Here is a 70,325-nt window from a genome sequence, read left to right as displayed (position 1 = left end):
GGTGAATATGGCTGGTGGGTTAATACTTCCCAGGCAAGATCTTTTAATGTGTCTTGAACTGGTTTTGAAGTGTGTGATCGTGCATCATCATGAAGCAAAATTACTTTGCCATGTCTTCTGGCACATTCTGGTCATTTCACAGTCAAAGCATGCTTCAAATTGATTATTTGTTGTCAGTAGCAATCAGTATTAACAGTTTCATCTGGCTTTATAAGCTCATAATACACCACACCTTCCTGATCCCACCAAACACAGAGCATTGTCTTCTTTCCGAAGTGATTTGGCCTTGCAGTCAATGTTGATGGTTGACCTGGATCAACCCATGATTTTGTGCGTTTGGGATTCTCAAATCCACTTTTCATTGCCAGTCACAATTCGATGCAAAAAATACTTTCTTTCGTGCTGTTGAAGCAGCATTTTACTGATGACTTTTCGGTTTTCCATTTGTCTTTCATTCAGTGGATGTGGCACCCATTTTCCTTCCTTTGAAACCTTTCCCATTGCGTGTAAATGATCAGAAATTGTTTGCTGAGCAACGTTTACTCTTTCTGCAAGTTGTTTTTGAGTTTGACACGCATCTTCATCCAGTAATGCTTGTAATTGTTGGTCTTCAAACTTTTTCGGTTGACCTGGACGTTCTTTGTCTTTCCCATCGAAATCATCACTTTCAAAGCGTTTAAACCAGCCGTGGGCAAACTACGGCCCGCGGGCCAGATCCGGCCTGCTTGAAATGAATAAAACTAAAAAAAAAAAAAAGACCGTACCCTTTTATGTAATGATGTTTACTTTGAATTTTTATTAATTCACACAAACACTCCATCCATGCTTTTGTTCCGGCCCTCCAGTCCAGTTTAAGAACCCATTGTGGCCCTCGAGTCAAGAAGTTTTCCCACCCCTGGTTTAAACCAGTGTTCACAAGTATCTTGAGATGGAGCATGTTCACCATAAGCTTCCCGAAATATTCAGCAGCACTTTTCTTCAAAATAAAGTAATGAATTAAAACTTCCTGCAAATGCTCTTTTTTTTGGCACGAAATTTGACATTTTTAAGTGTAAAAATATCTATGATGTTAACACCTTCAGAAAATTTGACATATGAAGTTTTGAAGCTTATTGTCAATACAACAAAATAGCATACATATCAAATGTGTAAGTCCATCTATTGAAAAAAATCCGCATTATTAACCAGTACAGCTAGTAACAGGCACTGGGGGAGAAGAGGGGCCGTGGTAGAGGGACCCGGCCAAGCAGGCGAGACAGAGGCTGGGCCAATGGGACATCACACCCCAGCTTCACTTCCTGCCTCCGTGCCCTGGCGGTGCCTCTCAGGATGGAACCAGCAGAGGAGCCTCTAGGATGCAGTGCAGGTTGGAGGAGGACGGAGGGCGAAACTGTAGGGTCAGCAGAAACCATCCAGACCCAAAGCCAAGGTTGGTCTGTGGGGTGAGTGGGTGAGTCAGGTGAGGAGGATAGGAGGAGCCAGCGCAGAGAGTGGGCGGAGGCCCAGCCCCCAAAAACCCGTGTGCAGCCAATGAGCTGCCGTTCAGGTCAGAGCAGGTTCTGCAGGGCGGTGCGCTGCTGCGTCAGCAGGATAGGTTTCCTTCTTCCTGGGGAAGAAGCAGCAAGTGAGGTCTTCTAGGATAGAGTTGAGAAAACACTAGAATCTTATAGCCACACCAGTTGGGCTGAGAGTCAGAACAGTCCTAGAGCACAGAGGGTCCAAGACCCTCAAAGGACAACCTATGTGACTATATCATGCAGTTTACCTCCCGCTGGACACAGTATTTCAAATGCATATTAATTTAAACTGTCTGGATAATTAACTCCAAGTTTCTCCTTAAAGGAGTCTTCTTTTTTGTATGGTACATCTCATTTATGAGAAAGAATTAAATTGATGGATTTTTCAGTTAAATGGCACATTTCCCCCTTTTCTCCTTTTGACAAACTCAAAAGTGACATCCATAGATGTAGTTTTTTTGCTCATAGGCATTTAAAATACATTTTTCTTGTGGGAGCCCAATGGAACATTATGTAATAATTTATACAAAGAGATGTATTGAGGTTTCTGGGGCTCTTAGGAGTTTTCAAATGTGAACTTAAACACTTCTGGGTCATTTCTGTGATTTATTGTGAGGTAATAATAAATACATATTTAGGTGCCCATTAACATTAGGTTTCCCATAATCTGAAGATTATGGAGTTCTTCAACTTTATGATGCACCCCATTAGTTGGCAGCATAGAGCCATTATGACATTAACATAGATTTGAGCAGTAATAGAAATACACGTACAGGAGGTTAAAGGAGTAAGGTCCACTTCTAATGGCTCCCTGAGCCACTCGGAGCAAGAGAGTGCTTGCTTGGCACATTTATTTGAATAATGGGGTCATAAGATTTTTAAAATACTGATTTCTGAGTGCTATCATCTTACAGTACCATTTCCTGTAAAATATCTGAAAATGTAAGCATTCAAAGTAGCCCCATGGAGCTATTCTTTTCCTCTTCCCTTTTGAAGATGCCAGGAGGTTAAGGAAGCCCCTGATAGAGTGTGTCAGGGACAGTCTTCTGCCCTCTGGGGGTGGGGGTCTTTAAGGAAAGGGCCAGCGCGTCTGCAGGAGCCATGTGGGAACGTGCTGGAGAGGAGTGAGGACTGCACGGCAACTCGCCCTGCCAGTAGCGACAGCTCTCCACGTCTGCAGTTGGGTCTTTATGATGTTGGTCCTGTTGGCGCCCTCCCCCCAGCTGTTGAGAGGAATCTGATTTCCCAAGTTCTTCGTTGTGGGTGGAGCCGTGGGTGAAGCCACGCAGACCTGGAGGCAGGGTCCCCAGTCCCTGGGCCAAGTCTAAACCCTGTAAAGATGGGAGTTACGGGACCCAAACGTGGCTGAGTCTTGAGCCCACATTCAGTGGTTTAACACAATGGCTAGTGGGTTCAACAACAGTCCTTGGTGTTGATGACACTGTGTCGTTCTTCCAGAGGCTGGAGGCGATAACCACCCTGACTTCCTCTGCAGTGGGAGCTCCTGGGCACAGGGCTTGGCTTTGTGCCGATCAGCGTCATCAGCGGCGTCCCGTGCACAAGTGCTGTGCTCACCCACTGGGCCAGTCGGAAAGGGCACGTGTCTCAGACACAAACAGGACGCTGAGCATCCAAGTGCATTTTGTCTGGTTGTTTCTAAAAGAGAAACAGTGCTTCCTTGTCAGTGAGCCGACGACCTTCCATTGCAGCTTCCGTGGGAACGTGAGCAACGCGGTCGGAGAACTGTTGTCTTCAGTTATCAGCCCTTCACTGGCCTCTCTCCATTCTCGTGATAGGATTTGCCTCTGAAACAGGCAGGACAGCTCTCTTTTTTACAGAAATCACACAAAATGTGTTTAATAGTTCAAACAGACTCAATCTTTTCACTTTATCCTTTGCTCTTTTAGAATTTAGAATCTTCAGAGTGGTATAGTTTCCTTCATATGAATTTTCCTAAATTGTTTTTAAAAAGTTGAGGACCTAATATAATTTCTGAACCTCACAAAATAAAAATATTATTGGTATTGCTCTAGCAAGATGGAAGGTTTCAATTACTTGAAGAAAATGTCATTTTAATGAAATGCATCGTCTCATACAAAGTTTGATTCCATACTTGCTAGAAAGACACAGAACTCAGGCTTTTCTGTCACATTTCTGATGGATTTTATGATGCTCATTTCAACTCTGACAGTATTCGAAGGATACATTCAATACTTTCACTAATGATATTAAATTACTGTTGTTTTTTTCCAAGGGAATAACTGGGATAGAACCAGCTCTCCTGGTTCCAGGCTGCTGGGTTCTCAATTGGATGCTATTATTCAGGACCTAATAGGCACCTGTCGGGAGGGGAGCCGCCTGCCCACCTCTCTAGTATCTCCCAGGTAGCAGTCTACCCAGCAGCTTGATTGGTGGCCCTTGGGTGTCTGGCTTATTAAACTAAGGGTGGATTCTGGATCCAGGCTGGACCAATTAGATTTGTTCTCTTGAGAAATACATGGAGAACCAGAAGCCAGGCGTGGAGATAGGTTGTGTAGCAGAGACAATGGCTGGCGTTCGTCCCTGGTTCTGGGAGGGAGCTTTAACCCCCGGAGCATCCCAAGTGGCAGGAGTGTGTTTGCTGTTCATGGTGGTCCACGGGACTACACCTGAGTTGGTGCTCCAATGGCGCCAGGGGGAGGGGAGGGGCGGGGGCTGGTCACACCAGAAACACTGACCACGTGTTAGAGGGTTGGGCTTTGAGTCGGGTGGCACATCCCATGGAGACCAAGTCCAGTCACGTGGCCAGTGATTCACTCATCTTGTCTACAAAAGGAAACTCCGGCGAGAACTCTGGGCACCCAGGCTTGGCTGAGCTTCCTGGTTGGTGAGCACAGATGTCGGGAGGGGGGTGTGTGCCCTGACCTCATGGGGGAGGACGCAGAAGCTCTGCCTTGGAGACCCTCCCGACCTCATCCTCTGCGAGCATGTCTTTTCCTTTGCCTCGTCCTTTACAATAAAACGCAGCTGTAAGTACACGCTTTCCTGAGTTCTGTGTCTTTCTAGCCAATTATGGAATCTCGGGTTCATGTGAACCTTCTGAATTTGTAGCCAATTGGTCAGAAGAGCAGGTGGCCCGGGGACCCAACCTGGTGACTTGTGTCTGAAGTGCGAGTCTTGTTGGGGACTGAGCCCTTAGCCTGAGGAGTCTGTGCTAACTCCAGGCGGTTATGTCAGAGCTTCATGGCAGCGTTGCAGAGCCACGTCATCTTAACGGTAGAGATTTCAAGCAAAAGCCTCAGGCTCCTCAGCCATTATGACTGCTTCTGAGAGCATCCTTCCAAGAGTTTCCTTTCGCCCTCCCCCCTCCCATCCAGCTAGAGCAGGGCTGTTCCTGGCAAAACAAAGAGACTTCGGTCATTTGGGTGGAGGAGGAGGCCGTCAGGAGCCCATGGTGCCCCTTCCCAGCTGGGGTCTTGCTCCTGGTTTTCCCGAATCTGCCCCCCCTGGAGGTGGCCAGAGGGAGACCACGGTCCCTGCGGCCCCATCCCATCTCGCATCCCCACATCTGGTTTAGGCTGCAGCCAGCTCTGTTTCTTCCTCCAGGACAGCCCCCACCACAGCAGATGCTCCCAGGGGACTGGATGGGGAGTCGGGGGCGAGGGTGGGGGACGGAGGGAACCTCCAACTGCAGCCTCCAGAGGCCACCTGGCTGCATTCCTGCAAGGTCTTCCACTTCACCTGTTTGTTCACATCTTGATGTTTGTTTCAGGAAATGACAATAGAAGAACCTTATTGTCTTCCTTTTTCTTTAATTTCAAAATATTAAATTTAGAATTAAGGGTTCCTAAGGGGGAACCAATGATCTATATTTTCAATATACGCAAGAATGGACGATACAATGAATATTTAATTGAATATTTTCTGGAATACTTTCTAAAATATTCTGAGTTAACTTTAGGCGTAAAAAGGTACAGATGTTTTTTCTCTGTGGCCTCCACTTTCTGTTTTCCTAGGATTCCTTATGTTATTATCGGGATGTGACTAGTTGGACTGTCAGTATTGTTTTGCTTTCTTACTTACTTGGGTGATTAAAAAAAAGTCTCCCAGTGTTTTCACTAATTTACGTGTGGAAAAATTTTAATGTACATGACAGTTTTATTTGGACATATATCAGCCCTAGGAATCTTTGGGTGTTTCTACAGTTTTTCTGATGAATATTAAAGTTAGAACCACCACTTCATAGTTTTGTAATTTCTCTAAGTGCACAATTTTGTAATCCTTTCTGTCCCTTATAACTGGTAACACCTCTCTTCAAATAAACAAGAAGGGGAACTGGAGTGTCATGTTAAAGAGTCAGACAGTAGGAAAGTGGTATTTTATTCCAGAGCCAAGCGTGGAACGGGAGAGGAGCCCAGGAGATGGAGGTGGAGGGGGTGGTTGAAGAGGAAGGAACAGAGCATGCCCACCTGGGGGCTGGGAGGAGGCCCTTAAGGGGTGAGGAGGAGACAGGAAACAGAAAAGGGGAAAGAATGGGTGTAGGTAGCCTTCAGGCCACCATTACTGCCTCTGAGGCCCTGGCCCTTCTGGGCGTTAAGCACTTAACGCTCATTATGTCAGCCCCTACCCAGCAGATACCAGGTGTCCACTGTGGAGGACACACATTTCTGCTGGCCTTTTGAGCCTCGTCTCACAACTCCCATGGCAGGTGACCGCCATGCTTTTCCGTTGTGTCAGGTGGATCATTTGACTTCTGATGCTTCACGCAGAGCAGTTACACAGGGCTCAGCCTTGTGTTTTGTCAGCTGCCATCTACAGTCTACAGCCACTCCCCCGAAGTGCCCGATCTCATCTCTAAACCGCCATCTCCATCCCTGCCCAGCCGTCACTCCTGTCCTGTGGCCACAGCCAAACCTGGCTGACATTCGCACCTGGAGTTCCCGAGAGACAGAGCAATGCCAGTGAAGGGCTCAGGTCACAGAATTGGAAACAAAATCTCGTACAGCTGAGTCTGTTTATACATCAAAAGGCAACATAATATTTTATTACAAAATTAATACATGTGGTTTGCTAAAAATTAAAACCCAACAGATGAATATAAATTAGCTAGTGAAAGACTTATTCCCTCAACCCTCTCTTGTCCAACTTCCTAGCTAACAGCTCAGTGTACCCTTAGCCAGACCTGTAAACACACACACACATACACACACACACACACACCCTGTAAACACACACACACACACACACATACACATGCATGCACACCCACCCTGTAAACACACACACACATACATACATACACACACACCCTGTAAACACACATACATACATACACGCATACACACGCATGCACACACACCCTGTAAACACACACACCTACATAAATACACACATGCATACACACACATACACACACGCATACACACACACCCTGTAAACACACACATACATACATACACACACGCACACACACATACACACACGCATACACACACCCTGTACACACACACACACACACACACATACACGTACATACACATACATACATGCACACACACGCACACGCACATACATACACACATACATACACACACATACACACACACACATGCACGGCTGTTGTTCTTTTCATTTGGGCAGAAAGCGTGATGATGCAAGGTATTCCCTTTGCCCTCAGCAGTAAGCCAGGGACACCTTATATGTCCACATGTGTTTTACAATTGATCTCTGTTCCTTATTCCCTATCAATTGGTATTTTGGTTGTTTCCACTTATTTGATCATTCAAGAGACAGTTATTAAGCATTTATGAAATGTCAGCCTCTAGACCAGTGGTTCTCAACCTGTGGGTCACAAACCCTTTGGCGGTCAAACGACCCTTTCACAGGGGTCGCCTAAGACTATCCTGCACATCAGATATTTACATGACGATTCATAACAGTAGCAACATGACAGTTATGAAGTGGCAACGAAAATAATTTTATGGTTGGGTCACAACATGAGGAACTGTATTTAAAGGGCCAGAAGGTTGAGAACCACTGCTCTAGACCAAGATTCCTGCCCTTGTGGAATTCCTGGCTGTGGACACTCACATACCCCCTTCCTGACCACAGACAGAGGTGGGGTCTGGTCCTGCCCCCAAACCACACATCTGACTCTAAATAGTCTCACAATCTGTGATTTCATCTCTGTGGGAAGGGGCATCTCTTTCCCAGAATCCTGGCTCCTGTGAACCCATGTGAGAGTGATTACATTTTAATCAGAAATGCGGAAAGAATAATTGAAGTCATAGTGGAAGAGACCTTTTGTCTGGGAAACACTGATGGGATTTCTCCCTTGAATTTGGCTCCTTCCCTTTCTCTGCAGATGTAATTTAAACTGTTCAGAATCTCATCACTCTGAGGCTTCTTTGGCTCGGAAGTGTCTGGGGGCTGACAGGTCTCACAGAAGAGGTGACATCGTTCTAAACCTTCCAGGGGAGGGAGGGTGTGAGACATCAGAGATCAGTTCCAGCCCCCTGGCAGGAAGATTTTGGTCGGCTCTCCCGCCTGGGCTGTGGGATAAGCTGCTCCAGGAGCAAGAGAAGCATCTTTGGGGGAAAATCCCAGGTCTGGTTGAAATTCATGCTCTAGGCAGATCAGAAACCCTGACCAGATGTGTGTGATCACTTTCTACTTTCCCTCCTGTGTACAGTTGCTTTGTCATGTCCTAGCCTTTAACGTTTGGCCCCAAAAGGGGGACAAGAGAAGAACTAAGAGGGAGAAAAAAAAAACAAACCCTGGAAGTTATTTCAGCAAGAGGGGGCGGGGCTTGTCCCGAACAGGGGGCGGGGCCATGATGAAGGTGCCTGCCTCTCTGTCTGCACCTCTGGGGTCAGAAGCACAAACCCCAGCATTTGGAGGAGGGGCTCCCTTTGCCACTCTGGCTCCTGCCAGCTGTCTGCAGGCTTCTTCAGGAGCTTGTGCATCGTGCCTGCCGTAGGACTGGGGAGTGGCAGGTGGGAGCTGCTGCCTCTGAAATGCATGGGAATGGCCTCAACTGGCCGCCTCAACCTGCTCCTGCTGACATGGTGCATCTTCAGCAGACTCCAGCGCTCTAAAGGCTTCCATCAGCCGGATTCCACCAGTACAGTTGCTGTCCAGGGAGAGACAGATTCTTGGTGCTTCGTACTCTGCATTTTTATGATCATCAGACATGGGAATGTGCCAGCTTTACTCTGTTGCAACCAGAGAGTCACATGCTCATCCATGTGTCTCGTCCAAAAACTTCCATAGCACCTTCTGTGTTCCAGGCACTCATTCGTGTAGGTCACAGTCTGGCTGGAAGAAATGTTCTTGCAGGGAAGACAGACATGTTAAGACCTGGCAGAATGACATTGTCCCAGGAGCAGTTTCTGTTTACAAAGGAGAAGGGGATGGGGCAGGCTTCCTGGAGGAGGCGGCACTTGCTTTGAGGCTTGAAGGATGAATGAGAGCTCAGGAGGTGAGTGGATGAGGGAAGGATATTTGGGCACAGAAATAAAAGTCAAAGTGCAGGGTATGTTGGGGAGGGCGGATAGCTGGGGGCTGCTGGAATACAGGGCACGGGGACAGGAAAAATGTTAAAGAAGAGGCAGAAATTAGCAAAGGCCCACGTGTGTTGCGGAGTTTGGGTTTAGTTTTGCAGATGGCCAGGGGTGTGATGGGTTCCTGAGAAAAGGGTGGGAGGACAGTCCCTAGAATGTAGAAAGTGGACCCAGGTGGCGAGGTGGAGAATGGGTTGGAATGGTGAGATTTCTGAGGAAGGTTTCCAGGTTTAGGCAGCTGTTACAGGCTGAATTGTGTTCTCCACAAAATGTGTCGAAGCCCTAACACCTGGTCCTTCTTAATGTGACCTTACTTGGGACTTGGCCTTTGCAGATGTGATCAAGTTATGATGAGGCCTTAGGGTGGCCCTAATCCAACTTGGCTGGTGTCCTCCTAAGAAGAGGGAAATGTGGAAGCCACACGAGGAGGCCAGGTGACGAGGATGGAATGGAGTTTGGAGTTACGCAGCCACAGGCCGAGGAACGACAAAGGTTGTTTTCGCTGCTCCCTTAGTTTCTCAAGCTGTCAGCGTTCTCCCCTAAAGCTTTTGAGAGAGATATTCCTGCCCACACCTGGATTTCAGACCCTGGCCTCCGACTGAGAGAGAATATTTTATTTCAACCGGTTTGTTTCAAACTGCCCAGGTTGTCAAACTTTGTTACAGCTGTCCCAGGGGAGTGACACAGCCACCCAGGAACTGACACACACAGCCACCCAGGAACTGACACACACAGCCACCCAGGAACTGACACAGCCACCCAGGAACTGACACACACAGCCGCCCAGGAACTGACACACACAGCCACCCAGGAACTGACACACACAGCCACCCAGGAACTGACACAGCCACCCAGGAACTGACACACACAGCCGCCCAGGAACTGACACACACAGCCACCCAGGAACTGACACACACAGCCACCCAGGAACTGACACAGCCACCCAGGAACTGACACACACAGCCACCCAGGAACTGACACACACAGCCACCCAGGAACTGACACAGCCACCCAGGAACTGACACACACAGCCGCCCAGGAACTGACACACACAGCCACCCAGGAACTGACACACACAGCCACCCAGGAACTGACACAGCCACCCAGGAACTGACACACACAGCCACCCAGGAACTGACACACACAGCCACCCAGGAACTGACACACACAGCCACCCAGGAACTGACACACACAGCCACCCAGGAACTGACACACACAGCCACCCAGTAAATGAAACACATAGCCACCCGGGAACTGACACACACAGCCACCCAGGAACTGACACACACAGCCACCCAGGAACTGACACAGCCACCCAGGAACTGACACACACAGCCACCCAGGAACTGACACACACAGCCGCCCAGGAACTGACACACACAGCCGCCCAGGAACTGACACACACAGCCGCCCAGGAACTGACACACACAGCCGCCCAGGAACTGACACACACAGCCACCCAGGAACTGACACACACAGACGCCCAGGGGAGTGACACACACAGCCACCCAGGAACTGACACAGCCACCCAGGAACTGACACAGCCACCCAGGAACTGACACACACAGCCACCCAGGAACTGACACACACAGACGCCCAGGGGAGTGACACACAGCCACCCAGGAACTGACACAGCCGCCTCAACACTTCCTGAAACCCAGGAGGCTGGGCTCACACACAGTCCTCACAGAGATGTGTCCAACCACCAGGAGGGTTCGACTCTCAGACTGTGGATCAGAGGAGGCTGCGAGGAGCTTCTGCATGTGGGCAAGTCCTCATGGCCACTCTGCCGCTGGCGGTGGAGCCACAGGAGAGGCCAGGAGTGGGAACAGCCAGGTGTGAGACAGCCCCCACTCCTGGTGCGCTGAGGAGAATGACATGGAAACGGCACCTAGGACTCCAGGTGCTGCTGAGACTTCACAGCCCAGCTCTCTGAAAGCTTTTTTGTTATCTCACCTGGTGAGGTTAGTGGTGGGATTAAGAGGAAGCTGCTCACATTACCTTCTGCTTTAAGCTGTCTCCTTCTGTCACCAACTGCAGTGACAGGTTAAAAATGAAAGTGAGATCCTCACTCCATAATTAAAGAATGCAAAGCAAGCCACAAAGAGATGCCATTGTTCACCTATCAGGTTGTCCAAAGTCATGAAATGTGGTTGGGGAGGGGGGAGGGGGCGTGTGGCCGTCAATGTCAGAAGGTTGGTGGGAGTAGAGATACTTTCAGCTGCTGAAGGACAGTCCGAATGTCTATCAGGAGGCGTGATGCAGGAGGCTCCCGCACAGGCAGCTCAGCCTGCGTGGTAGGGACCTCCCTTACTCTCAGCAGTCCTTGCGTCTGTGCAGTTTTCTTCTCTTAGCTACTGAGCTGGATCTTATTTCTTCACCTCTCCCTGGGCAATGTAGCTACCGTTGGTAAAATTATAAACCCCAAGCGATTGTTTCTTATTAAGTTTTAGGAAGTGACACCGATGCTGGATGCCTGAATGTTAGAAGAAGGCTCGTTATGATTAGAGGAGCTAATTAGTCATGCACCAACCAGCAGGGCAAGTAGTGTGGGGAGAAGAGGCCTCTCTGGGGAGAAAATGGCTCACTGTGGTCTTGATGGATTACAAATGAGATGAGGGATTTGCATAAAATCTATCCTTATAAAGAGAAATGGGGGAAATGAAAAAATTTGAAAGGCTTCTGTTGTCTAAATGAAACAGTAAGCTTCATGTCTTACACTTACCAGGTGCTTAAGGGTTTAAGTGGATGGATAGGTGGACAGGCAAGTGGACAGGTGGACAGGGTGCACAACTGGATGCTTAGGTGGGTGGTGGGTGGATTTGTGGGTGAGTAGATGGATGGGTGGGCAGGTCCTAGTGCTGCAACATTTACGATGACAAATGCACTGTGTGTTCCTAGAATTTATTAGACACCCTGTTTGTGGCCCACAACCTGTGACAGTGTTACAAACAGTGACGTTTAGCGGGCAGAAGGTGCATGTTTTCTTTGTCCCAACTATCCATAAGAAAAAAGAACTATCAGTCAGCCTTGTTAGGGGAAAGACTGAACTATCTTTCCATTCTCTGTGTAGAAAATAACCCAAAGTTATTGTCAAGTGAATTGGCAAAACAAGTAGGAAAGAAAGGAACACGAAGTTGCGCTAAGCAGCTAATTCATAAAAAAAGTTGTTTTTCTGGATTTTGGAATATCTGTTGAGTTTTAAATTTTTTATGATATATTTTCTCATTCTAAAAATATACTCACTTTTATGTTTAATTCTGTATTTGATTTTGATGCTTTTCCTTGAAAGGGGCCCCAAACTACTTACATTTCAGGCCCACAAAACTGGATTTCTCCTTATGCATCGCATAAACCACACTCCCTGGTCCCCCTCCCCCAGTTCTTCACACACACCTGACGATGTCCCAGCCCTGGGAAAGCCAGCCCCTGTTGGCTGACCGCCTTGCGCCTGAATGTGGCGGATAAACATGGGGCTGAGGGGATGTTTCTGAGCTCAGAGTGGGCGCCCACTCTGCTCCAGCCCAGGCCGTTTTCCGGTCAGTTCTCCTCCCCACGCTTCCCGATGACCATTTCACACCATGTCTTCCTCAAATGTCTCACACCTTCCCTGTCTTCTGTCCCGCAGTCTCTCCTCCTGGGCAGCAGGCCCATTGCTTCAGAAGATGCAAAGGTCTGAGAGGAGCAGTGCAGTGGGAGTCCCCCCCCCCCCCATTTCCCTTGGCCCAGCCTGGAGGTCACGGAAGAGGGGATGCTTCCTGGGATCCACCTCCCTGTAAACTACTTGCACCCAAATCTTTGCTCCTGGTCTCCTCAGTCTGCACACTGCACCCCGACCCACTGGGCTCTCGCCAGCGCTTCCCCACCAGGTTCTCCTCACACTGTGCTGTCGTGATAGCTTCTCTCTTTCTCTGTTCCCACCTTTGCACCACGTCGCAGTCTGTTCTACACTGAGCAGCCAGCGTGATCTTCGTCTTTGAAATGAGCCGACCAAATCCTGTAACTTCCCTGCTTAAAATCCTCGATAGTTTCCTATCAAACATAGCACAGCCCCTCCCATGCCTACACCTGGCTCACGCCCCTCCCCTCACTCAAGGTCACTCATGAGTCTGTGCTCTCAAATGTTCCAAACTCCTCTTGCCTCAGACCCTCTGCTCCGAACCCGTCACCTCCGCCTTCCTGGGCCGACTCCTTTGCTTCAGTTAAATCTCTGCCCAAGTGTCACCTCCTCACTGGGCCTCCCAAGGGACAGGATGCCAGGTGGGTTCTGCCACGTTGAGGTGACATCACTAACTCCCCCCCCCCCAGGTGGCCATTCATTGCTCCCTTTCCTGGAGTCCAGCCCTCAGGATAACAATGCTTTGTGCATGTTTTTGCCACTGCCATGAATTTCATTCTATAATTTCTCCTTCCTCATAGCCTCTGTGCACGAGGAATTTCCATCAACGCATGATTTTTATCCCTGTGGTTCCTGCACTGCCTTTCAGGGAGGAGCAAATGCTGGTTATACACACTGGTTCCTCGTCGCTGCCAACAGTGAAGGAAATGCAGGTTTGCAATGTAAACTGCTTTTGATCAAATGAACCCCTAAATTAGCGAGGCTGTGACCCTAGCACCAGCAGTTTCCCTTGGGAGGCAGAAATGTACCCGGCGTTTCCTCATTAAAGGAGAAAGCACCTGAACAGCCACCTCAGGCCAGAGTGAGATTAGCATTTTATAGCAATTGAGTGCGTTCTTTCATCTTTTCTGCTGTTACAGACTTTAATGGCGTAAACAGGAGGGAAAAACATTAGTAAAATATGAAAGGGTGAATTCCGCAGACTGCTAATTCTTTAGCAGAATTAGACTCAGATGCCTCTAAGGTATTTCTGGCTGCTTTACAGAAAATAGCTAAATAATTAATTCACTTTATGTATCCTCCTGTGGCCACAAATGCCAGATCTCTTTAAAATGTGGTAACATTTCTTTCTGAGTTCCTCGGAAAGTGACACAGGAAGGGTTTTTAGGCGGCAGTGCTCAGATTCTCAGTGTCTTACCTGCCGTTGGGAGGACGAGAGATTGTCAGGTGCCTGCAGTGTCCCCTGGCCTGCCTCGTGCGGGGGTATGGGGGTGGGGGTGGGGATGGGGGTGCAGCTCCCATCACTCAGGAAAAACAGCTGATGACATGGGGGAAGGTGTGTGGGTCCATAAAGCAGGGAGCTTCCTGGCCGCCCTGAGACTGGCCCAGACACCCTGCTTCGCCTCCTGGCCGTTGTAAATCCTGTCAACATGCCGGGAGCTGGCCCCGAACAGCAAAAGTCCATATGCTTATTATCTAGAACTTTCTAAAAGTGGACCTTTTATTTTATGAAGAAAGTCAGCATGGGTTGAAATAAATTTCCATCAATTCAAATGGGAGGTAAGTCATGTTTGTTTAATAAAAGGATGGAAAGTAACAGCAGTGCTTGGAGGGTGAGCACTGAAGTGCCAGGTGGCGTGTTCGCAGGCAGGGGAAGTGGTGGGAGTGGCCATTCCAGGCTCCCCATCGGCCAGGCCCACATGCCTCTCCTGGGTCACCACCTCCCCGGCCACTCGGTCATCACTGGTGGTTGAGCCATGCCAGTCTGATCGTTTCAAATCTCCATGCATTTTCCATTGCTTCCTCATCTTTCTCTGCCTTGATGCTCTTACTCATTCATCTCCTCCACGGAGCCTTCGCAGATCTCCTCTCCAAGCTAAGGACCTCAGACTTGTTTTTAAATGTTTTTATTGATTTTTAAAGACCAAGGAATGGGGAGGGATAGAAAGATAGAAATATTGATCGGCTGCCTCCTGTAGGCCCCTTATTGGGGGTCAGGCCTGCAACCCGGGCATGTGCCTTGACCGGGAATCAAACTGGTAACCTCTTGGTTCATGGGTTGATGCTCAACCACTGAGCCACCAGCCGGGCAGGACCTCAGATTTTCCTCAGGTCCCTGTGCCTGACTTCCGCACTCAGCAGAGGGATGGAGATGCTGTGTCCTGGGCCTCCACCCCGAATGGGAGGCCCCAGGGTGTCAAGGTCTCTCTCGGTGGCCATCACCCCCAGGCCTTCCTCCGGGGCTGCTTCTCTCCTTGCCCAGCACATGGGCTGTGCACAGTGTGCCAGGGGCAGGTCACAGGTGCTGCTGGGACAGGTGTGGAGGCAGGAATTGGACATTCAGGGAGGGGCCAATCCGAGAAATAGTCATGGCTTAGCCGAACGCCCAAGTTAATTAAGACATTGGTTTCATTAATGCACCTAAAAAACTCAACTAACCAAAAATGCTTTCACCTTCCCATACATTGAGCCAGCCTGTGTCAGACTCCTGGGAAGAGAGCACAGCCGCAGGGAGGATCCTGCGTGCACAGAGAGGGAGGGGAGGGTCCCACAGAGCATTCATCCTGCCTGTCCCGGCCTGGCTGCGAACGGCCTCATCTCCTCTGTGGGTGTGCCAGGTTCCTTTCTCTTCAGCTGTGAGGCTGAGGGGCTGGCGAGGACATCACCTGACTTCCTGGTGAGGTAGGAAAATTAAAAACTGCATCGATTGGTCCACAGCAGGCCCAGAGTTGACGGTGGGTGCACAGGTAGGGGTCCCGAACCTTGGATGAAGCTCAAATGCTGAGTCAGAAATAAGCCAGGAGTCGGAATCCGAGAGGCACTGACGCGAGTGAATGAGGTGGCAAAGCAGGTAAAGGGGAAACACTAGGAAGATGACCCAGATTGAGCCGTGTGACCCCGTGCCGGGCTCGAGGGATGTTCCCAGGGGGCGCTGTGTAAAGCGGCAGCACAGTGCTTTAACTTGTTATTTCAGTGTGAGGTTTTTGATATATATTTTTAAAATCACAACACTATTTGACTACATTTTCATTATAGAAATGCAGACATTTCAGATTTAGTCAAAACTCCTTTCTCCTCCTCTTTCTCCCCGGAGAAAGAATTTGAATTTGCTGAATAAGAATTTCATGAATAAGAATTTGCTGAATGTGCTTTCAAAACACCCCCAACATTTCATAGCATGCATTTATACGTGTGTGTGCACACGTGTGTGTACGTATATAGGACTTCGTGTTTTCCCTTTTTAAATACATCAACGGGATTATTTCGTGCATGGTGAAGAGTTAGCTTAACTTTTTAACTTGACACCATGCCGTGTAGATCTTCACATGCCACTGCATCTTGATTAAAGTCGTTTAAAAAATTGTTCCAGAATATTCCACACACTATGGTGGTACCAAAATGCATTTAATCCATGTCCCTATTGATAAATACTTGTTTTCTATTCACTTTTGGGCCATTTCATTAGATACCTTTCATATTCCTCTCTATAGATGTGCAAGTATATTGGTAGGAAAGATAGTTAAAAGTGAAATTGCTGGGTTGAAAAGAGGATGTATTTCAAATTCTGTATGCTGCTTAGAGATAGAATGATTCTGCAAATCTTCCCCCAAAATACCAATTTTTGCTTCTACCTTGGTATCCGCCCTGCCTAGTCCTCCCCATCATCACAAAGAGGCTGATCTTGTGTCCAGCCGCCTTCTGTGCTGCCGATGTCGCCCCCGAGGATCTGATGCAGGACTCGCTTCTGCACTCCTCTCTGTCAGTCACTGCGTGTCTCGGCCTTGGGCAGGTATCCCCTGACATCCGATGCTCGCAGGAAGCCCTATAGTTATTTGTACTTCTGCAGGTGTTAACTAATTATCTTGTCTTCCACCCTAGACTCATTCATTCGTTCTTATATTCATTTACTCATTCACTCATTCATTCGTAACACTGGCTGACAACTCTGGTGTAGAGTCAGGAGTCCAAATACCAGAATCAAACGTCCTGAGTTCAAAAACCAGCCTGTTTCTTACTAACTGTATGACCAAGTTGCATAGCTTCTCTGCCTCTCTTGGTACTCACTTCATAGGCTTGTGGGGATGACTAATTAAAACACTCCATAAAAAGTAAAGCACTCTAAATCAATGCAATCTATTGTCCCTCATTGCATGCCAGGCAGTGTGCCAGCTGCTGAGGATCCAATAGGGAAGAAAACAAAGAACTATCCCCAAAATCAAAAATTTCACAGCAACTAAAAAGGAAATGAATGCAGGGTGGGGAGGGGAGATTCCTCTCAGATGGTGCCATCAGGAGATGCCTCTTTATAGAGCTGGCTGTGAACTTGGGGCAGAGGGATAGATAGGGAGGCATAAGCTCTGAGAGAGTTGGGGGAAGAGCATTTTAGGCAGAAGAGACAGCAAGTGCAAATGTCCTGGGGCAGGAACAGGGTGTGTAGGAACAGCCCATGTGATGGGAGAATGGAAAACAGAGTTGAGGGGTCAGGTCTGGGTCCTGTTCACCAGGTATTGTGATAGCCAGTATAGGACATAGCACTGTGTGGTACCCACCAGATTCATAGAGTGAGTGAGTGATGAGTGGATGAACGAGTGAGGAAAGAGATGATATGAATGGGTGAGAGGCTTTCTTCTGCTCTCAGATACCATCTGCCCTGTTCATTCCTCCCATTCATTCTGGAGAAGAAGCATGTGAGACCGCCTAACCAGTTGGAGAATGAGGCAGGCAAGTAGACCTTTAGAATGGAGGGATTTGACGGCCCCTCAAGTGACATGTGGCTCCTAGGTACTGTCATTCCTTCCAAGAAACTGATCTGTCTGGAAGATGAAAATTTTGTGGCTCAGGGGCACATAAAAGGTGCAAGGATGTTTCAACCAGACCTGTCAGCCCCATGCCCAGTAGTGAAGTCATTTGTCCTGAAGCAAACCCAATGCTGAGAGGCCAGTCACCAGGAATTTGCTTACAGGCCCGGGTGGCCTGGGTTTCCGCTCAGTGACTGGTGTCCTGAGGCTGTGTCCACCCTGCACAGACTTCTGCTCTGCGAACCTCACACTCGTCTGACCCTCTGTGTGATGTGCTTGCTGAAGGCAGCAGAATAGTGATATTTAATACCAGGGGAAAGAGAAATAGAGTCCGAATGAGCAGAAACATAAGCCCCTGAATCCAGTGAGATGGGATTAAACAAAAACCGTTAGCAGTGGTTTAGCACTTTAGCTTTTGCAGTATTTTTAAGCATGTGCTGTCTTAATCATCATGACCACCCTCACTGAGACAATCACTCTAGTGGCACCTGATCCTCAGGGAGATGCAAGCTTTCCCACCGACAGTGGGATGTTCTGTAAACCACCAGTCGCTGTATTCTCCCAGGCAGCTTTCTGGGGCAGACAGATCTGTATCTGCATTAAGGCTGTGTCAACTAATAGGAGAAGTCCACCTTACAAAACACACTCCTTCATTCAGGTATGCAAAATAGAATTTTGAACAACTGCATCCCAGGGCAACTGTTTTCGATGTCCACAAATCCTGAAATAGTGGGGCCCTGGAGGGTTCTAAGTGACAGAGACTGGCTGGCTCTGAGGTTTGGAAGCCCCTCTGGCTGCCGCCTGGATAGTGGCCTGGGCTGGAAGGACAGCTGGCTGGCTGCTGCCCTAATTTAAATGAGTCACAAGGACAATCTGTGCAAGGAAGTGCATCCGGAAGGGAAGCAGCAGGTGCACACGGGTGGGTGCATGGGAGGTAATTAGCAGCACCTGGGTTTCCGATTGATCCCTGGTGGGCATACAGGAGGCAGCCAATTGATGAATCACTTATGTTTCTCTCTTTCTCTAAAATCAATAAAACCATATTTATAAATAAACAAACCTAGGAGGGTGGTATTTAACATCAGGCGGGAAGAGTGAGACCTTGGGCCAGTCGCACAGCCCCTTGGGGCTTCAGCTGCAGCACCTGCACTCGGGAATGATGGCGCTTTCTCCGCAGTCCAACGACCCGTCCATCAAAGCAGCCGAAGCTGTTGCCCAGCAACAAGGGAGGCGCGGGAAAGCCGGGCTCCGGCCTGATGGCCTCGATGGCGCCGGGAGGAGAGAAGAGCATCTGCTCACTGCCCGGCAGCTTCCTCAGAATCAGAGGCCCAGCAGGTGAGGGAGTCGGGCCTCGCAATTAGACTCTGGCCCCCAATTCCACCTGCTCCAGGACTGCAGTCGCGGACGGGGTGGAGGTCTTGGCTGCACTGCGCTTTATGGCCACAAGAGGGCTCGCAGCTCACAAACGTTTCTTCCCGTAGATCTTCATGTTCTTTTTTGACTGTGTCTCATTGGAGCGTTTGAAAAATTGCTATTTAATTATGCACGATTTCTGGACAATTGTAAGCACTTCTGTGATAGCTACACATTAATTTTGGCACCTTAATCTTATGAATGCTTAAAGGCGTTTTCTCATGCAGAGCAATTCAGATGCTAATGATTAAATCAAAGGATTGTTTTTAGAATTTCCTGGAGCTTTGTCCTTTGAAATGAAACTTCCCCAGTAAAAGTTTCCTTTCCTCGTGCTCTCGATCACCCATTGGGGTCACGTTCACAGTGGCAATTGTGCTCTCCCTGTCACGCCAAGCTCCTGTCAGGCACCTGCGTGAGCATCGAGTCCTGCTTATTGATTCGCTGTATAGCCCTCCAGGTCAAGCTGGAGAAAAGGAAAAAGAGGAATCTACAACAGCAGATTTGGGAGCGTCACTGTGCAACAGGGTTCACGCTGAGATGTCAGGTCCGCACAAGCACAGGCCGGGAAATGACGCCGGCTCAGCCTTTGCTCAGATGGAGCAAACGCCCCGTGGTCATGGTGACTCCTGTACATGCGAGGTCAGCAGGCAGCCTTGAGTCCCCTCCCCCATCAGGCTTGCTTTCCTGCCCTGGCTCCTCTGAGCAGCGGCCGTGCTAAGCAGGTGCTCAGGCGGTCACAGGCAGAGGTTCCCAGCCACGTACTCACCCAGCAGCATGCGGCCGTGGCGCTGGCCACCGACCTCCATCACGGATAATAAGGGTCTGCCGTCAGGATGGGATTGGGACTCGTCTCCTGAGTAGAGGGGCCTTTGCAGAAGGCGGTGATGCTGACCCCCAGAAGCAAGACCTTGAGAGCAGATGTCTTCAGTGCTCAGCCATCTCACGAGAGGCATGTTGGTTTCCCTCTGTCGTGAACGCCTTGCTGGCTGTCTCGTCCTTCGGCACCTGGCCCACTGGTCCCCAGGACCTCTGCGACCTGATGCAGGAGCCCCTTTGTTTGGCCCCAGCAGGTGGTTCTCTCCCTGCGGCCACAGTGTACTTTCTGCTGCTTAGATCTTACGTGTTCTTGCTTGTTTCTTGGTGGTGATTTGTTGTTGTTGTTTCGAGTCTGGCTCTTTGTCTTTTCTGTCCATGTTATAAAATCCATCTAAAGAATTGCTTGTTAAGTTAGTTAACTTTGGTTTCTGTTCTATATGAACAAGTCCCTCAATGTAGCTACTTTCCTCACTTCTCAATTCTTTTTTTCTCATCTGAGACTGAGTTTTTTTAAAATATATTTTTATTGATTTCAAAGAGGAAGGTGAGAGAGAGAAACATCAATGATGAGAGAGAATCATTGATCGGCTGCCTCCTGCACGCCCCACACTGGGGATTGAGCCTGCAACTCGGGCCTGTGCCCTTGCCCAGAATTGACCTGGGACCCTTCAGTCTGCAGGCTGACACTCCATCCACTGAGCCAAACCAGCCAGGGCAGACTGAGTTACCTTTTTTGCTCTTCTTGCCCAGGGCTGACTCCACCCTCCTTTTGTCTCCTGCAGATCATTTCCTGAAGCTAAAACTTCAGCACTTTCCCTGAATTTAAGAAACCTTCCAGCCAGCACCTCCTCCCTGGCTCTTCCCCTGGCTGTTCATCTTCAGGTCCACATGACCCCTCTTCCTGGAAGAACAGAGCTTGGGACAGAGGGATTCAAGTCCCCAGGTTCAACTCCTGCCTCCACTGTTTACTCCTGTGTGACTTTGTGCCAGTTCTTAATGTCTTTGTATCTCAAATTCCTCATCTGAACGATGGGCATAATAATATACAGGTTATACTGTTGAGTAAGAATTAAGTTAATGAAGAATGTAAAGTTCCTAAGACAATGCTTGGCTATAGCGAATGCTGAGAAACAATAGCTATTATTGCCTTGGCTGGTGTTGCTCAGTGGGTTGGGCATCATCCTGTGCACCGAAGGGGTTGCTGCTTTGATTCCCGGTCAGGGCACATGCCTGGGTTTCAGGCTCCATCCCTGGTGGGGGCCATGTAGGAGGCAGTCGATGGATGCTTTGCTCTCACATCGATGTTTCTCTCCCGCTCCCTTCCTCTCTCTCTCTCAAAATCAATAAAAATCTTTAAAAAAAAACAACCCACAAAACTCTCAAATACACTCTTTCATCGCCATTTTCAACAAGGAGAGAGTAAGCCCAAGACAGGCAACATGACGAGAATGTAGCAGTGCTTGTTTGGATCGTGTGGAAAAGAAAAAAGTCTGTCCTCATACAGCTACACAGCTACCAATACGAACACGGGCTTTTTAAGTCCTCCCTTTCAAACCAGCGTGGATTCTTCAGTTCAAGTTCCAGAAGCATGAGAGATGGGCAGTAATTGTTTTCAGAACTGAGTCATTAAGATCTAACAGCCACTCACTGGGAGAGGTCATTGAGAGGACATGACAGCTGGTTGGCCCATGAGCTGAACAGTGAGTGAGTTCCCCATCCCTGGAGGTATTCAAGAAGACATATTTATTGAGACCATCATGGAAGATACTCGGGTACTGGGTTGAACTTGATGACCTCTTCTGGAATTCTTCTTGGATCCTTGGTGTTGTAGGCTTATCAGCAAGTTCACACCAGGTAACTCTGGAAAGCCTGGGTGTATGGTCCTTATAGGTGAGGGTCGCCATGGCGACTGTCTCATTGGGAAATGTGAGTATAAAAAATTGTTGCTAAGTGGTATTCTCCAAGGTGGCTTTTTCTTTGAAAATAGTCTGGTCAACATGGGGTCATCCTCCTGGACAATGCTGTTTGGGGATTTAAAAGACCCTGCAGCAGAGACACGGCTGGGGAGGTGATTTTCTTGACATGCCCATAAGCTGGACAGGAAACATGAGAGATTTTCACAGAGCGGCATTTTGAAAGCATTTGGGGACGCTGCACTTACATGACTGTCTGCATCCAGAAGTGATGTTTCAAAGATGAGCCTCACTCTAGTTACGGAGCTGGTGTGTTCAGGGAAACCTGTTTACTCTCTGATGAGAGCCTTTCCGAGCCTGCCGGGCCCTCCGCTCTTCACTAAGAACACGCACAGACCAGAGGAGCTGCGGGCTGGGCACCTGGGTGCTGGGGCTGGATGGCTTTTCAGCCTGCCTTTCCTGCTTGCTCTGCCCACGCATTTATCCGCTGGGAGCTCATGGCACCCAAGGGCTGTATTTGGTGAGTGCTCACAGCTGGGCAGCTGCTGGAGCCCCCACCTCCACACCCGAGGACTTGGCTGTCTGCCTTGTGGGATGTGACACCAGTCGGGCTGTCAGTCCCTTCATAGGGAGCAAAGCGTTTCTGTCCTCCGAGGGACGGGTCCTTAATTATAAATTCTTGAGAGAGAGAGAGAGAGAGAGAGAGAGAGACCGACCCCCCCCCCCCCAGACTACCCTGTCCCATCGCAGGGCCACCTGGCTCCCGCCGAGTGGTGCTGGGGAAACTTCCTAGAAACAGAATTCCAGGTCCGGGAGGTGCAGGGGGGGCGGGGGGCGCGAGCAGAGAGAGGAGAGAGGCGCCGCCAGAAGCTCAGAGGATCCCCGGCGCGTCTTGTGCTGCAGGCCACGTGCGTGCCTGTGCCAGGGGGCGTGTGCCAGGGGCGGGGGGGCGCCCACCCGGAGAGGAGAGCGGGTGCCGGGCGGGTCGGGGGGGGCGCCCACCCGGAGAGGAGAGCGGGTGCCGGGCGGGTGGGGGGGGCGCCCACCCGGAGAGGAGAGCGGGTGCCGGGCGGGTCGGGGGGGGGCGCCCGGAGAGGAGAGCGGGTACGGGGGTGGGGGGCGCCCGGAGAGGAGAGCGGGTACGGGGGCGGGGGGCGCCCGGAGAGGAGAGCGGGTACGGGGGTGGGGGGCGCCCGGAGAGGAGAGCGGGTACGGGGGCGGGGGGCGCCCGGAGGAGAGCGGGGCGGCGCAGGGACCGCGCGCGGAGAACAGCGAGCTGCGCAGGGGCCGCCCACCCGCGGGGAGCGGGCGCCGGGCGGGGGCGGCGGGGTTTCCCCTCCCGCGTGGAGGCGGCGGCGGAGGAGGAGGCGGTGGCGCTCGGGAACCGGGAGTCCCCAGGCGCGGGGACCCGGGACGGGAGCGGAGGACGAGCTGCCACGCGTCCCTGAGCCCTGGCCGGAGGCGGGAGGTTTGGGTTGAGCCCGCCCCGCCGCCCCCGCCCGGCGCCCGGCGCCCGCCCCCACCGCCGCCCCCGCCCGCGGCCTGGAGCGCCTCCCCGGCCGCCCTGGATCTCGGGAGCCGCGCGGGCCGAGCTGCGGGAGCCGCCGCGACACAGTCGCCGCCTGCAGGGTCCGCTCCGGCTGCACCATGCGTGAGCTGGCCGTCGAGATCGGGGTCCGCGCCCTGCTCTTCGGGGTCTTCGTGTAAGTAGGGGCGCACAGGCGCGGGGACCCATGGACCGAGCGATGCTGCGCCCCAACTTTGTTTGCGCCACCGCGTTCCGGCGGGGCCTGGATTCCAGGTCCCGGCCCAGCTCCGAGCCCGGGAGGCGCCCTTTGGAACCGGGGGACCCTCCTGCGACCCCCCGCGCGGACCTGAGACCTGCTCCCGCCGCCGCCGCCGCCACCACCAGCGGGCGGGGGAGCGGGTCCAGCGCCCTCGGGTCTCCTCGCCGGCGCCTGTCGCCGCCTCACCTGCCCGGGGTTCGGGGATCCCCTGCAGACGGACGCGCCCTCGGGAAGTTTCTACTCTGCTCGGAGCCCGTGTTGGCAGCCCTGGCGCCGGGCTCCTCTCCCGTTGCTCCCGCCGCCCCAGGCCGCGCTCGGGGTCCCGGTGAGCGTTTCCCAGGAGGCGTTTGGGGTACTTTCGGCTGGAAAATTGTTGCTGCGGAAGCTCGGGGAGTGGGGGCCCCCCGCAGCCCCGGGTGTGCGGAGGCCAGGCCCTGGACCCCTGGGGCTGCGGCGGGTCCCTGGAATAGATGTCAGAGGAGGTCAGCCTGGCAGAGACGTGGTGCCCCTGGACCCGCCACCCACCAGCCTCCGGCCGCAGCAGGGAGCCCTCGCGCCCCTGCAGCTCGCACCCACCCAGGCCTGCCTTCCCCATCACCAGGCTCACACCGGCCTGGTCCCTCCGTTGGCATCCGGGTCCCGCTCCCCGCCGCCCTCGCTGTTCCCGACACAGGCCACACGTTAAAGTTGCGTGAACTTCCTGGATCCGCGGGGCTGTTTCCTCGTTCGTGTTGCTGAAAAGCGCGCTGAGCCGGTCCGTCTGGGGCCCCTCCTCTCGGGGTCTCTGCGGGAACCCAGTCGCGCAGGGCAGGTGGGAGGCTGGGAGCTGCTGGCAGCCGGGCACAGGGACAGGAGTGCCCTGTCTCGCCTGCTTTCCTCCCCCATCAGGAGGCCCGGCCCCAGGTGCAGGCAGGCCCCTCCTGCGCAGGCAACACCCATGCGATTCCGGGGAGCGGGCGGACTTCAGCGGATCTTGGGAAAAGGGAGAACACGTTTCCCTCTTCTTACTCTACTTTTCTAGCCTTGAAATGAACGAACAGACTAGTGAGGGGACCGTTTCCATTGGCAGAGCCTAAGCCCCGGGATTATGTGTCAGAAATGAGAGGTTGGGTGCAGGTGGAACTGAACCTCCGCTGGGTGACAGCGATGCTGAAGCGAAGAGAGGAGGCTCCGAGTGGCCTGGTTTGCCTGCTGCTGAGAACCTCAAGGTGGGACAGGGTCCAACACGCCCGGGCTGGTTCTGCTCAGTGGATAGAGCGTTGGCCCTGGGACTGAAGGGTCCTGAGTTCGATTCAGTCTCAACCCCATCCCCGGCCCCAGGTTGGGGAGCGTGAGGAGGCAACCAATTGGTGTCTCACAGGTCGATGATTTTCTCTCTCCCCCTCCCTTCCACTCTCTAAAAACCAATGGGACAATATCCTTGGGTGAGGATTAAAAAAATAAGAAAGGGTCCAATCCTATTTATATTGTTCTCAGGTTTTCCTTCATGTTTCCTCAAGCAGTTACACGATGTTTACAAATACGTAAAGGTCTGTGCAGTGGATTTGAAAATTCGATGATTACTGTCAATGTGCTTCTTGCGCCCCCTTAGGATGATATGTAAAGCGGCCAGTTTATACTCTTCTCTCCAAACGCCCCCTTGGTATTAACGACCTTCCCCAAAGGGAAACACCTGGGCATGGATGGCACTTTTGGCCGATTCCCTGGTTTTCCTATCAAATCGCTGTGCCAACTTGTGGCTCCGTCACCTGCAAAGACCAGCTCTGGTGTTGGCGGGAGACTCCCTGTGGGAATCCTGACTGTGCAGAGCTGTGATGGGCGGGCAGATGGCAGCTTCCGGAAGGACGGCTCGGGGCTCACAGACACAGACGACCCTGTCTTCTCAGATCGGCCCTGCGAGGTGACAGAGGCTGGCGGGGGAGTTGTATTCTTCCTTTGCCAGCGCTGGTCGGATGGCAAGGTTGGGTGGGCTGTACTCACCTCTGCTCATGAGGGCGGTGGTCTCAGCCGAAGGGCCTCACCTGGGCAGGTGTGGAAAGTCCCTTGGGGCAGGCAGAACCCAGTATCTCTGCTGCCGGGTCAACTTAGCTGATACAATTCACCTGGTTCCGCTGGTGTTTCTACCCTGTTGATTGCCCAGGATAAGAGAAAAATCTGGTTGGAGGGCTACCTCGCGTTGCAAACTGGTGCCTCTGGGGAAACACCACCTGTGGACGCACCTGTTCTCTGACCACATTTGTTCTGTACGAGGCCAGGAAGCCCGTCCCCTGATGCCAGGTGCTCCTGTGGCGTCCGCGTTTGCAGGAATGAAGTGCATCTGGGACCACGATGGGGGGATGACAGTGTCCCCAGCTCACCTGGGGCGCCGGTGCTCAGTGTGCAGCAGGTGCTGGTGACTCGGGATCCTAAGGTGCCCCCAGCCCCCAGAGCTGCCCTGAGAGACGCCCCGAGAGGGACTCAGTGCCTTTGGGACAGTCCAGCCTGAGAACCTGAAGTCACTGGAGGAAAATGAGGGATGAGTAATGCAAACTGGAGCTGCCACAGGAAGGGCGACTGAACAGGAAAGGCACTGGTGGAGGGACGCAGAGTTTAGGAAAAGTCGAGGTGTGCCGGGGAGCGTGGAGGCTGCGTTGGGCACCGTGGAGCTCTGGATCCAGAGGCCCTTGGCCCTCACCTATGGGTGTGGGCAGAGCAGGAGCAGGGCACACGGGATTCCTGTGTCCTTAGCCCCCCGTCATCCAGGGGAGATTCTGGGAGCGTCTCTGCAGATGCTGAAGCCCACGGTTGTGTGAGCAAGACAGCGAGGAAAGGTGGCGCCATCAGCAGCCCTGAGACCAGTGCCCACTCCTTCCACTTTTACTCCAGTCGTGACTGCTTGCGGGCTCACCGTGTGCCAGGCCCTGAGGAGGAGGGTCACGTTCTGTGAGGAGCCCGTAGACGGGAATGCTGCCATGGCTTTCGCGGAAGGAGACACGAGCACAGGCGGGGGAAGGAGCTGCCGCGTCAGAGCTGAGATCTGTCTCCGCGCTCCCACTGCCTCGCCCGGGCTCCGATCACCTCGCTGCGCTGCTTTAGCAGAAGTCGCAGCCAGCGAGGGTCAGTCGAGGGCCTGCTCTGTGCCAAAGATGCCCCCTCTCACTCGAAGTGGACACTCTAGATTCTGTCCCCTTTACGAACAAAGAGACCAAGGTCTGGAAAGGTGAAGTGACCGTTTGAACACACTCCACTAGCTGAGCCATCGCCTGGATTTAGACAGGCACTCGGCCCCGCACCGTCAGCCACTGAGCTGGAGCGTCCAGCACCAGCCGCACACGGAGCGGAAGTGACCGCATCCTGGAAGGAGGCCCTGGCGGCCTGGTCTCCAGGAAAGCACGTGTGCGCCCGGAGCCCGTGGGAGGAAGAGCGTCACTCAGTTGTAAGGTCTGACTCAGGACGACACCTGGGCAGTGGGGAGGGGGCAGCTGTGGCCCACATCCTCAGGGAGATGGGAGTGGGACACGCTGCAGACCCTGAGGGTCTTCCTTAGGTCTTTGGAGCCCAGAGGGCGAGGTGTGTGAGTCCATTGCTGGTAAGAGCATACACGGCCGTGTTAGAGAATTATCGGCAGCCCCTTCTCTCTCAGCTGGAGCATCGGGGACAGGCATAGAGGGCCTGGCCCAAGACAGCTCTTCGGACGGAGTGTCCTGGAGCAAAGACCTGGAGGCCTGGGCGCACATGGTGGGTGGGGATTAGGTCACCAGGTGTGGCCTCAGCACAGAGTGTGAGTGTGTGTGTGTGCGCACACGTGTGTGTTGGGGGAGGGGGGTGGTAGTGGCAGGAAATGAGCCAGAGTGCGGCGTCTTCATGTTCTGCAGGGAAGCCTGGGCGGTCTCTCAGAGGCACTGACTGGGGATCCCCAGGAGACTTGAGACAGAAAAGCGTGTGATCAGACCCCATGGGCACAGGCCCTGTTCACTGTTGTCGGTGACGGTCCATCCCATCATTGATGTTTCTGTCTCTCTCCCTCTCCCTTCCTCTCTGAAATCAATAAAAATACATTAAAAGAAATGGGCATCCTTCTGTTTGAAGTGCTATTGGCCACTGTGAAGGAGCCACTGTACCCAGATTCCTGAGGCCTGATGAGCTTTCTCCCCAGCGGTCAGCGCATAGCACTACGAAAGGAGACGCCCCTTCATACTGTGGGCAGCGTCATCTCAATAGTTCTGGAGACAGTGCCTTTATGCCCCACACAAGGCTCATGAGAGCTCCGTGACTCGAACTCCCAATGATGGTGGCTGTCTGCATGTCAAAGTCATTAGTGACATTGCTTCTCTGAGAAATACATCTTGATGTCCTGTGAAGGAATCACACACACTGGTTCGCAGGGAGGAGGTGGGTTCAGGCAGGACCATGACTGGCTGTATGTCCCCATCATTCAACTAAAGGCACAGGGTGTGGGGGGAAGAGGGGAGACGCCCGGAACAGGAGCTGCGGAGAGGAGCTGGGACTGTGGGAGCCAGGAACGGCGTTGTCACCATCTTTCAATATCTGAGAGAGAAACGGACCCCAGAGGAGCCCTGGTTGTCATTCCGTCTCCACCAAGAGAAGGGGCAGGAAACAGCGGAAGCTGCTGGGGCATTTGGGGAGTTTCAGACAAGTACAGCCGCCAGTACACGCTGCTTTGTCCTTTACCAGAGGGTTTGAAAAATGTTTTTATTGAAACACTAGAGGCCCAGTGTACAAAAATTTCTGCACTCGGGAGGGGGGTCCCTCAACCCGGCCTGTGCCCTCTCACAGTCTGGGACCCCTCAGGGGATGACTACCTGCTGGCTTAGGCCCGCTCCCCGGGGGATTTGGCATAAGCTGGCAATAAGACATACCCCTGGCAGTCTGGGAGCCCTCGGGGGATGTCCACTTGCTAGCGGGGAGCAGGCCTAAGCTGCAGTCGGACATCCATAGCGCTGCTGAGGAGGCGAGAGAGGCACCCACCACCACCGCTGTACTGGCAGCCTTCAGCCTGGCTTGTGGCTGAGCAGAGCTTCCCCCTGTGGGAGCGCACTGACCACCAGGGGGCAGCTCCTGCATTGAGCATCTACCCCCTGGTGGTCAGTGTGTGTCATTGTGACCAGTCATTCCCAGTCGTTCTGCTGTTAGGGTCAGTTTGCATATTACCCTTTTTATAGGATAGAGGCCTGGTGCATGGGTGAGGGCCGGCTGGTTTTCCCTGAAGGGTGTCCCGGATCAGGGTGGGGGTCCTGCTGGGGTGCCTGGCCAGCCTGGGTGAGGGGCTGATGGCTGTTTACAGCTGGTCACACCCCCTTCAGGTTGGGGGTCCCCACTGGGGTGCCTGGCCAGCCTGGGTGAGGGGCTGATGGCTGTTTGCAGGCAGGTCATGCCCCCCACAGTGGGGATCCTCACCCCATGAAGGTTTGGTCAGCCTGGGTGAAGGTCTTATGGCTGTTTTCAGGCGGGCCACACCCCCTTTAGGGTGGGGGGGTCCCCACTGGGATGCCTGGCCAGCCTGGGTGAGAGGCTGAGGGCCATTTTCAGGCTGGCCAAGCCTGCCAGCGATGGAAGCTCCTAGCCTCTCCTTTTTTTCTTTTTTTATTCTGGGATTTATTTACCTTCTATAATTGAAACTTTGTAGCCTTGAGAGGAGCTCAGAGCTGGCGAGGGTGGGTGGGAGGGAAGCTTGGCTTCCTCCATCACCAGGGGCAACCCAGCCTCCTGCTCGCTCCAGCTCCATAGCCACGGCTGGCTGAAAGCAGGTATCTGGGGTGGCAACCAAGCCTCCTGCTTGCTCCAGCTACGTGGCTGCCGGCCGCCATCTTGGTTGGGTTAATTTGCATACAGTTGCTCTGATTGGCTGGTAGGCGTGGCCTAAGGCATAGCGAAGGTATGGTCAATTTGCATGTTTGTCTTTTATTAGTGTAGCTTAGTTTAAACTACATGAAATTGCTGGCATTTCACTGTTTTGACCTTAAAAAAAAAAAGGAATTTGATTTAGTTCAACCTAAAAATAGCCATGAGTCTCCCATGGTCAGCAAACTGCGGCTCTCGAGCCACATGCGGCTCTTTGGCCCCTTGAGTGTGGCTCTTCCTAAGCCTTAGGAGTACCCTAATTAAGTTAATAACAATGTACTTACCTATATAGTTTACATTTTAAAAATTTGGCTCTCAAAAGAAATTTTAATCATTGTACTGTTGATATTTGGCTCTGTTGACTAATGAATTTGCCGACCACTGGCCAAGACAAAGTGTGTGATTCATAGTTATACAGCTGCCAGGGACCCCACCCCCAAGCCCCGCCCACCATCGAGGGTCCCGCCGCCTGACTTCTGGCACCATTTTTGAACCCAATGTAAATGGAGTCTTACAGCGTGGACTGTTTGGTGTGACATTTTGCCCGGCATGTTTGTTTTTTAATCCTCACCCGAAGAGTTGTTTTTATTGATTTTAGAGAGAGAAGAAGTGAGAGAGGGGGAGAGAGAAACATTGATCAGTTGCCTCCCATTTGCCCCTACTGGGGATCGAACTCGAAACCTGGGTATATGCTCTGACTGGGAATCGAACCTGCAACCTTTTGGTGTATGAACAACGCTTACCCGATGGAGCCACCAGCCAGGGCTGCGCAGGTTTCGGAGCTTCGTCCACGTGGTGTGTGGTGGTGGTTTGTTGACTCCATTGCTGTGAGCATCTCATCGCACCCTGGACCTCTGCTCCTTCACTCCTTCGGGGACCTGGGCTCTCTGCTGGTTTGGGCTGCTAAGCTGATGCTCCTCTTGCTGGCGAATGGTTCGTAGTCTCTGTTGGTCTGTACTAAGGACTGAAGTGCTGGGCGTTCACCTGAGGTTCAGAGGATTGGCTCCTCTCTGCAGCCCTCGTTCTGAGAGAGAGCGGCCCTGGACGGACGCTGCTTTCATCCCGGTCTGCAGAGCAGCTGCTCTGGGCGAAGTGACAAGGACACCCGGAGCCGGGCCCTGCTTTGCAGGCGGCCCCCCGCTTTGCAGGAGGCCCCCCACTCAGCAGGAGGGCCGTTCCCTCGGGCTTTGGGGTGACACCCACCTGCTGGCTGAGTCGTGCTTTGTATCTTAGTTTACGTGAGCATCCTGCCCTGAGCTGTGTATTCGTCCAGGAGGCGGTGAAGATGAAATGATGTCGTGGGTGATGGTGTCCGCGCTAAAGCCCATCTCTGCTCCCCCCCACCTGCCCCTCCCAGGAGGAGGCGGAAGCGGAGGTCACTTAAATCCTCCTGTCACAGTGTGTTGAGGAGGTGCTGCTCTCCGTGCTGCAGGGGAGCTGAGCCCTGAGTAGGACGTAGGAGGTTTGGGGAGGCATTCTAAAGGAAGACCCAGGACCCCACTGGGGAGGGAAGGGGCCAGTGTGTACATGTGTAGGTACCTGTTAGTTGGCCTGAATCTCCACCTTGGGGGGAAGGAAGGAGGGAGGCGGAAGGAGGGACGGACACAAGCTGAGCTCCCTGCATGCAGCCCATGCCGGGGGCTTGGCACCTTCAGATGGTTTCATCTCTGCCACCCCAGGAGGTGACACTGTTGTCCTAACTTACAGGGTCAGGAGTTAGTGCTGCTCACACAGAGGGCGCCTGCCAATCAGAATAGAGAAGAGAGAAGAGCTCTTCAGTAGATAAAGGGGCAGCAGATATGAACAGGGAATTAACAAAATGCTAATAACTAAGACACCCCCTTAACACTGTGATTTCCATAGAAACACCAGGTATGCCTCTAACACAAAACGATGCTGAGTGGAGACCCGCACAAGCTTTTATGTGCGACAATGAAAAGAATACGCAGCCACTAAAATTAATTATGTAGATGAGTTGTGACGATATCCGTAATCTGTTAAGTGATAAAAAGCCAGTTACAGAAGTGTGCGTAATGCAGCTTTAATGTGGTAATTTATTACCTGAATTTGTGTCTGCTCCTGTAAGAAAAGTGTCTATGAAGATACACACAAAAATCCTAATAGTGGTTATTGCAAGCCATGGAATTTGGTAATATTTGCCTTTTTTATACTATTTGTGGTCTAAACTATTTTACAGTAAAATGTATTACTTTCATTCATAATCAGAAAAATCAATATCGATGTTTCCTGTTTGGGGGAAAAAAGAAATATCCTCAGAGCGGCACTGAGTGATTCTTTCTTGATTGCTCTGGGAATGCCTGAAGTGAGTGTGTCAGAAATCAACCTTTCTATGTTTTATATCAACTAACTATTTAAAGAAAAATCAAGGACTGCAAGATTGTGGCAAGACAGATGTGGTCAGAGCATGTAGTTGATTGTAAATGGACACACCCACTCGAAGAGCAAAATATTGCACACAGTTATCCTGCCCTTTGATTGAAAATGTTGAGAAGAAAAGTTTTAGAAGGGGCGCTAGTGTAACAGATACAGAAATCGTCCCGTGTGAAGAAGCTCATTGCTGTGCTCTGTTCAAAGCAAAGTTAATATTTTTGTCAAATAAAAATAAATGAAATCTCCAATCGTCACCCTTTGAAGAATAGCTTGGTGACCGTGGGCACAGAGGACGTTACTAGCTATGGAGATAATCATTCTGAAAACCACGGAAAAACAGTGAGATTTTATGATTTAATAGTAAAAGAAAAGAGCACTGTGCAAAAATATATCTCGGAATTACAACTATCAAAACTATGTCTGATTTGGGCACACATTGGGAAGGCTTACACACAGTGAATGTAATGGGAATCAATTGTTAGCCCTCACTTAAAAAAACTTGAGATTATAAAATAGTTGTGAAAATTAAAATACAAAAAGTGTAATGCTCCCTGAACTTCTATACCTCTTTCTGCCAATTCTGTTCTGTTCATTTTTTAAAATTAAACTTTCAAACACACATCTTCTCTAATAATAAAAGCTTAATATGCTAATTAGATTGGATGTCCTTCCGGACAGCCTTCCAGACAGCCTTCCAGACGACAGCCGGGGCTGCGAGGGAAGCCCGGGTCCTGGGGGCCAGAGGGAAGCAGGTGCCAGCAGCTGGGGGAAGGAAGGCCTACTCTTGCACGAAGTTCATGCATTGGGCCTCTAGTTTCTATATAATAACAAAAACTGAGGATATTTTTATCCATAGTTTAACTTTTTTTTTCTTAATTTGTCTATCTCTGTAGATCTACTTGCTTATTTTATCCCATGGGAGGGAATAAGACATTTGCATCTCTTCACTTCGTGTATTGGCAATTTGTATTTTTTAAATGAAATATCTGTTATTCCCCTTCATTCAAGCTTTTATTGGATCTATAAATTTATCTTATTGTGTAAGAGGGCTTTATGCATTAAATATACTAATCTTTTATATTTGGCAAGTATTTTCTCCATGTCTAGGGTTCACTTTTATATTTCTCTTTTTTAAATATATTTTCATTGATTTTTACAGAGAGGAAGGGAGAGGGATAGAGAGTTAGAAACATTGATGAGAGAGAAACATCGATCAGCCGCCTCCTGCACACCTCCTACTGGGGATGTGCCCGCAACCAAGGCACATGCACCTGACTGGAATCGAACCTGGGACCTTTCAGTCCGCAGGCTGATGCTCTATCCACTGAGCCAAACTGGTTAGGGCTCACTTTTATATTTCTTTGCAATTTCTATGGTTGTGCACGTTTTAATTTTTATGTAGTTAAATATATCTTTTCCTTTATGGGTTCAGAGTTTCTGTCCCATTTAGAAAGTCCCTTCTCATCCAAAATAGAAATATTGTTTTCTGTGTTCAGTATTTTATATCATTGTTCTTTGATTTTAATTCTTTATTCATAAGAATTTTTAATTTACAGAGAGAAGTAGTGGATTTACTTTTTTTCTTGCATTTGTCAGTGATTGAAAGAGACATTATTTTCTCAGTGATATCATTATCAGATACAAACTTGCACGTGTCTGTGGGATTGCAAGTGAATTCTGTTCTGATTATGTGTGCCTGGTGCTGGCTCAGGATAACACTCTAGTCACTGCAGTTGGAGAGCACGTTCAGATCGCTGAGGGGAATGGCCGCTCCGCCCTGGGAGGGAGCAGTGGCCACAGTGCCGGCTGCAGGGCCAGGACGCCTGGGTTCGTGACCCTGCGCTGCTGTTTCCAGCTCTGTGGGTGGGTGGGTGCTTTGTCTCTGTGCTGAGATCAGAGGCTGTGGCTCTTGAGATTTCTGTTTTGTTTTTATGATATTCCATATGGCCACACACAGTCCATTTTTTGTAAATTTACGTAGCTTGAACATAATGAGTACTTTGTGTGGTGGGCACAAAGCTCTAAATATATTAAAGCAATCAGCTGTGCTATCAAATCTGCTGTGTTCTCACTCTGCTTTTTCTTTTTAATTTGTAACTTTTAATATGCAGATAGGTTACCTCTGTCAAACTAGGGTAACTAAAACATCCTCTTTTTTGGGGGAAAGAACACATTTTGTCTTACTGCTGCCAACTTTTTCTGTTTTCTTTTTGTGGTGTTTCATTTTAATATTTTTTCCTCTTGGTTTAACTGAATTGTTTGAAAATTTCCCCTGCTATCCTTTATTGATGGATAAATTCCATCAATATTTATTTCCTTTAGTGATGATTTCAAAGTAAAAAAAATTCTTATATCTACATTTCAAGTTGCTGTTCTTAAATGTTGCATTCTTCTGGTGAACCTTTCATTGTTAAGGTTTCATCTTTGTGTTACTATTGCTTATCTTGAAGTTACTTTATCTAATGCTAATACATAGCTACATTACCTTTCTTGAGTTAATGTCTGCACAGAATATATTTTTCCATCTTTTTACTTCCAACTTACCTGTATTTTTATGTTTAATGTGTGTCTCTTATAAACAGCATTAGTTTTACCTTTAATATTATCCAGTCTGGCTGGTCCCTGCCATTTAGTTGGAGTGGTTATCATTTACAGTAAATACAATTATTGATACGGTTGGTCGAGTGTAAGGCCGAACACAATAAAGGAAAACCTCGTTCAGAGGGGAGTTCTCACGCAGGTGCCGCCCGGAAGCTCGCGTGGACAGTTTGGGCAGGAAGAAGCTGACGTCATCACCCCGGCCCGGGAAGGAAGGCTCTCTCCTTGCCCAGCAAGAGCCCAGCCAGTGAGGAGCCACCACCCTCGGCCAGGGAGAAGCCACGGCCACGCGGAACTCTCTCCTCCGATGGAGGTTTGTTCATAGCGGCTCCCCCCAGCGTCCTCCTTTTTCTCTAAAATGTAGCACTTTCCTCCTTGTTCTCCACACTGGCATGTAGTTTGCAACAGTTTGCATGTCCTGAATTGCCGTTCCTCTGCTATTGGCGAATAAAGTCATTCTTGCTGGAAAAACAACTGGCTGTTTTACTTGTAAGGTTGACAAGTCTGCCACCTTGTTTGTTTTCTGTTCGTCCCACCTGTCACTGATGGAACCTGTGAATCCTTTTTTTAAAAAAAAATATGTTTTAATTGATTTAGAGAGAGGAAGGGAGGGGGAGAGATAGAAACATCCATGAGAAAGAATCATCAATTGGCTGCCTCCTGCACGCCCTCTAATGGGGATCAAGCCTGGAAGCCGGGCATGTGTCCTGATGGGGAATCAATCGTGACCTCCTGGTTCTTAGGTCAAACCACTGAGCCACGCCGGCCGGATCTGTGATCCCTTTTGGTGGACTGAGGCATAGACCCCTTTCCCACGCAGGAGTAGGAATTCTTTTTTTTTTTTTTTAATCCTCACCTGAGGATATCTTTCCATTGATTTTTAGGGAGAGAGGAAGAGAGAGGGAAAGACAGAGAGAAACACATCAATTGGTTGCCTCCTGCAGGCACCCTGACCAGGGCCCCAGGCCGGGGAGGAGTCTGCAGCTGAGGTACGTGCCCTTGACTGGATTGAACCGGGACCCATTGATCCACTGGCCGACACCCTATGCACTGACCCAAACCAGCCAGGGCACACTAATGGGAATTTAATTATTGTGGTTTGTTTCTTAGAGTTGAAAGTTCATCTGTCTTCTTGAAAGGCTACAGACCTTTTACTTACTTAAACCAAGTTACGTTCCTGCTTCCAACTTGCAGCTGCTAACCTGCCTTGAACGGAAGAAAAGGTGGTCACCGTGGAAACATGATTGTGGGTAAAAGAAGAGTTATAGGCTCAGCCGGAGGGTCTGATAGGCTCCTGTCTTGGGCTCGAGTTCTGCACGTCCAGAGGCTGTTTGGGTGCTGGCTGGTTCTGAGGGAGGGGTGTGTTCATGGCTGATTCTGGGTGAGGGAGGTGTTACAGTTGTTATGAGTCTGCCCCTTGGGGACAAGAGGAGAAAGTCCTGCGGCTGCTGAAGTAGTTGGAGGTGAACAGCAGAGCATCCAGAGAGCAGGCATTGGCTGTGCTCTGGGGCGCAGCGGGGGGCGGGGTGCTGCCTGGGCCAGGCCTCAGGCCTCAGGACTCTGACCTCCCGTGCAAGGTTTTTATCAGCAACTTGGATGAAGACATAGAAAGCAGGCTTATCAAATTTGCGAATGACACAGAACCAGGATGGAAGGCTAATCTGTAGGATAATAGAATCAAGGTTCATAAAAATCTTGGCAGGAATGATGGGCCGAACCTACAAGGGAGCCTAACAGGATTACCTGTGAGGCCCTGCTGGGCCGGTGGGAGGGCCGGCAGCTGGGGGCTGGGGAGGCCCAGCCTGAAGCAGGTCGTGCCCAGCAAGGCCTGGGGTTCCCAGGTGGTGATTTTAAATGGAACGTGTGTGTGACTAATGCAGTAGGAGCTGCAGATCTCAGGATGTGAGCTGCTCAGCGCCTCCTTCCCGGAGCCCCACTTCCGGAGCCCCCCCTCCCCCCCCACACACACCTTGATGGATCTCGCACAGGCTTTCGGGCCCAGCGGGCTCTGGCTTTTCCTGGGGAGCTCCTCCGAGTCTGCAGCGTGGAGTCAGTCATGCTCGGCTGAGCGCCCAGACAGCCTCTCCCACTGGACGGTGCTCCCCAAATGTGGCCACTGATTGTCCATCTTCCGCTTCGGACTCGGGGCTCCTGCAAGTAGGGACTGTCTGCCTGTCAGACCTTTGCCCAGAGCAGTGACGCTGGGACTGGCACACAGCAGATGCCCGCGGTGCCTGGCTGGGGCTCTCCATCCTCAGAGTATGGGCTAGGGCTCTGGGCCCCACATCTTGGATCTTTACCTGCCTTGCCACCAGGTCGTGAAGGTGTGCAGACCTATCCTGTGGGGAGCAGGTGATGGGACTGTGGATGCAGCACCAGGCAGTGCCCAGGTGTGGACCATCCTGAGAGTCTGAAGCAGCAGAGAGGTGATGGGGGGAAGGGGGGGTTGACTCCGCCCCTTGAACAGAGAGATTTAAAATCATAGGCGCCATCTAACCACGTGCAGACTGCTTGCGTGGCGGGGCCCCCATTAACCTCCAGCTGAGAGTGGAGAGGATTTTCCAACTGGAACGGGAGGAGTAGAAAACGAATGATAGCCCCGGGCGGTGGCTCAGTGGTTATAGTGGCAGCCCGCAACTCAGGGTCATGGGTTTGATTCCCGGTCACGGGCACGTACCTGGGTTGCAGGCTTGAGGATCAGGGCGCATTTGGGAGGCAACCAATCTCTCGCTCTCGCTATCACTCGCCTCCCTCTCTCCCAGTCTTTCTAAAACTCAATAGAAAAAATAGCCTTGGGTGAAGGTTAACAAACAAAAAACATGATAATAAGCACAGAAGCAACACTGCTTCCTGGCCTCCCAGCACCGGCACTTGTGCGACAGCCCCCACCTCCCGCCTCCACCAAGCAGACGAGGACCCCGAGACCCTGTCATCAGGCCCGGCCGTCAGGAGCTGGCCACTGTGCCCAGCTGAGGCCTGGGAGCTGTGAGTGCCCTGGGCTCTGCAGCTCCTGCTCCTGCTCCTGCGCCTGCGGGATCAGTGCTGTGGCCCCCGCCCCGCCCCCGCCCCCTCTGCGTGGGGGTTGGCTCCTCACCTTTTTTTTACTGAGAACGATATTTTATTTAGTCATTTTTCTTTCCAACTGGAACTCTGGGAATTCAGAATGAACGTCCTTGCCCATGAGCTTCTTATAGACACGGGAGGAAGTTCCAGCCTTGTGCCCGTCACTGCTGTGCTGCGCTTTGTCCCGATGCACCTTGTGAGCCGGCTGCGTCCAGCTTCTCGCGGGTCCTCTGCCCACGATCGCCCTCGGAAGACGAGGCCTCCAGGGCGGCGGGCGGCGTGCGGCTCCGGGCGCTTCTGCTTGTTCTTTGTCTGGCTTTTTCGGGTCGGCTTAGGCAGACCCTCCTCTGCCCGAGGAAGACCACGTGCTGCCCATGAACTTCTTCTCCAGCTTGAGGACCAGCGGACGTGGATTTTCTGGACAGACTTGAGGAACCAGAACGAAGATAACAGCCTTCCGACCGCCACCAACTTCAGTTTCCTTGGCCGCTGTGACGTCCAGTCCCGCAGCTGGGCCTTGAGGTCCACGTTCATCTCCAGGCCCAGCAGAGTCTGGGAGATGCTGGACTCGAACTCTGGCTTCTCGCCATTGGGCTCCACGATCTTGGCGCTGGAACGGAGCGTGGCTCCTCCTGCGTGGGCGCCGCTGAGAAGAGCTTGTTTGTTAACCTTCACCCATCGCAGCTTTCCCCGCTCGGTGCATGGCCCTCGGGTGGTGGAGATCCCGCGGGCGCACGCGGCCAAGCACGTGTGCGTCGGTGCCACGCAGGCATTGTTCTCCCACGGGCTGCACGGACCACAAGTCGGACAGCCCTGGGTTCGAGTCCCTGCCGCCACCTCCTGGCTGTGGGACCACGGCCCAATCACTTGCCGTCTCAGAGCTCAGCTATGAAGCGTAGGCTGGTCTCCAGTTCTGTAAAGCACTCGCTCGGCCCCTGACGAAAGCTGTTCCCGCCTGGTTTCGGGGTCTCAGCTCCGGCTGAGCTTGTCTGGCTGAGCATCTCCACAGACCAAGTAGACGGAGAGTTTCCAAGTGAGTGCAGCTCATTCGTGGACCTTTTCCTAATGGTCAGGAGTCAGAGCAGAGGGAAGGGCGAGCATCAGATCGTCAGCCTCCTGGCCGCGTGCTGTGTCCTTTCCCATCTGCCGGCACTCGGCCTTCCAGGTGTCGGGGGTGTGACCCCTCAAGGTTTAATGCATTTCCATAACTCTCTTCTGCAGCCACAAGTGCGATGACGATCCTTTGTCAGAGGGGACCTCGGGGAACGCGTGTTCTCTCTGGAATTAGCAGGGGCCCCTCATTCTCCAGAAGCTCCTTTGAGCACCTGCTCGGCATCAGGCAGAGCTGGACCCACTCACTTTCGAATCCCCAGGGCGTAGGGTCTTTGCATGTTACGCTCACAGCTGTTCTCATGCCCAGAATCCGTCCAGCTGGCAGGTGGTGAGGGAAGATGCCACCAACCCTGTCATTCTTTCCGTCTTTCCCCGGTTGGTCGGGGCTGAGAGCCACCAGCCAGGGCAGCGTCATCCTTCCTCTTCTCTGTGGGCTGGTCCTCCCCTGGGGTGTGAGGAGGCTGGTCCCCTGGGGTGTGAGGGGTGGACTGGTCCTCCCTGGGGGTGGGGTGAGGGCTGGTCCTCCCCTGGGGTGTGAGGAGGCTGGTCCCCTGGGGTGTGAGGGGTGGACTGGTCCTCCCTGGGGGTGGGGTGAGGGCTGGTGCTCTCTGAGGGGGTGGAGGCTGGGCTGGTCCTCCCAGGAGTGGGGGGAGACACGGCCTCCCCAGAAGTAAGACAGCAGCCGAGCGCTCGGCCCTCACGCATCTTTCTTTGCTGTTTCAGTTTTACTGAGTTTCTGGACCCGTTCCAGAGGGTCATCCAGCCGGAGGAGATCTGGCTGTACAAGAACCCCCTGGTGCAGTCGGACAACATCCCCACCCGCCTCATGTTTGTAAGTACCAGGGCTCCCGCCGGCTCAGCCTGTCTCCCAAGTGAGTTTCTCCTTCAGCTTTTCTAACCCCCTGGAGACGGTGAGCAGTCCATCAGGTTCAAGTTCAAAACCAAACCGTGGCGGGCGCTGCGGGCGCTGCCGGCTCGCGTGAGGAGTGCTGGCGGGCGCTGGGAGGAGGGGCCTGTGGCCTGAGCTGCGCTGAGCTGTCCCCTGGGAAATATTCACAGTGAAATCGGCCGGACGCTGCAGCTCCACCTGCTTCGAAGAGAAGCTGAGGTCTTCGCCACTGGTTTCAGCTGGTCAGCTGTCCGCCACCGGCGAGGCGGCCAGTGTGGCTCCACCCCTGGGTAGTGCCTGGGTCTCGGCTTCTGGAATAAGTGGGCCAGTGCCCACATCACGGGGGATTCGCTGGGATGTGTGTGCGTCGCCTGCCCCACGGCAGCCGCACCCTCTGAGACCCCCTCCGGCAGGCCCTTGGTAACTGCGGGAAGATGGTCTCCGCGTCCCACCCACACCCCGTGGGAGGAGGGTCTTTATTTCCTCGGTAGCAGATGCAGAACTGCATTCCAGCGAGTGAGCGGCAGGGCCAGGAGCCCCATCTGAGCGGCCAGCCCCGAGCCCCCGCAGCGAGGCTGCCCTCGGGCTGGGACTGGGTCAGGGCTCCTGGCTGGTGCCCAGGCCGTGCTGTAGGGAGATGAGCCCTCAGTCATGCAGCGATGACAGAACTGGGTGGCAGCCTCAGGAGAAAGGTACTCCTCTTTGCCAGCCCTGGTGCCTCTGGGGACGGAGTCCCTGGTTCCAAAGCTTTCCTGGAGCACGCGAGAAACGTTGCATTTTGAAAGAAATCCCCTGATTTTATGGAGGAACTCCTGTTCATTAGCGATGACTAGTGAGCATTCAAGTCTTATTTTCATCGCTTTTTAATCATTGCTTTTCTGCTGGAAAATAAACTGGATTTTCATCCATCTCAGAGGAAGTAAAAATTAGGGTGGCTGTGAGGAGATCACTTCCTAACACTTGAGCATTAAAATGAGACTTCTCCATTTTGGCTCTAAGTCAAATCTACGAATCCTAGAAATAAAGGAGCTGGGTGTCTGAGCAGTTTACTGTGTGCCTTTCATGGGGGAGCTTCTCTTTATCATGTACCCCCCCCCCCCGTCTTCAAGTTTCATGTGCTGTGGAACAGAGATGCGTGTTCGTCTGGGTAATGTCAGAGGCGTGTGGCTGTGTCCTGGGCTCACGTGAGCAATGGATTGTTTCAGAGTCTGGATACAAATGCTACAGATTTCTGGGTGCAGAGCAGGAGAACGGAGGCAGGGGCAGAGTTGAGACGCCCCGTGGCCATTGAGCTGCCAGCCTGAGCGGTGGGTCTCCCGGGTGTGCCCCCGCCTCCCGGGTGTACCCCCACCTCCCGGGTGTGCCCCCACCTCCCGGGTGTGCCCCCACCTCTCGGGTGTGCCCCCGCCTCCCGGGTGTGCCCCCGCCTCCCGGGTGTGCCCCCGCCTCCCGGGTGTGCCCTCGCCTCCCGGGTGTGCCCCCGCCTCCCGGGTGTGCCCTCGCCTCCCGGGTGTGCCCTCGCCTCCCGGGTGTGCCCCCGCCTCCCGGGTGTGCCCCCGCCTCCCGGGTGTGCCCTCGCCTCCCGGGTGTGCCCCCACCTCCCGGGTGTGCCCCCGCCTCCCGGATGTGCCCTCGCCCCCCAATCGTTGGGCAAACTCCTGCTCAGATTCTGAGCCTCTTGGGGAGAGTCTTCCCAGCTGGTGTTCTTCTCTGGGTCTTGTTTCTGCCTAACCGGGTGCATCATCCGGATTGTCCTGCAAGGCTTTCCTCAGTTGTGGGCTGTTCTCATGTTTAAGGTGTGACTGTGGGTCATGGCAGAGCTGTTTGCTGTCTCTGGGGGGGAGTGGAGGCCTGTTCTGCGGTGCCTAATGTGAGAGGAACAAGGAGCCAAGGACATCTTGACCTTGGCTCTAACTTTGGACTTGGTGAGCGTGCCCTCAGCCACCGCTGTTTGCTTGTTTATTTACTTACTCTGTGTGGGATGGTTCGTCTTGAGCCTGCAGAGCAAGCTGGCTCCACACCCCCAAGTCCACATTTCTTTGCCTCTAATTCTAATGTCCAAAGACAGGGAACCACAGACAGGCCTTTGCAGGAGGGTAGTCACCGCTGTTTAAACGCCGAGTGGTCTGAGTGGCTGTCACCAGCATCAGAGCCGTGGAGATGAGTCCAGCCTGACCTGGGCGCGTGCTGGAGGGACCGGCAGAGACGGGCTTGAGAGCTCTGGGCCTGGTGGGACCGTCCCAGACGTCCAGATGCCCCAGGAGTGAGTGTCCCCTGTCCCTCTCGAGTGGCCCCGGGGCAGGCTCTGCTGCTCAGCTTCCCTCTGAGTCTCTTCCAGCAGCTGCCGCAGATCTGGGCCCTTCTCCTAAATGCCCTCCAGGGGGCAAGACCTTATCTGAGGTGTAAACAGCCAAGTCATTCAAGGCCACAGCCGGTAAGAGGGCTCTTGCTCCCACTTGTGGTCAGAAAGGAACAGTGAGCATAGAGGGGTTCTCAGGTCTCATGGACGTCTCCGCAGACAGTTCCCAATCCTCACCCCCCCCCCCCCCGCCCCCCACCACCACACACGCCATGTTCTGAGCTCTGGTTGGAGGAGGTGGCAGGGCCTGTTCATATGGATGAATTCTGTCCTGACAAACATACCTTCTGGCCATGCTTTGTCCTGTTAGGAAGCCCCTCTTCCTCATTGTAGACCGGGGTGGGGGGAGGCAGACCACCTGCCCTCAGAGCCTGGCCGCTCCCACCAGCTGTGTCCTCAGCCTCATCACGGAGTTCCAAGGGGGCCAAAGGGGCCCGACCGTGGTGAGGAGAAGGGACTCCTCGCCTGGGCAGAGCTCCTCCTCACAGCGGGTTCTGCAGGGAGTTGTTTGCACCCGAATCCCACCTCCTGCTCATTAAAGTGCTCCCCGACGTCTGTGCTGTGGGTCCGGGCAGGACAGGGAAGGAAGAGAAAACGTTCCTGCTCACGGGCTGGTCTCTGCCGTGCGGAGACGAGTGTTCAGCAGAACAAGAGGGGAATGAATGATGGACGCTGAGCAAGCCCCACGGGCTCTCGTGTGGCCGGAGAGCTGGGGGGAGGGGGCTCCCCCACCTGCTGCAGGGAGGACGTGAGGGGCTTCCTGGGAAAGATGAGTTGTCATAATTACAGACTCGTCCTTTCTGTTTGAAAAGCCGCCACTTTAAACACGGCTCCGGCAATTACACATCAATTACAACCTGCAATCAGCCCTCAGCTCAAGCGCCTGGAGTCTGCAGTGTAGATGCAAAGCCTCCTCCTCAGGTGGGGTCAGGGGTTCAGTCAGATCATCCACCAGGGAGCCCGATGCAGCCACTGGCCCTGATGATCCACCAGCCAATCAGCCACTGGCCCTGATGGTCCACCAGCCAATCAGCCACTGGCCCTGATGGTCGATCAGCCACTGGCCCTGATGACCCATCAGCCTCCGATGGCCCAGCACTGTCCTCACAGGGACTGTCTGTTCTCCCTTCCAGGCCATTTCTTTCCTCACGCCCCTGGCTGTGATCTGTGTGGTGAAAATTATCCGGCGAACAGACAAGACTGAAATTAAGGAAGCCTTCCTAGGTAGAGTATCCATGGTTCTGGTTTAGGGGGTGGGTCAGGACTGAATTAGATCACTGGGTTTAAGAAAACCTCAGTTGCTCCCAGTTAACTTTCTCTCAGTCAAGTCAAGCTTGGGAGGAGCAAGACTACGTGTTGTGAGCCCGGGAAGGTGCAGGGCACAGGTGGAAGCAGCAGCGGCTCCCCTCAGCCCGTGGCCACTGTCTGTTGTGCTGAACAGTAGCATCCGCCTCCCTCAAGACCGGTTGCCTGGGCTCAGGGCAGGGCAGCTCTTGGTGGCGAAAGAAAATGAACCTGAAACTTTGTCACCACTGCCTGTCCAGCTCACATTGTGGCGAATAGGCCCATGTTACAGGCAGCTCAGAAATCACCACGTCCACGCCCCCAGAGTCCCTGGCTCCATGGTTTCTCGGGCCTGGCCACGGAAGTCGTGATCTCCAGCCAGCCTGTGGATGCCTCCCCCCACCTCCCCTAGGCCAGGCGAGGTCCCGGGCTGCTTATCTGTGGTTTCGGGTTTGGTGGTGACATGGCCCAGTTTCCGAGGCTGGTGCTGGAGAGGTCGGCGTTTCCAGCCAGGGCACCGGAGCCCCTCCCACACGTGGCCTGAGCGGCCGGGGCTGGGTCAGGATGGGTAGCACTGTGGTCCCAGGATGTCCTGTTGGGGGTCTTCTCAGTTGACCTGGAAATCCCTTCCCCTCACTTTAAAAAATTATCTTTATTCTTGAAAGTATTGCAGATTGTCCCCCCACCCCCATTGATCCCTTCTACCCCACCCCACTCCCCCTCCCCTCCCAGGCCTTCACCACACTATTGTCTGTGTCTGTGGGTTAGGCATAGATGCACATAAATTCTTTAGTTAATCTCTTTTCATGCCCCCCACCCACCCCTGCCTTCCCGTGAGATTCGTCAGTCCGTTCGCTGCTTCCATGTCTCTGGATCTACTTTTGTTCATCAGTTTATGTTGTTCGTTAGATTCCACATACAAGTGAGATCCTGGGACACTTGTCTTTCTCTCACTGGCTTATTTCACTCAGCATCATGCTCCCCAGGTCCCTGCAGGCTGCCCCCAAGGGTAAGGGATCCTCTTTGCAGCTGCACAGCATTCCATGGTGTGACTCTCCACAGCTCTTACCCACGCGTCTGCTGACGGGCACTCGGCTGTTTCCAGATCTCAGCTCTTGTACACGGTGCTGCGATGAGCATGGCGCACATGTTCGTTCTGATGGGGCTTCAGATTCCAGGATATCGTCCCAGAAGCGGGGTCGCTGGGTCAGAGGGCAGTTCCATGTTTAATTTTTGAGCAAACTCCAGACTGTCTGCCACAGTGGCGGACCCGTCTGCATCCACAGCCCTTGCCCTCACTGTTTCTTCATCTCCCCTCTGGTCTGAGACCCCAAGACCTGTGACTGTGGGGAAGGACCTCATGGTAATTTGCCGGCGGCTCTTGAGGTCTGGCTGTGGCGACGGCAGCAAGGAGCCCGCCGTGGCTTTCTCCGGGCTTTTTCACTCTCGGTGAGTCTTCCTGAGGCCGCATTTCGAACTTGCACCCCAGACCCGCCTCCTACACATCAACAGAGAAGGGGGAGGCGTCGGGGTCCTGGTGGCCTAACAGATGAGAGCCTGCCCTGGAGAAGTGATGGCGAGCCTCACGTTTTAAAAGCCCTGCTTCTCGGAAGCCTTAGGAACGGGGAGGAGGGGGGCTTTACAAAGCGAGGACGGGCCCGGCCTTGCGGCTCAGTGCTTGAGCGTCGACCTACGAACCAGGAGGTCACAGTTCCATTCCCGTCAGGGCACATGCCCAGGTTGTGAGCTTGATCCCCAGTGGGGGCGTGCGGGAGGAGCTGGTCCATGATTCTCTCTCATCATGGATGTTTCTCTCTCTCCCGCTCCCTTCCTCCCTGAGATCAATAAAAACATATTTAAAAAGCGAGGACAGAGACTAGGTGCAGCCTCCCAATGTCTGGAATTCAGGACTTTCCAGGGAGGGGCTTCGTGCCCAGGCCCCTTTCCTCGGGCACCTTCCGCAGACGGGACGCCACGCGCTCCCCTTCCCTGCGTGTCCAGTGGCCACCTCTGTGCATCCCTGCTGGACCAGAGGAGTGAGGCTGGGCCCACGCAGCTTCAGGCTTCAAGGGACACAGGCAGAGAACACTGTCCGTGTGACGAGAACCCCGTCTGGAAGGAGTGCTAACTCCCCAGCAGCAACGAAAGTGACCAGGGGCCTCGGAGCCTCTGGGACACTCATTGGTCAGCAAGTGCCCTCTGTTCAGGCCTCTTGCCGGCCAGCTCACAGCACGTGGCTTGGACTTTTGTCAGCAGACAGTCTGGCTGCTGGCTGACCTCTCGAGCCGGCAGTGCTGTGGGGTGCTGTCGACCAGCCCTCACACCAGACCCTCAAACCAGGTTGTCGTTAGTCAGGAAGCTCTCGGATCAGGTCACGCACTTCCTGCCTCTGAGCTCGGCTGTCTTCTCTCTGGTGCCTGTCGGTGAGAGGCCCATGCTGATGCCCTCGGGTGCTGTTCAGATGGAAATAATCACCGGTCCGGTCACTTCCAGAGTGAGGAGTCAGGCTGTGGTTCTGGCAGATTGTAGCTCACCATCGCTTTCATGAGGAGATGCCATCCGCCCTCGATATTGTCACCCCAGATCCCCCTCTTCTCTCCTTCGGGCTTTGGGGTCAGCAGTGAAGCTGCCGGCCATCGGGACGTGACATGCACAGTTTCCCGCTCGGCTACTTGGGTCTTTCAAAGACCTGCTCTGTGCAGGGCGAGCCCAGGGGTGCGGAGGTCGGGTGTGTGGGGTTCCGATTGACACCTCTCCTTGAAGTTCCCCGAGGCACCGGCAGCTCAGCTGGTGATGCTTCTTCTGGAGACTTTGTCTGTGCGAGAGGCCAGGCCAGGACCAGGTGGGAAGTCAGACCGGCTGGAGAACAGCAGGGCGCCCGCGGACCAGGTGTGGGGGAGACCCAGTCATGTCCGGGTGTCCTCACAGCCTGTCCGTGGTCATGGCTCCGGGACAAGCGGCATGAAGACAATCCAGGAATCCCTTCTCTGCCAAGGAGACCTTCCAGCGGGCCCCGAGCTTGCGGGAGGGCAGGAAGGCCAGCGCTTAGGGAGGAGGGTCTGTGCACGCGGGATGCAATCAGAGGGTTTCCCTGAGCTTCCCCCTCTCGGTTCCATTTCTGCGCCCCCCTCGCAGGCGTGGTGTCTAAGTGGTAGGACCACACGGCTGAGCCACCTGTGCCCCCCCCCCGCCCCTCGCCCCCCGCCTTTGAGATACGCAGTGCCCCCCTCACACTCGGGTGGTAAACCTTCCTCTGACAAGGAGCCCATTGGAACCGGCTGCTCCGTTCTCTCTGCTCCCACGACTTGTTACCAGCAGGTGGGTTTCCATGTGCACCTGCACCACTGCTCGTCCGCTCGCCTGCTGATGGCACGTGGGCTGCTTCCAGGTCTTGGCTGTTGTAACTAAGGCTGCGGTGAGCATGTGGTGCACACATTCTTTCCAAGAGGTGTTTGCGTTTCTTTGGATGTATTCCCAGAAGTGGGATCACTGGGTCATGCTGTTTCTTTTTCTTTTTTTCTTTAATTTTTGGGTTTTGTTAGTCTTCACCCGAGGATATTTTTCCATTGATTTTTTAGAGAAAATGGAAGGGAGAGGGAGAAACACAGAGAGAGACATCGGTGTGAGAGACACATCGATTGGTTGTCTCCTACATGCACCCTGGCCAGGGCTGGGGATCAAGCCTGCAGCCGAGAGGTAAGTGCCCTTGGCCGGAATCGAACACGAGACCCTTCAGTCCCCGGGCTGATGCTCTACCCACTGAGCCAAATCGGCCAGGGCTACTGTTTCATTTTTAATTTTTTGAGAGAAATCCATAGTTTTCCACACTGGCTGCACCAGTCTGCAGCCCCACCAATAGTACATGAGGGTTCCCTTTTCTCCACATCGTTGCCAACGCTTAATGTTGGTTGATTTATTGATGATGCCATCCTGACAGGTGTGAGGTGATAGATTCCTCAGCTGTAAAAAAGGAAATCTTACCTTTACGACAGCATGGATGCACCTGGAGAGCATTATGCGAAATGAAGGCAGTCAGTCAGAGAAAGACAAGCACCACAGAGTCTCACTCATGTGGGATCTAATGAACAAAATAGACAAATGAACAGGCGCATAGATACCGAGAGCAGCCTGACAGCTGTCAGAGGGGTGGGGGTTGGGTGAAAAAGGTGACGGGGTTGAGCAAAAAATAAATAAAACTGGTAGACACAGCAGTGCAGTGAGTACCAGAGGGAAGGCGGGGGTAGAGGAGGGTAAGCGGGGAGTAAATGGTGATGGGGAGACACTAGACTTTGGGTGGTGAACACTCCGCACGGCACACAGATGTGCACCTGAAACCTTTATAATTTTATTGACCAATGTCAGCCCAGCCCAACACAAACAAAAGGCCGCAGGCTTTCTCCAGCTCGTCCCTGTGCCCGCGGTGCCCCCTGGCCACTCCAAGCTCTCTGCTCGTAGGACAACAGGCTCGTTCCCTGATGACTGTGAACAGCTCTTTCCCAAAAATGTCCCCACGCGAATCTTGGCTCCCGTTGAGCCCTTTGTACTTGCAGAGGGAAGGGCAGCCCCTGTGCGTCGTCGTTCAGCAAAGCAAGGGGACGGCGCCCAAGGGCTCTCCGTGTGCCCGGCATCCGAGCTTCCGCACACGGACTCGTCACGTGTGAGGTCGCAATGAACACGGGCAGCTCCCTGACTCCGTCACGCGCATCCTCGGATGGCCTGTCCCTCACGCATCAAAGTCCTTCGGAGCTGGGAGAGCCCCCTGCTGTGTATTTTAGACGAAGTATTCCGGAATTCCTGGTGCTTTAGGCCAACTTTCTCAGAACCCACCAGATCGTGGGACTCCTCACCTCAGACACAGCGCCTGCTGGATAGCAGATGGGCAGCTGTTGGCAGGTGACAGGTCGACAGGAGGTAGTTGCCGCTATCAGACTGAAACGCTTCTGCACAGCAAAAGGAACCAACAACAAAACAAGAGGCAGCGGCCAAATGGGAGATGGTATTTGCAAACAGGAGCCCCGACAAAGGTTTAATATCCAAAGTATATAAAGAGCTCAAAGAACAACACCAGTCAGACAACCCAGAAAAAGAACGGCCATCGGGTGGGTCAACAAAGAACTTGTGTGCATAGACGCATAACCTGGGGGTGCAGACAGTGGGATGGTGAAGGCCTGGGAGGGGGCGGGGCGGGCGCCGGCTGGAAGAGTCAATGGGAAATAAAGGGAACATATGTACTACTTTCAAAATAACGATTTTAAAAAATGGCCATAGGACCTGAGCAGACACCTTTCCCAAGAAGACATACAAATAGCCTATCGATGTATGAAAAGATGTCCAACCTCACTAGCAATCGGGAATGTACATCAAAACTACAATGAGAAACCACCTCACACCTGTTAGAACAAGACAGGTAATAGCAAGGTTGTGGAGAACAGGGAACCCTCGTCCGTCCACTGCTGGTGGGAAGGGAGATGTGCAGTCTCTCTGCCAACCATACGGAGTCCCTCAAAAACCTGAATAGAGCTGCCACACGACCCAGCAGTCTGTACCCGAAACCTCTATGACCACATTAACCAACGTCACCCCAGTAAGTTTAATAAAATAAAAAGAATCGCCAAATGGGAGTGTCCTCATTTGCAGAAGGACATTCTCATGAGAACTGTAACTTAGAAGGCTGCAGAAGGAAGTGAGAAGTTCATGCTTCTCGCTCCCAGCAAAAGAAGCTGCCGGAGCAGCCTTACATCTGCCCGTGACGGACGGCCCCTCTGCGATTCTGGGCATCAGTCGAGGAGGAGATCGGTACCAGCTCAGGACTCGGGGTTTTTTGAGTTGCTCTCCAAAGTCCTGTCCTAATCACATTTTACTCGCCACCCAAATGTCCTGTTTTTAAAGCTGTTGGCTCGTCTTCCTACAGCCACAGAGGGTGATGACTTTGACTTGAGACCAGCCGGTGACTTTTCTGTCTGTTGGTTTTGTCCTATAGCCGTGTCCTTGGCTCTCGCTCTGAACGGCGTCTGCACAAACACCATTAAGCTCATCGTGGGCAGGTGAGTCCCCCAAAGAAACGGCTGGTGACGGGCGCCCAAGGCCACCTGTGCAGGCTCTGTGGCCGCGGGGAGGACGCAGCACGAGGCAGATGCCGGCTCTCCTGGTTCCCTCGGACGCTGTCCTGGGTTGTGTCCTCAGCACAGTCTTTCCTCCCCTTCGAATTCCGAGCCCCTGTCTCAGGAAGCGGGAGCCGGAGGTCGGTAGTAAAGGGATCCACCGACTCCACTTTCGGTGTTTCCAGTCTGTCCTGTGCTCCACCCACTCCCGGCTGCGTGTCGGTTTTGCCTCCAGAATCCGTGAGGTCACCCTCTGTTGTTCCCTCGGGATACAAGGGTGGATCGGCATCCGAGATGCTCTGACCCTCCTGGGAAGTGATTTCCGTTCTCCGTGTCGTGCCTTCTCCCCGCCTGCCTGGGAGGGCCGGTCTCTAGAGAACAGTCAAAAGGCTTGAATTCAAGACTTGCCTGGGCCCTGACCAGCTGTTGGCCTCAGGCAGGTTGTCTCCCCTCCCAGCACCTCGGCCTTTACTGACCACCCACCTGGGCAGGTGCGGGTCAGGCTCCGAGGGGGCAGGGAAGGGACCCCGTCAGGCAGGCGGTCCATGACCTGGGCTGCTGCGCCCACAAGCAGCCCCTTCTTAGAGCTGCCAGGGGCCCTGCTGAACTGCTGGTTCTCAGGCCTGGGCTGCTCGGAGGGTGTGGTTCAGACCTCTGAGAGATGACTGACATTGATTATTGGCTATTATTGATGATTACTGGGGCCTACCTCCTCGAGCTGGGGGTGTCCGTGAGCCACTGTGTATGAACGGTGCCCCGATGCGTGCGGAAAAGGGGCCCTGTGTTTGCAGCTGTGCCCACAGTGGCGTTACTGGGTTGACTCGATGAGAGGTGGTTGGCCATTGGCCATCGCACACCTGGGAGAAAACCCTCACTGGAACGAGGCGGAAAGGCAGGGTGAGGTGGTGGGTGCAGGAGCCCGTGCGGGGGGCGGGGGGCGGGGTTCGGAGCTGGCTGTGTGTCACCTGGAGGGGTGTTCCCTTTCGAAGCCTGCGTTCCGCACCTGCAAAGTGAAGATGCCCCAGGGGCTGCTGCAGCGTTGTCACAGGATCCGGGGACCGCACAGGTGTGCGCTCAGCACCGTCTGGTCCCCAGGCTGAGCTGAGCCAAGGCTGCGGCAGGAGGCCCGGGCCCTCCCACCACACTGCGTGGCGGGTACTCGCTCATGGACCGCGACCTTCGGGGTCCTCTCGGGGTCGCTGAGACCTGCTGTCTGCGGAGGGGCAGCCGGCCACTCAGAGTCCCAGTGAAGGGACAGGAGCCGCCCTGAGACCTGGATCCTGACGCAGCCTCAATGCAGGGCCTGGGCGGTGGGCGCTGACCTCACCAGCGCTGAGGGGGGCTCCTCCTGAACCTCGTGCCCCTCAGGCCTCACCTTGTAGGGAGTGGCCTCCCCTTGACAGACGTGGAAACAGGCTCAGGAGGCACTTGGCCTTCCCAAGGTCAGGACACTCGTAGGCGGCAGAGCAGGAGTCCAGCGGGGGTCCCTCTGACCCGAGGCCTAAGCTCTACCCTGTCTGTCCTGTGTGGGGCCCAGGGTGGGGCTGGGGTGTGGCGGGGGTGGGGGGGCTGGGGTGTGGCCGGAGGAGCTGGGTGTGGCCGGAGGGGCTGGCGGGGTCAGCTCAGGCTCGTGGTGACGGCAGCGTTTATATGGACTGTGTCCGTGGTGTCTTTTGTAGACCGCGCCCCGACTTCTTTCACCGCTGCTTTCCAGATGGGGTGATGAACGCGGAGATGCACTGCACGGGGGACCCCGAGCTGGTGTCCGAGGGCCGCAAGAGCTTCCCCAGCATCCACTCCTCCTGTAAGTGCCGCGGGACACGGCTCCCCCGCGGTCCCCGGTCGCCCTGCGGGGTCGGACGGCGGGGACAGTGAGGGCCGGAGTGTGGGGCGCGGTTCCCTGTCCTCACGGGGGGGGCGTCGGCTCCCAAACAGGACCTTCCGCCGGAGGGACAAGGGGTGGGCGAGGCTCCAGCATTTAGAAGCGTTGGTGCTGCTGCTGCGAGCCCGGCAGGTGTAGCACGGGACCTTCACCCGTGTCCGTGGGCTCAGGCGCGGGCGGTGCTCCCTGGGCCGCCGCCGGTAGCTCAGGGTTCGCTCGAGTGTGTTCCCTCGGAGACGGTACTGCGTGTGTCTGTGTGTGTCTGTGTGTGTGTCTGTGTGTCTGTGTGTGTGTCTGTGTGTGTGTGTGTCTGTGTGTGTCTGTGTGTGTCTGTGTGTGTCTCTGTGTGTGTCTGTGTGTGTCTGTGTGTGTGTGTGTCTGTGTGTGTCTGTGTGTGTCTGTGTGTGTGTGTGTCTGTGTGTGTCTCTGTGTGTGTCTGTGTGTGTCTCTGTGTGTGTCTGTGTGTGTGTGTCTGTGTGTGTCTGTGTGTGTGTCTCTGTGTGTGTGTCTGTGTGTGTGTATCTGTGTGTGTCTGTGTGTGTGTGTCTGTGTGTGTGTGTCTGTGTGTGTCTGTCTCTGTGTGTGTCTGTGTGTGTCTGTCTCTATGTGTGTGTGTCTCTGTATTTCTGTGTGTCTCTGTGTGTCTGTGTGTGTGTGTCTGTGTGTGTGTGTGTGTGTCTGTACCACACATATGTACACATGTGTACCTCCACACAATGTGTGATCTATTATAGATGTTCCAGCTGGGACCAGCCTTAAGGCCAAGACTAAATAGTGTGAATGAGGTGCAGGGAGGTGTGGTGGAGAGAGGGGTGCAGGGACATGTGTTGGAGAGAGGGGTGGAGGGAGGTGTGGGGAGAGGGGTGCAGGGAGGTGTGGGGAGAGGGGTGCAGGGAGGTGTGGGGAGAGGGGTGCAGGGAGGTGTGGGGAGAGGGGTGCAGGGAGGTGTGGGGAGAGGGGTGCAGGGAGGTGTGGAGAGAGGGGTGCAGGGAGGTGTGGTGGAGAGAGGGGTGCAGGGAGGTGTGGTGGAGAGAGGGGTGCAGGGAGGTGTGGTGGAAAGAATGGGACTTGGAAGGTTGGCAGTGCCCGGCCCTGCCTGGCATCAGCTCTGTGACAACCTCCCTGTGGGAAGTGGGGAGATGACGCCTGTTCTTGTGGGTGAGGGTTGGGATAAGCCAGTCGTCAGCAAACCACGGCTCGCAAGCCACATGCGGCTCTTTGGCCCCTTGAGTGTGGCTCTTCCACAAAATACCAACTTCTGCGCATGGGCCACGAAGTTTCAATCGCACTTTACGTGCGCGCCCGCATGTGGTATTTTGTGGAAGAGCCACACTCAAGGGGCCAAAGAGCCGCATGTGGCTCGCGAGCCGTGGTTTGCCGACCACGGGGATAAGCGATGCTGACCCCAGCGTTCCTGCAGCGCCCGCCGTTCCTAAGCGTTCGGGTGCACTGTCTTATTTGATCCTCTCGTATGTCCGGCACTTGGTGTGGCCCTTTAAATGGATGTCATTGTCCGTGTTGCTGTTCAGTGTCAGAGCCGAGGTCCAGGCTGTCCTGCGCGTTCGCTTTGTCATAGTCACTGAAGGGCTTCATGCCGGACGCAGCGCCAGGCACTGGGGACACAACGGTAAACAAGATGCATCAGGCCTGGCCGCGTGGCTCAGTGGTTGAGCGTTGACCCATGAGCCCCTCCTCACCCCCATGGGCAACATTGTGTGGGTCCCTCTGGCTGTTTCAGACCTTTGGCTTTTAGCTCAGACTTCCAATTTGGGCCCAAAGATCGTTCAGGATATTACGTGTATTCTGAAAGTGAAAGCTCACATCACCACATGTCCTCTGTGATAGACATCTTCTGGGATATGGGTAGATTCATGGATTGATAAATGGGTGAAAGGAAGGAGAGAAATCAATCCATCAATCAATTGATCGATCAATCATGAGCCAACAGTGTTTCAGAAAACCCTCCTCTGGAAAGTGTCCAAGCCCTGAGTGGGTGCCCGACCTCAGCTGGTGCAGCCGTAGGAACATACGGCCTTTCTTTGTGCTTCTCTGACCCGTACCTGGTGTGCGCGTCCTCAGAAAGATGTGTTCTTCCTTTCCCTTTTGCATAAAACTCAGAAACATCCCTGAGTAATGGCCCTCGGGGTCTCCAGCCGCCGTCTCCCTCCCGGCTCGCTCCGAGGGCCTGGGCTGCCTCTCCCGCCTGCTGGCTGCTTGGGAAATCAGAGTCACTTCGGTGGTAGCTGGACCCAGCTTCGTTAGGAGGCGAAGTCGCCGGAGGACACGACACCGCTCTCTCCCCAGCCGAGTCGGGGGTGTGGGTGGCAGGGCTGGGCCACCTTGGGGAGTCAGGACTAACAGGACCCACTGCCCCAGACCTGCCCCAGCTGAGTGAGGGGCGTCCCCGGTCCCAGCAGCCCGGTCCCAGGGACACTCGGCATCTGCGGCAGCAGCACCTTGTGGCTCCCACTGCTCCCCGGCTCGTTCTTGCCTGTAGACGCCGAGGTGGAGGTGCGGGGGCGCCAGGGCCCCGTGGTGGTGAGCGGGCCTGCGGGTCCCTGGAACGTACCGTTTCCTCACTCTGCCCCGGGGAGGGGGTCGAGGCAGTGCAGTGCGAAGGCTGCTGGACGGAGGCTTGGCTGTCCTTCAGCTTCGCGTGTAAATCCTTCCCGGGAATGACCCTTGGACCTGGGCCACCTTCCGACGCCCAGGTGCACACGTGCCGTCTTCCTCTTCCGTCCTCTCACGTGGAGGCCCCCGGCGCCTCGCGGCTCCTCCGTGGCTCCGGCCTTGAGACTGGGCTGAGCGTCCCTCAGAGCAGCCGAGCAGCTTCTTGAATAATTCACCGGGAATCTAGTCTGGGGCTCCCCAGCCAGGCTGGAGCGAGTTGAGTTTTCTCTCCGTGTGAGTCCGGGTTCTCCTGAGAAGCAGAACCAATGGTGTAGCTATAATGAGATTCACTGTGAGGACGTTTAATAAATAATTCATGTAATTATGGAGGCTGAGATGTCCCGGGATCTGCCGTCTGTAGACCGGGTGCAGGAGAGCTGGGGGTAAGTTCCAGTTTGGGTTCAAGGCCCAAGAACCAGGTGCTGATGGCGAGGGTCCCAGTCCAGGGGCACGAGGCGGCTTTCCAGCTCACACTCCCCAGCAGGAGACGAAGTTTCTCCCTTCCTCCACCTCATTTCAGAGCGGAAGGGAGAGGGCGAGAGAGAAACATCAGTGATGAGAGAGAACCATTGATCGGCTGCCTCCTGCACGCCCCCTACTGGGAATCAAGCCCGCCACCCGGGCATGTGTCCTGACCGGGAATCGAACCCTGACCTCCACCTCCTGGTTCATAGGTCAGCTCTCAACCACTGAGCCACGCCGGCCGGGCCATAGGCCCAGCACTTAACCAGGGTCAGGACGCTGGCTTCCGAGAGCTCCCGGTTGCCCTGCTCTCCTCCAAGGCTGTTTCCTGCCGGACGCTCTCGCTAATGCCCTGTGACTCCCGCTCCTTCCACCTCCCGACTTTATACACCGCGATGCCTCCGGGTCCCCTCCAGCTTCTCCTCCGAGAGTCTGTTCCTTTCCTGACATTCCTCACGGTTTGTAATCACTTCTATTTCTACTTCTGCTAAAGCCAAGAACCAAGCCTGTCTCCTTGTTCAGCTGAGCGTCATACCTGGCCAGCTCTGTAGCAGGGAGTGAATACATGTTTGTCGAAAGAACACCTTTACGGTAGAATCCTTAACCTCCTAGCCCCGTGGAGATGTGGATGGTCGCTGTTTTTCGAGGATGTGTGTGTCTTGTGACGTTCGCCTATTTTTCTAGATCCTGGCAGGTCAGGTTCTTCGTTTTGGACAAAACCTTGCATTGAGTTAGGGAATAAAGTCATCTTCCTCTAGACCAGCGGTTCTCAACCTGTAGGTCGCGACCACTTTGGCAGTCGAACGACCATTTCACAGGGGTCACCTAAGACCATCAGAAAACACATATATGATTACATATTGTTTTTGTGATGAATCACTATGCTTTAATTATGGTCAATTTGTAACAATGAAATTGGGCGTCACCACAACATGAGGAACTGTGTTAAGGGGCCGCGGCATTAGGAAGGTTGAGAACCACTGCTCTAGACTCAGGCCCTTGGCTGCCTTGACTCCATGGCCTTTCACGGAATCCCAGCCTCTTGCTCTAACAAGTGAAACACTGAAGCCGAGATCAGGGCGATGCATCCCCCTCTCCCCGGGGAGGTCGGACTCTGACTGGGTCACAGGGTGTTCACACTTTGCATCGCGTTCCGTCGTCGTGGGCATTGAGGAGTCGCCCCTCCCCCTTCTGGGGCTCCCCACGCGCCCACCGTGCTCATTCCCAGGAGAGCTCCTGGCTGGCGGGCCAGTGGGCGTGTGGACTGAACTGACGAGTAGCTGCTGCAGCGGTTGCTTTTTCTTTAAAACAAACACACAGAATTGACTGAAACCATGACCTGCTGTCCCCTGAGCCTCATTCCCCACGGGGAGGGTTTGCTCAGTGATTGGAAGGCTGTCAGCTCCGCCGGCTTCCGAGTCTGCCCGAGGGGCAGTGCCAGGCGGGAGCCAAGGAGCTGGTGCAGTCCCTGCACTCACTCCATCGGCTCCCACCTGGCAGCTACCTGCTGGGACAGACTCGGAAGCCGGCGGAGCTGAATGTGAGGGGCCAGACATCAGGTTCTCGACACCCAGTTACTGTTACCTGCTCTCTGCAGTTGGGATGCACGGGGGAGGGGAAGGTCAGTATACAGTGAAGAGTAGGTCGCCTCTGACGTCAACCAGCGCCTCCTCCAGCCCTGGACGGAGCGTCTGGGATGTTCCGGGGAAGCACCCGATCGCCCACAAGCTCGTCTTAATCCTCAGGAAAACACTCTGAGGAGACATTCCCATTGATCCCAGGTTGCCGGTGAGACCACAGGTCAGGGATCTGCCCAAGGCCACATGAGTGTGGGTGGGGAAGCCAGTCCTCCGCTGCAGGACACTTTGGTTGCTTCCATGTCTTGGCCACCGTGAATAATGTGGCAGTGAACACGGGGACGCGGGGGGGGGGGGGGGGTGGGGGGGCGCGGGGATTTCTATTGAGGCTTCATCATGGAGGCTGATTAAGTCTTCATTTTCTCCCAGCCCCTCCCCCGCTCTGGAGAATGGGGGATTGGGCTGAAACTCCAAGCTTCTCATCACCTGGTCTTACGGTGACCGGCCTCCATTCAGGACACACCCAGGCACCCAGCCACAGTCGCCTCATTTGGATAAAAGCTGTTCCCAGTGCTCGTATCACTTAGGTTTTAGGAGCTCTCTGCCAGGAACCGAGGGCAGAGACCAATAGATGGTTGTTATCTCACACCTTCCCTCCTGTGTGGGCTCAAGTCCCCAGTCAAGGCAGCCTGGGGTCTGATCAGAAGGATTGTTTTTTCCCAACAAACCAAAGTGCAGGTGGCACAACAGCTCACAAAAGGCAGGTGCCTTTGAGGCCATCTCCTCAGCTGGTGGCTGGGCAGTGTCGGTCATTACTGTTTCAAGGACTCCTGAGGTCCCTGCACCCCCAGGAGAGGGTACATAAAGGGCTGCTGTCTTCGTAGTTGTTTCTTGAACATGTGCATTGCCATTCGAATCTTGCCATCACTTTTATGTTCTACTAAGGCCTTTGGAAGTAAAATGCAATTATTTTTCATAAAAATGTTATCTTTATGTAATCCTGCTCAGGCTCTCAGTAGCTCCCCTAACGTTGATATGGAACAGGGTAATTCCTCCCTTCTGAAGCCTTGTTCTTATATTTATGTTTCTGATCATTGTGGCACATCATCAAGACGGGGAAACGCAAAGGTTGTCCTGGGGATTGAAACTGCTTCCCATCTTGGTGACCGTTCGTAACTCTCTCTAGGGTAAGGAGTAGCATCTAATAAGAATTTTTCATTGAGTAGTGCAGGGTGAAGGGAGGGGGCAGAGTGGCTCTGTCATTTCAAAGTCCTAATCCTCCCGGGCAAGGCCTTGCCCACTCCCAGGACCACAGGGTTGACCAAAGGGCACCACCTTCTCCCCCTAAAGCCGTTCTCCCCTGTTCCTCATGCTTCCTCAGCGCCTTTGTGCATTGTGCCCAGGTGGGATTATTTTTTCCCAGAACAAAGTCCTCTTTGAAGATGCAAACTGGTGTCACAGAGGAGTTTATTGTCTGCTTTTTTGTCTGTTTGCATTTCTTGCCTCTGATATTTGCTTTCAGGCTAATTACCAGCATTTAGTTCCTTTTCCCCTTTGCTCACTCTCAAACAAGACTGCACCATCATTTCCATTCTGAGATGGAAATCTCACGTGGCTCAGGTAGCTTAAGCGTCGCCCTGCCTAGAGCAGGGGATGAAGGGCATGCCCTTCTGTGGCCATGTATGTCTTTCTGCCTCTAGGACGGTGGCCTGTTGCAGGGATACCTAACTGCCAGTCATGTGTGTTCATTCAGCTCCGTGGATTGAATGAAGCTGCTCTTCCCTCTGTATTAACTCAGCTCTGATGGCCACGCGCCTACAGGGGTATGAAAAACAAACGGGCAGTTAGCAGTCCTGTGACTGCATTCTGCCAAGGAATCCTATGATTTTTTTTCTTTTCTGTTTAGAAATAATTCACAGTTGTTGGTGGTTTTTTAAAAATACGTTTTTACTGATTTTTAGTGAGAAGGGAAGGGAGAGAGATAGATAGAAGCAGCAATGAGAGAGAGAAACATCATCGATCAGCTGCCTTATGCATGCCCCCTGCTAGGGATGAACCCACAACTGGGCATGTGCCCAGACTGTGAATCGAACCAGCAACCTCTTGGTTCATGGTAGATGCTCAACCACTGAGCCACACCAGCCGGGCAGTTCATTTTTTTAAGGGCAGCATTAACCTTCAGTAAATACTAGTAATTTGACTACCTGAGCCTCTATTTCTCATCCATAAAATGGACCTATTAAATTACATCAGGACCCAAATCATTTCCCCTAAATTATCTAGTTGGATTAATTGATATTTTTTTAGGTTGTTGAATTATTGCCATCAATAATTGCAATGAACTCTTGTCTTTAAAAGACATTTTAAAGGAATTATTGGTGTGAGATTAAGAAGATTTCAAGGATTTTGAGAATTCTCTTCAACCCAGCAAAGACAGGCTTTGTTTCCTACATCAGAGCACAAGTGTCTCATGGCTGAGCGTTTAGAGAAGCGAGATTTTTTTTTGAAAAGTTACTGTGCATACTGAGTCTACTCTGCAGTTTTCATCAAGATTTTTCCTTGAAACTTGAACTCTGCTGGGTCGCTACATCGGACGCTAATGAACTTGTGTTTGTCTCATGAGGAAGAAATCACTGCCTTGGCGGGTTGCTGCGTTGACTGGGTTCACCTGTAGATGCACCGTAGACCCGCCTTCTCAGATTTGTAACCGTCTTCTTTCACCCTCTTGTTGAAAGTGAAATCCCTTAATATCCTAGAATACTAGTGAATAGAGCTTGTCGTAAAAAAGGAAAACAGAACAAGCGTGTTAGCTGGGCTAAACTATGGACTGAGAAACCGTGAAATTAAAACTATGATTGAGAAACTGACCACATTAAGGGATTTGGGGCCACGGGGCATGAAAACAGGTTCGGAAAGTGAAATTTGTTTCTGAAGAATCTTGGAGAAAAGCAGGCCTGGCCTCCTGGCTGTCTGTCCCTCTCATCTCATCGAGAGCTTCGGGCGTTCTGCAGAGTGGGGTGGGGAAGATATCTCTGATTCATCTCAGGAGCCTTCAAGTTTGTTTATTTTACCAGCTGGGATCGTTCTGCATCTGCTGAGAGCCCCCAGGGCCTCAGAATGATGAGATCTTGAGAACCTGGCTCTGGAATTCTCTCTAAGCAAGCATTGCAGTTACATAACTCAGGAGCACAGATTGCACGGGAGCCCTTGCAAAGGCTTCTCTGTCAGGATGGAACTTTCCAGACCTGAGGCTGTGCACAGCGGTGGTTACTGCAGTCAGCAATGTGAGGAGCTTGGTCAATAGGTCCCAAGCACTGTGCTGGCAATTTACAATTTCTCATAGACTAACCCCAGGGCCACTCTGTGAATGGTGTGCTAACTGAGGCCTTGAAGGGGAGCTCACAGTTGTAAATGGCAGAGCTGAGTACCACACCTGCTTGGTGTGTCTCAGGAACCCATGCTCCTCAACAGGATGGATGGATGATGGATGGATGGATGGATGGATGATGGATGGATGCATGCATGCATGGATGGATGGATGATGGATGGATGCATGCATGCATGGATGGATGGATGATGGATGCATGCATGGATGGATGGATGGATGATGGATGGATGCATGCATGCATGGATGGATGGATGATGGATGGATGGATGCATGCATGCATGGATGGATGGATGATGGATGGATGGATGCATGCATGCATGGATGAATGGATGATGGATAGGTGGATGAATGGATGATGGATGGATGGATGATGGATGGATGCATGCATGCATGGATGGGTGCATGCATGCATGCATGCATGGATGAATGGATGATGGATAGGTCGATGAATGGATGATGGATGGATGCATGGATGATGGATGGATGGATGAATGGATGATGGATGGATGGATGGATGGATGGGTGGGTGGATGGATGGTTGGATGGATGGATGAATGGATAGATAAAATAGAATAGATTTGGTCACATGCAAGCCTGGGAGGGCATTCTCATGGTTGAGAGCTTCATACCAGCCTAGTTCTAGCAGAGCACAGGTTGCCTAGATGGCGCCAGTGCCAGCCTGGGGGAGAGCATGATGACAGACAGGTGCCTGGGTGCTCTGCATCCCTGCCACTCACCACCTGCCAGGTAACCCCTGCTGTTTCTCTTCGGCAGTTGCCTTTTCAGGCCTGGGCTTCACCACGTTCTACCTGGCCGGCAAGCTGCACTGCTTCACAGAGAGCGGGCGGGGGAAGAGCTGGCGGCTGTGCGCCGCGATCCTGCCCCTGTACTGCGCCATGATGATCGCGCTGTCCCGCATGTGCGACTACAAGCACCACTGGCAAGGTGAGCCCTCCCTCCTCCTCCTCTGCCCAGGTGCTGCTCCTCCTGCAGCCCAGGTGCTGCTCCTCCTCTGCCCAGGTGCTGCTCCTCCTGCTCTGCCCAGGCCTGTGGGACGCCCGTCTCACCTCTTCCAGCGTTTGTGCCAGTGGTGGTGAGGCAGCAGGAAGGGCGGGGAAACCCCAGCCGCACAGCCCTCAGCTGTCTTTCCCTCGTCACTCGTTAGGAAGCAGCAGCGCCAAGATGTGGGGAGCTGTGTTCATCCCACTCTCATCTATTAGGGGAACCAGGGAGGCTCAGGTTTGCCGGTGGAGAAGGGACCAACCCGGAGCCTGGGGCTGCCGCAGAGGGTGGGGGGAGGGGGCAGCCAGCGGCCTGACGGAGATAGATGAGTTGTTGCTTTTCTGTGGTGACTGAGCTGCCCAGCGACCGTGGGCGGGGCCATCCATCATGATGAGAACTCGTGTGTAGCCCACGGGCATCAGCAAAGCCCGAGGCGGCTTCGTGTAGACATCCGTTAACATGAATATGATGAGAGTTTTATGACTCCATTTCTATTTCGATTTGAGTAGCTGTGCCCAGTGTGGGAGTTCTTCTTGCAAAGTTCCTCTGGCTTCTCGATGACAGTTCAGTCCCGTAAACAGCCATCGTCTCCCAGGCCTTGCTCGGGGTCTCATGCCACTCCCCAGTCCATGGGCAGCAGACGGCTCGTCCAGGGGGTACTCCCCTCTGCTCCCCGTGGTTTTCCCTGGTTTCTCTTCCTGGTTCTGTGTCCTAAACATTTCCAGAATCAACGTTCCCTTCCCCGTCCAGTGCAAACCTCTGTTGCTTGTTGCCTGGATCATTGCGATGCCTCCCTACCAGGCACTGAGTGGTGGGTGTGGGGTCTAAAGAGATGCACAGACAGTAGCCCGGGAGCCAGTGGGGCCCCGGCTCGAGCTGAGGGTTCACCTGAGCCCGGAAGGGAATGGGAGACCTGCTCGGGCCCACACGGGGAGCCTGGCCGACTTACATCCTGTGGGATCACAGATACCGCCCCTCGGGGGCCAGATGGGCCTGCCTTCTGTCTCTCAAGTGGCTAAGCCTCTCCTTCTTCTGGCTGGAAGCCTGCGGGGGCCTCCCTGCCTCCATTTCTCACGTCCCCTGGTGGCGCCTGCTCGCCCTGCAGGGCCGGCCTGCGGGTGGCATCCTCGGCGGCACTCCCCTGGTCCAGCCTGGCCAGGCCACCCCAGGGTGACTTCGCAGACGGCACTTGTCCCTCGTGGCAGGTGTCACCTAAGACCTGCGTGGAGGCTCAGAGGAATGTGAGGCCCGGGGTCAGCCTGCTGTGTGGACAGCAGAAGGGCAAGCAAAGCATTAGGGACTGCTCAGCCCTGGTTAGTAGCCACCGAGGTAGGAGGGGAGGGTGAGACTCTGAGAGGGAACAGTGACCCCTGCAGCCCATCCCTGCCCCCGGTGCCTGTGGGGGAGGAAGGAATTTTCCTCTGCCCTTCTAGGTTCCTTCCTCGGGTCTAGTGATTAAACCAGCGTGAGGCAGATTAACATGAGAAAATGACCACATTTAATTACATACGTACGGGGACCCACATGCATGAGAGAGTTAGAGGCCCCACATACATGGAGATTCAGAGACAGAAAGGTAAGATGAGGTGTACATGACATTCTGAGCTAAGGATGAGGTAAGGCATTGACCCTCAGAGAGGAAGGGAGAGGGATAGAGAGAGGCATCGATCGCTGCCTCCTGCACACCCCACGCTGGGGATCGAGCCCACGACCTGGGCCTGTGCCCTGACCGGGAATCGAACCCTGACCTCCTGGTTCACGGGTCAATGCTCAACCACTGAGCCACGCCGGCCGGGCTCCAGGACACATTCTGAAGGGATGTTTAAGGTCTAGGACAGTTTGCAGAGCCTCCAGGTTATTCCTCTGGTGCAGTTTCTCTCCCTGGAGGCTGTCGGGGCCCAGCCAGCAAGTGGCTCCTGGAGCACGTGCCCCCGGGAGACACACGTGGCCCCATCTGAAGGGCTCACCATCGTCACCCTCCCACGTGTGCTCTCTCCTGCCTAGACTCATTCGTGGGCGGCGTCATCGGCCTCCTGTTCGCCTACATCTGCTACCGGCAGCACTACCCGCCTCTGGCCAACACGGCTTGTCACACACCCTACGTCAGCCTCCGGGTGCCGGCCTCGCTGAGGAAGGAGGAGGTGCCGGCGGCTGACAGCGCGCCCAGCCTGCCCCCGGAGGGCGCCACCGAGGGCCCGGTGTGACCAGGGCTCAGGAGGTGGACGTGAGCTGGCACCTCTCCCACCGACGTCGTCACACGCGAGGTTCCTGCCGTGTTCCCACCCGTGTTCCTCAGTCCTGCCTCCGTGTCGCCGCCGGCTCCCGCCACTTCAGATGTCGACCTTCCACTTTCTTGGATTCGCAGAGGAAGGACATGGGACCTCCCGGGAGGGGGACGGGGACGAGGCTGGGGTGGGGGGTGCAGCGCGGTCAGTTCTGCTGCCGGAAGGTTCGCTGTCGCGGCCACTCCCTGTGTTTTCGTGGTTGTGAAACATAATAAACCTCCCACGTGGAAGACAGGAGGCGGGGTCGTGGCAGGTGCGCGGGTTTCCCAGGCGAGGGGCGGGGGGTGGTGCTGTGGCCTCGCTCGGCCTTGCGTCGTGGCCCCGGGGCCGAGCCCGTCTCCTGAAGACCCACTGACCCCACAGCGTCCTCAGCAGGCGGCCTGAGCCCGTGGCATCGGAAGTGGCTCCGTGTGTGGGGACCAGCGCAGAGGCCTCCGGGCTCAGAGCTGCAGGTGGAGGCAGAGCCGGCTCAGCCCAGGCTCACGGTGGGCTGTGTGGACAGGCCCTGCCCTCCCCCAGCCCCTGGTCCCCGGCCCCCGGCCCCTGGCCCTCGCTCTCGGGTGCAGGTGGTTTTCTTGTTGGTCTGATGACCGTCCTACCTGCCTCCTGCGGCTCCTGAGTCAGATTCCGGGACGGCGAGCGGGAACCGTGAGCCCTCACTCCAGGGGACCCTCGGCCTCCGTGGCCCCCGAGGGACAGGATGTGGAGGAGGCTGGTCAGAGGGTGACCTCTCCCAGGGAGGGAGGCGTCTCCACAACGAGTGCTCGCTCACTTGTGGTTGAGATTTCCGTCAGCTCGCTGTGTGCTGTGGGACCGCCACGGGCTCCTCCCCATCAGCGACCCCATCGTTGGAGCATGAGTCACTCTCTAGGTCCTGCCTTCAGATACGCCTCGCACGCCACCCCCACCGCCTCGCACGCCACCCCCACCTGGGGCCCCCTCGGCCGAGCGGCCCCCCTCACTGTGGCCCCCGTGTCACCCACTGTGTGACGCCTCCTGCCGCACGTCCGCCTGCTCCCTCATCGTCTCCCCTCAGGAATTGAACCCGTGACCCTGAGGTCCACAGGCTGCTTCCTCATCCAGACGTTCCCTTCGCTCCTCTCCTTCCGTTGGTTGTTCAAGGTTCACCTTTTCCAAAATGTCCTGAAAACAGTCACACACCACGTGGCCTCCTGTTTTCCACCTCTGTCTGTTTTGAGATCCGTCTCCCCGACATCCACCGTGTGGGTCTCCTGGAGCCTCTCCCCTTTGCTCACGGCGCCTCCTCTCTGATCCTCTAACGCTGCATGGTTGCTTCTGCGCCCATGGCCCTCCCCCCCTCCCCCGTGGCCCTCCCCACCTGTGGCCCCCTCCCATGGCCCTCCACACCCCAGGGCCCTCCCCTTCCCCCCTCTCCTCACCCATGGCCCTCCCCCCTCCCCCGTGGCCCTCCCCACCTGTGGCCCCCCTCCCATGGCCCTCCACACCCCAGGGCCCTCCCCTTCCCCCCTCTCCTCACCCATGGCCCTCCCCCCTCCCCCGTGGCCCTCCCCACCTGTGGCCCCCCTCCCATGGCCCTCCACACCCCAGGGCCCTCCCCCTCCCCCCTCTCCTCACCCATGGCCCTCCCTGCGCCCCCCCCCGTGGCCCTCCCCACCTGTGGCCCCCCTCCCATGGCCCTCCACACCCCAGGGCCCTCCCCCTCCCCCCTCTCCTCACCCATGGCCCTCCCTGCCTGTGGCCCTCCCCCCACTCTCCCCCTCTCCCCAGGACCCTCCGCACCGGCAGCTGCCTGCTCAGCTCCATGAACCTGGGGTCTCTCTCCAGGTCTCAGCTCAGACGCCCTCCCCACAATGTGAGGGTCCCACAAAGGTTTTGTTTTGTTTATAAATGTGGCACTTTAATAAATATATAAGTATCTTTATTGATTTCAGAGAGGAAAGGAGAAGGAGAGAGAAACATCATTGATGAGAGAGAATCACTGATCGGCTGCCTCCTACAAGCCCCTTACTGGGGATTAAGCCTGCAACCCAGGCATGTGCCTTTGACCGGAATTGAACCCGGGACCCTTCAGTCCACAGGCCGACGCTCTATCCACTGAGCCAAACTGGCCAGGGCCAAAGGTTTGTCTCTCATCTTCCCCTACTAAGTTCCTTCATGTCACAGGTATGGAATTCACATATCCTCACGGGGTGAATTGTGCTCCTTAAAGCTTATATTCTAAGGTCCTGACCCTCGGTTCCTAGGATGGGACGTCACTGGGTGAGTCCTAACCCAGCGTGCCTGGTGTCCCCGATGAGGGGGTCGTTGGAGAGAGACGCTCACGGAGGGGCGAGCCCGTGAGGACGGGCGTCCGCGAGTCCAGGAGCGAGGCTGGAGCGGACCCTCCCCGGAGGCCTCCGGAGGACCCAGCCGTGCGGAGCCCTGGGTCTCGGACTTCCAGCCCCAAATGGTGGGACAGCACTTGCGTGGTTGCCACACCCTGTCTGCAGCCCAGCAAATGCATGCGTTTCTCCCCTCTCTGCCTCCCAGAGCCACCCTCCGGCTCCTTCTGCCTGGCCCGGAGCCGCGGGCACTGAGCCTGGTTCGCCGCTGACTTAATGACGGTCATCATTATTTTTCTCGCCATCATCCCTGCAGGTTTGGCTCATCAGGTTCAGGCTCCTGCTCGAGCGACATGTAAAAGCAAGAGAATTCCTGGTCCCGCGTCGTTCAGTGACTCCGTCGTGTCCTGGTCACAGAAAGGCTGTCCTTCCTTCTTAGAGGCGAGGACATCCTTGCTGTGAAAGTGCATCAAAGGCCCTAAGCTGTTTCATTCGGCTGCAGGGAGAGAAGCAAAAATAACAGCATGTGAGCCAAACCCAGGTACCTCGAGGCGCTACGTACCTTAAAGAAAGCAAAGCAGCCAACTTAGCCACAGTCTGCTCTTCGTGAGCTCGGTGCTGACATCAAACTAATCCATGAGTCAGGTGCCCATCCGCCCTCCTGGGGTACGGTTCATATCCTGGGATTTCCGAGGCCTTTCAGGAGCTGCTGGCCTGGGAGCTGCTGGCCTGGGAGCTGCTGGCCTGGGAGCGAGAGGCAGGTGCCAGGAAGGGGTGGGGGCGGGGGGCAGGGAGGGAGCACAGTCACTGGGCAGCGAGAGCAAACGCACTGCGTCTAAGTGGCCGAGCCTCGAAGCAGATTTCCGTGATCTACCCGTGAGTGCGCTTCCTTCCGCCGGGAGCCTGGGGGGCAGCTGCCGCCTGAGACCCAGTCACGTGTGGGGACGACAGGATGTTTGGTTGGCAGTTCGGCACCGGTGCGTCCTGGCTCTCGGGAGCGTCTCGGGGTCCTCGGTCCTCCCTCCAGGGCGTCTCCCGCGTGTCTGTGTCGCCGTCTGTGACTTCAGCGCTCATTTCCGTCCCCGGCCGCACGCCTCTGCTCCTCCGTGTGTGTCCACGTGTGTCTGTCTCTCTCGTCGCGTCACTGGCTGTGCTGTGCTGAGGGGCGTGGTGGGAGTGGAACTGATCAGCCTCCCCTACGCTGTAGGGAGAGCCATCTCTGTAAGTGGGGTGCTGTTTCGCACCCTGGGACCAGAGAGGAACCTCTCAGACTTCGTCATTTCCCTCAGAAAGACCTTTCATTTTACAGTATCTTCACTCTGTCATTTCTTCATTTCCCTAAGAAAGACCTTTGAAGGCTTTACAAACATCTGCCTCCCCCCCCCCCCCCCACACACACACACTAAAAGATGGGTGTAGAGTGCTGGATGCTTGTTGGCTGGTCCGTGAAGGTGGGGTAATTTATGTCTGGCTTTAAGCAAGTAGGGGGCCAGCACAGCTTTGGGGTGGAGGTATCTGCTGCTGCTTGATTGTCTCTGGGCCATATTTGGGGTGACACATGATTTTGGGGTGACACACACCGGCTTTCTTCAGGCTCGTGAGGCAGTGAGGGTGAGGCTTGGGGTCTGGCCGGAGTGTTTGCTCCCTCACACTCACCGCCCTTGTGTCTGAAATCAGGCCACTGAGGGGTGAGCAGCTGGAGTAGACGTGGGGTGGGAAGTCATGAAGCAGAGGGTGGGGTTAAAACGACGCCCGGGCAGCCGGGGCTGTGCCCTGCGCCAAGTCTGTCTCTTCCACGTGACGGCCACCTGCTGGCTGAGCCCCGGCCGCTTTGCCTTGAAAACGCCATTCCAGACGCTTCCATCCGGTGACGTCCCACCCGGTGGGGGCGGGTCTCAGAGGGATCCTGCCGACAGGGAGCGACTCGGAGCCGAGAGAAGGGGTTGCCGTCCGTGGCCTCTCACGTGGCTTTCAGGACAGTCTCTCCAGCTGTTTAACAGTCAGAGTCCTAGGACACGTGGGAGAGGCCCCAACGTAATTAAACTGAGAAATGGTGACCCCGGCCTTTACGTAAACAAAGTAACAGCCTTTCCACGTTCCCGGTGGAAACTGCCTCATGAGCCACAAGTGGCCTCACTGTGAAGAGTCAGTAGAGAAAACGTGGACACTTCCAAGCATCCAGAATAATTGTTAATATGTCTTCACCAATTTTAGGGAGAAGAAAGGAGGGGGAGAGAAACCTCACTGATGAGAGAATCATGATCGGCCGCCTCCTGCACCCCCTACAGGGCATCAAGCCCACAACCCGGGCCTGTACCCCGACTGGGAATCGAACCAGTGACCTTTTGGTGCACAGCACGATGCTCAACCACTGAGCCACACTGGCCAGAGCTCTTGCATTTTTTTGAGTTTCAGTTGCTCCTGGTCCCCTTGGGTCCCTGAGCCCATGGCCCTCCACTCCCCGCTGACGCTCAGAGCCTGTGGAGAGGAGCTTGTGTGGTTGTCCTGTCTCCTCCTCGTCATCCCGGTGGTTCCTCCACTGGGTGGTGCAGGCTGGACGCAGAGCACCCCGCCTGCTGGTAGAACCACGGCCCTGCAGCCCGAGTGCGCACAGTGGGGCTGCGGCTGCCATTCCATCTGATGCCTCCAGCCAGTTCCACCTGTTGTTGGCCCCGTGATGTCACTTTGGAAAATGTAGGGAGATGGCCGTCCACTCCCTCCAAACACGTGTATGTACATAAACGCACACACGCTTAAACCCACTGTATGTACATGGACGTGCACACACTTAAACCCACTGTATGTACATGACACACACACGCTTAAACCCACTGTATGTACATGGACACGCACACACTTAAACCCACTGTATGTACATGACACACACACGCTTAAACCCACTGTATGTACATGGACGTGCACACACTTAAACCCACTGTATGTACATGACACACACACACGCTTAAACCCGCTGTTATTCTGAGGTGCCCTGAGGGGAATGCAGTCTCGGTGGCTTGTTTCCCACAGGAACAAGGAGAACCTGGGTGAATGCACGTCAGTATCACAAGCGACAGTAGAACAGCCAGTGCCTCTTGTGAATCGTGTCACCACAACGACGGGCCAGTTTCCCACGAGAGTGGTGGCAGTTTCCTGAATGACCCCCCGCCCCCCGCCCCCAGGAGGTGGGGAGCTCCCAGGCTTAGATTCGACTTGATCGCATTTTTATGAAACTAACTAAGCAAACTCTAAGCCCCTAAGCCCCACGAGAAGCCCCGCTGGCAGTTTCCTTCTGCCCCTGCTCTGGCACCTGCATCCTGGGACAGGGCAACTGAGGCGGCGAGAGGGGCTCTGTGAAGTCACCGTTACCGAATGGGGCACCCACGGGAGGGAGAGACAACTGGGCATAATGTCCCACAGGAACAGAGAACAGCCAGTGCCATCCAGCAGCCTCCCTCTGCACTCCTGCCTGCACCTCCCGGGAGTGCGTGCTCCTCGGCGCACACTCGTTGTGGGTGTGAGATGGGGACCAGGGGGAGACCCGGCCTCACATCACAGAGAAGCTGGACAGGAAACGGCACCTCACTCCCTGGGAGGTTTATTGCATTTATTTTTCTCGTGGCCACGGGTGAGCAGCTCTTCTCGTCTCTCCCGGCGAGCCCAGCCTTCAGCTCTCCTTGCAGAGCCTGTCAGCTGTTCCCTGAGGATTTGGGGGGAAAATGTTTAATTAATTAGGTGTCAGCACATCAGATGGTAGACAAACGGGAGCGACTTCATGTACAAGTCTGACGGGCGAAATCAGTGGCTGATTATGAGAAGGAAAATTTGGGCGAAACATTAAGGACTTTTCTGTTGTCCTACCATTGTTCGCAGACATTGCCTGATCCCCTGCTTGGGGTCATAGATTTGGGGGCTGTGAGGGTCCTGGAGTTGATCCACGCCTTTATTGACGGAAGTTACCTGATTCCCGAGAGGTGAGTTTATTGCTCAGGTCACCAGGCCCAGAACTCAGGTCTCTTGACAACATCAGAGCCAGCGCCCTCCAGCCGTCCGCCCAGGAGCAAGGCCGGGAATCGAACCGTGACCTCCTGCTGCGTTGGGGTTGACACAACCACGGCGCCACGCAGGCTGGCAGGAAGCATGGGGGTGAGTGGACCCGTCTCAAGCACTTCTTGGGGGCAGCAGACCCGGAATAGAGTCACACCGTGCTCTCTGAGCTGTGCTCTTTCTCTCTGAAATGTCAAATGCCGGTGTTCCCATTTCTGTCCTGATTTGCTCGGTGAGTGGCTTTATTGGATGATTTGCCGTCTTTGCTGACAGAGCTTTAGAAGTTTAGTGTCATTTTGGGGACACAGTTCAGTATTTGATGTTATATGACTGGCTCTCTCCAGCGACTGCAGCCACTCAGAGGTGACTTCCCTTGTTTTATGACACGCGGACTATTCATGCGCAGGCTGTCAATATGCAAGCAGGACCCGTGGAACTTTGCTCCTGAGGGAAGCCGTGCAGGGTCAGGCAGACAGCTAAGGTCTTTTCTGCTCTAGCCCGGCCGGCGTGGCTCAGCAGTTGAGGGTCAGCCCATGAACCACGAGGTCACAGTTCGATTCCCAATCAGGACACATGACCAGGTTGCAGGCTCGATTCCTCATGCGGGGCGTGCAGGAGGCAGCCGAGCCATGATTCTCTCTCATCAGTCATGTTTCTCTCTGTCTCTCCTTGTCCCTCCCCCTCTCTCTAAATCAATAAAATGTCCAGAAGATGCAGTAATGTTTCTCTCTCACACTCCTTTTCCCTCCCACTCTCCCTCCCCCTCTCTCTAAATCAATAAAATGTTCAGAAGATGCTTGCTTGGATCTCTCAGAGACTGAAGGCACGACCAGCGGATGTCTGCTCTCCTCTCCCCCGAATCTGGGAGCAGCGAGTGAACATTTCTCTGCTGACGCGTTTAGAATAGTAATTGCTTTCACACCAGGCAGTTTTATGAAATCAAATAATGAACAAGGTCTTAAATTCTCTGTTTCCCTTAAATTTCATGAGCTTAAAAAATTTCTATTGAGAATTTTATTTCTTATGCTGCAACTTTAATGACTCCATTACAGCTTCCCTGTCCCCTGACATCCTGCTGATATGTTTGGGTGTGGGGATGTCGTTTTCTCTGGCCACAGCTGAGCGTCTTAAAATGTTTATTTTCTTCTAAAATGTGAAGCAGGAGTTTCTCCTGGGAGAGTGATGGGCGTAGGTTGACATTCAGGGGTCTGCGGACTTTTTCTGTGAAGGACTAGGTAGCAAACCCCCAAGACTTTGCAGGCCATGCATCCCCGCCGCTCCGCGCCACCCGCAGACAGGACCCCAGGGGCGGAGGGCTGTGTCAGCACATTTTTGTGTGGACGTTGAGACTGGGGTTTCATTTACTTTTTCATAAGATGTTACTGCTGTTTGCTCTCCCCCAACCATTCACAGATGCACCATCATCCTGTCAGCAGGATGGCATGGGAA

General features: G+C 54.0%; 1 protein-coding gene across 8 annotated transcripts; it reads left to right on the top strand.

The window, feature by feature from the left end:
• Window positions 1–22,660: 22,660 nt before the first annotated feature.
• Window positions 22,661–62,819, top strand: PLPP4 (phospholipid phosphatase 4). 8 transcript variants are annotated; one of them, XM_081105163.1, is made up of 7 exons: window positions 22,682–22,745; window positions 39,354–39,462; window positions 43,012–43,102; window positions 49,143–49,206; window positions 50,943–51,067; window positions 60,017–60,187; window positions 62,249–62,819. In XM_081105163.1, the coding sequence occupies exons 2-7, from the start codon at window positions 39,457–39,459 to the stop codon at window positions 62,446–62,448; spliced, it is 657 nt and encodes a 218-aa protein (XP_080961289.1). In that variant the 5' UTR covers window positions 22,682–22,745; window positions 39,354–39,456; the 3' UTR covers window positions 62,449–62,819. The 8 variants fall into 8 exon arrangements, with proteins under 8 accessions (XP_080961293.1, XP_080961289.1, XP_080961288.1 ...); XM_081105162.1 differs by lacking the exon at window positions 22,682–22,745 and adding an exon at window positions 23,354–23,540 and having other exon boundaries at window positions 50,978–51,067; XM_081105161.1 differs by lacking the exon at window positions 22,682–22,745 and adding an exon at window positions 23,354–23,540.
• The last annotated feature ends 7,506 nt before the right edge of the window (window positions 62,820–70,325 follow it).

Source organism: Myotis nattereri (assembly GCF_964212035.1).
Source record: "Myotis nattereri genome assembly, chromosome: 13".
In the NCBI taxonomy this organism is placed as follows: domain Eukaryota; kingdom Metazoa; phylum Chordata; class Mammalia; order Chiroptera; family Vespertilionidae; genus Myotis; species Myotis nattereri.
This window is presented reverse-complemented; position numbering and strand designations above follow the sequence as displayed.

Coding starts and splice junctions, on each gene's coding strand:
- PLPP4 (XM_081105161.1), top strand. CDS start 23,485: ATGCGTGAGCTGGCCGTCGAGATCGGGGTCCGCGCCCTGCTCTTCGGG. Junction 39,463..43,011: donor TCCCCACCCGCCTCATGTTT/GTAAGTACCAGG, acceptor TCTCCCTTCCAG/GCCATTTCTTTCCTCACGCC. Junction 60,188..62,248: donor CTACAAGCACCACTGGCAAG/GTGAGCCCTCCC, acceptor TCTCCTGCCTAG/ACTCATTCGTGGGCGGCGTC.